General features: G+C 47.5%; 1 long non-coding RNA gene across 2 annotated transcripts; it reads left to right on the top strand.

The window, feature by feature from the left end:
• The first annotated feature begins 22,512 nt into the window (after nucleotides 1–22,512).
• On the top strand, nucleotides 22,513–65,215 carry LOC139048430 (uncharacterized). 2 transcript variants are annotated; one of them, XR_011507697.1, is made up of 3 exons: nucleotides 22,513–23,553; nucleotides 61,833–61,930; nucleotides 64,942–65,215. It is a non-coding gene; the product is annotated as an uncharacterized lncRNA (long non-coding RNA). The 2 variants fall into 2 exon arrangements; XR_011507698.1 differs by lacking the exon at nucleotides 64,942–65,215 and adding an exon at nucleotides 62,013–62,121.
• The last annotated feature ends 6,874 nt before the right edge of the window (nucleotides 65,216–72,089 follow it).

Genomic DNA, 72,089 nt, shown 5'->3' with positions numbered 1-72,089 from the left:
TTGACTTTGCTGTCCGAAGTGAGAGCTTTCGGCAAGCGTTGAATAGCTTTGGTGACGTCCTTAACGTGTCGAACGACAACTGGTCCGTCACCGGTTTTGAACATGCGACGTCTACGACGAGAGTCGTGCGAATGAGACTTAAGGAAGGTGTTGAGCTTGCTGACCTGCCTCATCTTTTCAAGTTAAGAAGTGGCACCGTCCTTATTGTGGCCCCGGGCCGGTTCCCCCAATGTTTGAGATGCCGCAGGCAAGGATACATTCGACGGGACTGCCAGATGCCACGTTGTGGTGTGTGCCGGGCGTTCGGACACGAAAGCAATGATTGTGCAAGGAGCTACGCTAGAGTAACTAGAACTGTTCTCCCAACAGAAGAAGTCCAAGAGAACATAATGGACGCGGAGGAGGCCGGAAAGTCTGCTCCGAACAGCAACACTAAGGAACGCGAAGACAAGACCCGGGAGACGGACGCCGAGAAAGCTGGAGGGACGACACCTGACAGCCGGAAAGGCAACTGAGGAACGTACCGAAATAGGCTGCGCGCAGGAGCCACTGCTCTTAAGTCAAGCAAGTGAAGAGGAAGACATGAGCGACAGCAACGAGATCATTACAGCCGAAAATCAAGCAGACGCTACGCGGGCGACCGTGGCACGCGGGAAGCGTCCCAGAACAGGCATTCCGAAGTTGACGGAGGGCAGCAACGAACGCAAGGTTAAATGCCTGGAGCGTTAAAGGCATCGCGTTGCTGGCGCCAAGCGTAATAAATGTGCCCGAAGTCCGGTCGGCGTCATTGCCGCCGGTTCGGGGTCAGGGACGTGATAACTAATACCCCGGTATTCTCACTGCAGGGTAGAGCCACGGTAAGCGTTGTACTGGTGGTTCGCGCTTACAGTCACCATGGTTTACTAATCATCTTGCACCATTATGCGTCGGTACGCTCAATGTACGGGTTCTAGGGGCTAGTCTCAAGCAATATCAGGCCAAGCGCATAATGCAAGAAAGAGACCTAGATTTGCTTGCGGTCCAGGAGACTAAGGTTAGCAGAGAGTAGGCGACCGAAGGCTTGGTAGCAAAATTTTCTTTAAGGTACAATGTATGCGTGAGCCATGCGGTGGGAACATCAATGTTGTTTGTTAAAAATTCAATTGTCATTGTCGTCGAAACGGTTACAAGTTGCTTGCAAGGACGTTTTGTTTTGTGCGATCTTTCTTACGGGGAAGCGAAATTTAGATTTATTTGTGTCTATGCACTTACAATGCCGCATGAAAGATGTTTGTTCTTTCGCGAATTGAGTATGTATTTTGATTGTGAGAGGTGTTTGATTGTGTTGGGTGACTACAATTGTGTCCTTAATCAGGAAGACTGTTCAGCCACTGCTAGTGTAAATGATGAAAGTGTTGCGTATCTTAATGAATGCGTAGTCAAATTCTCTTTAAGTCATGTGGCACAGTTCGCAGGAGGTGGAAGTCGCCAGCACTTGACACACTTTCAAGGCACCAGCCATACACGACTAGATCGAGTATATGTGTGTTCGGAGATTGCGCCTTGTGTCAGAACTACGATTTTGATGCTGTTTCTTTCAGTGATCATTGTTTAGTGACCTTCGAGATCGGCCAAAAGCAAGAAAGGAAACTTGAATGGGAAAGGTGGAAATTGAACGCCAAGCTTATCAAGGATGACGTGCTCATAGATAAAACAAAAAAAGAAATACAGCAGTTTTTCAACGACACACTACGCAGTACCGCAGAGAAATGGGAGTTATTTAAACAAAGGGTAAAATTGAACGCAATAGAAAGAGGTGGGCATGTGAAGTATCAAGCTCAAAAACATGAACAGGATCTGCGGCAGGAGCTCGAAGACTTGGTGCGAATCGAAACAGCTAATCCGGGTTTGGCGACGCAAGAATTGCAAGCCATTAAAGGTAAACTAGAAAGCTTAGAGGAGGATAAATGCAGTGGTGCATTTATACGTGCACGAGCTGAAAAATATCTCGCGGGGGAAGTATCGACAAAGCGAGCTTTGTCAGATGAAAAGGCGTACGCTCGAGGAAATGAAATATTGGAAATAGAATATAATGGTAGGATATTCAGAGAACAGAAAGTTATCATGACAGCATTCGAAAGTTACATAGAGAGTTGTTTGCTTGTCGTGAGCCAAAGGTGCCGGGCTACGAGGTTGACTTTTTGGCAGAAATGCCGACGCTAGGCAAAGAGGAAACGAATTTATTAGAAACGAATATTAGTATGGAAGAGATTGAAAGGGCTATTGAGGAACTAAGCTCGGGCAAATCTCCTGGTCCGGATGGGATCACCGCGACATTTTACAAGGCGTTTAAGACGGATATGGCAACAACATTGCATGAAGTATTTTCAGAGGCACTCGAGCGGGTGACTTTACCTCCTTCGTTCAATCGCGCGCACACAGTACTAATCCCAAAAGGCAAAGATAGAAATATATTACGTAAAGTAACGGGATACAGGCCAATTACGTTGACTACAAGGTTTTCATGAAAGTTCTTGCAGCAAGACTGCAGGGAGTTATACGGAAGTTAGTTGGGCCGCATCAGGCATGCGGCATCAGGGGTAGGAAGATATTGACAAATATTCATACAGCTAGAAGCATTTTAGAATATTGCGATAGCGCTCTCCTCAAGGTACCGATGCTGCATATAGGTCTAGTTAAGGCGTTTGACATGGTACCACATAGTGTTCTCTTCTTAATAATTAATTATGTAGGGCTTGGTTCCGTCATGTGTAAAGGCATCAAAATGGCATATCAAAGCTCATGTACCAATTTAATTGTTAATGGTGAAGTCTCACAACGCATACAAGTACTCTCTTCCGTTCGACAGGGTTGTCCGTTAAGTCCTTTACCTTTGCTTTATTTTGGGAGCCGCTCTGTGAAAAAACAGCTAATAGAGCAGAAATCAGGGGGTTTCAGATATAGTCTTCTGAAGTACGTGTTCTAGCTTATGTCGATGACGTTGCCCGATTTGCTGCAGATAGGGAGAGTGTTAGCTCATTATTAGGAATTACCGAATGGTTTTGCGAGAAAAGCTAGTGAAATCAATAAGCAAAAGAGTATTGGTCTCTGGCATGGCCATTGGATTGCCACGCCCGGTGTTTCAGAAAATATCCGGTGGCTCACGACACCTAGCACTTACCTGGGGGTACCTTTGGAAAGGTATCGTGAGAACGAGTCACTCTGGCTTGAAAAAAACAGATGAAATGCGTGCGATGGCCGAAGCATGGCCTGGCCGTGAATTGTCGATTTTTGCACGTGCCACTATTTGTAACGTTTTTCTTGCTGTGAAAATTATGTATCTTCTGCAGGCACTGTATTGTACGCGTAAGCACATTAAAAAATTTCACCGGATCTTTGCCACATTTATCTGGTGTTCTATGTGGGAGCGAACATCAAGGACAAATTTGTTTCGTCGAGTAAAGGAAGGTGGTCTGGCAGTGTGCCACTTGTTTCTTCAGCAAGTTGTATCACGTTTCGTATTGATAAGGGATGAAAGAGACCCGTTTCTGTGTTGCTTTTTTCAAACCATGTTAGCAGTTTCTATGCCTGATTTCTTTGTTTCTTCAGCCACTGGCTCTCATTACACAATTTCAAGGTTCTTGCGTGGAGTTGTAACGTCCTATCGTTTCCTTAGGGCGAGATTTTCCCTTGAGTACCTCTCCAATGTAAAAAGAAAGCATCTTATGAAGGATATCATTGTAAGTGTGTTGTCGGTTCCAGTGTATCGGTTAATGTTTCAAGAAGGGCCTGGGCAAGACTTACTTAAAAGGGTTAAACATATGTGGATACCGGCAAACGTTAAAACATTCTTCAAGCTTCACACGGGGACGTTGCCTTTTAAAACGTGGTTAGAGGAAAGAGGGATTTATGTGCCATGAGGAAGCAGATGCTTTCTGTGCAACAAAGCTGAAACGATCGAACATGCTTTCATTGATTGTAATAATACTATATTCTTTTGGGATATATCACAGAGAACGTTAAAGATAGACCTACCCCTCAATCCACATGGCATTCGTTTTTTTACCACCTGAACATAATTTTGAACATATGGATGTTATCTTTTTACTTGGGCCGCACGCAGTCTGGCGTAGCCTGTTGGCATATAGACATTGTGACGTTAAAGGCTTATCTGTGCATGAATATTTTGTGGAAATGGTTGTGAAGGTACGTGACGTGTACAAGACGAATGACTGATGAAGCTGTGGTGTCAATGCTTGATACCTTGACACACATAAAACCAGTATGATCTATGATCGCGAACTCTTTTAAGGGTTGTAGCCAACTGGAAATCAAGGAAAGAAAGAAGAGGAAGTCGTGGCCGAGTGGTAGAATCGCGCGCACCCATGGTCCCTCGTCACGGTGGTCGCGGTTCGATTCCCGCTTCGCACTTTTTTCAAAGCCGCATAGGACCTAATTTTGTAGTCTCTCACTAGATGGCAGAAACACATAACCCAAGATTTGCTTTCGGTTCTCGTTTTTCAGCAGCGCAGTTTTTTTTAAAAGCCGCATGGGACTCAGTTTTATAGTCTCCTACCAGATGGCAGAAACACAATACTCAAGATTTGCTTTCGGTTCTGGTTTTCCAGTGGTTCTCTTGAAATATGTTTTCTGTGTTTCCTTCCTAAAATGTTTCCTAGAATGTTTCCTTCCTAGGTCATCGCTTTTATGAAGATGTTATTCATTGGACATCATAACTAGAAGCTCGCGCATGGCTTTGTGTTATGCAAAAAAAAAAAAAACTTTCGTGCTTTGTAGCGTGGAACCTGGGAGAACAAAATGGCTATTCTTATTACGTTCTTCTGAAAGGTCCGTTTTCTTCGACTTTCTGCTGTCCTTAATGGCACGCACTCCGAGCGAATCAGGTCCACCTGGGCCACAATGTCACCTAGTGGACAGTGCCATTCCTGTGCGACATTCGTGTAGAACAAAGGGTCTGCTAGGCTGAGTCGCTGCTCGAACGTTAATTATTTCTAAAGATTCATGCAAATAAGAAATGCACCAACTAGGAGAAGATGTGCAGCGTCTGGATTATTAGCTACTGTTAATGTGTTCCCTACAGCCATGCTGTATGAATCCGTAGGTGTGGCTGTAAAAAACAATTTGAATAGATGTGCCGCGCTGTGTCTGCCCCGGCGCTCTGCAGAGAAGCTAGCTTGGCTAGCCGTCAGCATTTAGGATCAACATATGGCGTCCCTCATTCGGTGCATTTGCTTTTAATGCGCAGCATTCTTTGGCGAATACCCCAGCAATTTGGTAGCAAAATCATGCAAAATCGTGTCTGTAACGCCAAAAAACTTGATGCATTTCCCATTTAAATACATGGGTCTTCATAAAAAGCGTTGGGGTGGCCAACTTGAAATCGGAAGTGGCATCAGCATAAATTTGGGCGTGATACACGGATGGGCCAAGCTGAATTTGTTAGTAATTTAGGAGTGGCCCAACCTAAATTTGGGGGGAAATGGTAGTGAGCCAAGCTGAATTTGAGGCTGATATGGGGGCGGCCCAACCCAAACTTGAGGTGATATAGCGGTGGGTAAGCCTAAGTTTGGGGGAATATGGGGCATAGGCCAGCCTGGATTTGGGGGTGATATGGAGGTGGGAGAACCCAAGTTTTGTGGTGATATGGGGGTGATATCGGGCGGGGCCAAGCTGCATCGGGGGCGATATGGGGCTGGTCTAACCTAAATTTGGGAGTCAATTGCGGTGGGCCATCCGAAATTTGAGGTGATGGAGGGGTGGGCCAGGCTAAGTTTGGGGCTGATATAGGGCGGTGGCCCAACCTGGATTTGGGGATGATATGGGTGGCAACCTAAATTTCGGGGTGACATGCGGACCGGCTAACCTAACAATGGGGGTGATGTGCGGCTGGGCCAAGCTGAATTCATCATCATCAGCAGCAGCCTGGTTACGCCCACTGCAGGGCAAAGGCCTCTCCCATACTTCTCCAACAACCCTGGTAACCCTGGGCAGATCCTTAAGATAGTGAAATGTCGGGCCGAACCGCGGCGACGGTGCAGTTCGCCATTAAGTGGCCCACATACACAGCTTCACTGGTGATACTTCTTCACAGAGTAAGGGAGCTGAGTCTTTTTTTACATTGATTCTGCTTTCGGAGAGAGATAATGCTATAAATGCAATGTTACTCCTTGTCTCGTATATTTAAATATGGATTTAAATAAGGTCTATATCTCATGCGTTCCCAAGAGTACCTGTAAGTGGGGAAATGCTCACTAGCTAGCTAGCTCGCTCGCTCGCTCGCTCGCTCGCTTGCGCACACACACACGCATACGTTCGCAAACACTCAGACAAACGCACACACGCATAAACACGACACGTGTTGGCCCGCATTCACAATTACACGCGCCCACGCATGCACACACGCCCAAAAATGTCCACACCAACACGGAGCTGCACGCATACGCGTGTTTGTGTTTTTTCATCCATTTTCATCTCCATTAATTTAGCGTTTCTTTATTCTATTTATTAGGCACAAGTAATTTCCCTTATGTTGTCCTTGGTGTCAGTGTTTCTTCGTTTCTTATGATATGACTAATAAAAATCGGGCACCTCGGTTAACCACCTGTCGTCTCGTTTATCATATAATGAGGGTCTCGAATCCGGCAACATTGATGCCTTCAGGTAGCACGTGTGGGTTTTGTGATCCGTTGCCTTCACCCAGAAAGATCACGTTCGCGTGACACCTGCGGCAGAAAGGATGTCCCACTTCCGCCGCCAAGGTCTGTGACGGGTGACGCTGGCTAACATTCGCAGGGTTCTACTAGGAAACATAAATGCCCAAGAAAATGGATGGGAAAACGGCGCCGCGGTAGCTGAATCGGTAGGGCATCGCACGCGCAATGCGAAGGTTGTGGGATTGTTCCCCACTTGCGGCAAGTTGTTTCTTCATCCACATTCATTTCCAATATATTATGGTTTCTCTATTTAATATTTTAAGCACAAGTAATTCCCCCTATATTGTCCTTGGTGTCAGTGTTTGTTGGCTTCTTAGGATATGAATAATAAAAATCGTGCACCTCGGTTTATCACTTAACGAGCACACAGTGAACTGAATATTTGGGTAGTGGAAACAGCGGCGGTCAGCGCGTGAGGCACTTCATGGTAACACTACCAGATGGCGCTAGCGGCACCTAACCGAGACGAGAGAAAGGCTTCGAGAGAAAGAGAGCGAGAGAGAGAGAGGCATATAGGAGGGCAGGGATGTTGACCAGTCAAGGGTCTGGTTGGCTACTCTACGCTGGGAGAAGGGAGGAGGGGAAGAGAGAGAGAAGGGAGAGAGAAGGTGTAGATACGTGTACGGACAGTACTTGAGTTAAAGGCGCTCTCGCAAACCAGACGTTCTGAGAAAGCACAAAAGTGACTTCACTGCCTTCTGAGACGGTGATCGGTGGGGACGGTGCTCTAGAAATGTCTGTTCACTCAGAGGACGATCATCGAATTTCCTGAATGCGTTGGACAAAGATTGTGTTTGAAGTTGAGGACAATGGCACAATAAGTGGTCTTAAATGTTCTCCTTGCATCCGCAAACATCACACGTAGGACTATCAGTCATTCTAATTAGTGCTGAGTAGGCATTCATGAAGAGAACTTCAAGCCATAGCCGACACAGAAGAGACGCTTCGCGTCGGTGCAGACCGCCCGGACGTCTGAGTTGAAGTGACGGGTTCAGTCTGTGCAGTCTTGTGCGCCTTGCATGTGCGGTATTTCACTCTGCTAAGTAGATCTTCTGAGCTAGATTGCGAAGTTGTCTCGCGGCGTCGACCCTTGAGAGAGCAATGGGGATGCAGCGGTCTTCTTGGTTTGACGTCCGAGCTGCCTTATCTGCCTCATCATTTCCTATGATACCGCAATGACCTGCTATCCTCTGAAAAGATATATCATGGCCTTTTTCTCCTAAATGATGGACAAGTTCCACGATTTAGCACGTGAGCTGATCGTGAGTTCCATGTCGCGGAAACGACTGCACACATTTGCAAGGCCGGCCTCGAATCGCAGAAGACTGCCCATTTCCTAGCACTTTCAGCACATATCACATGAAGCGCGTCGCAGAGAGTCGCGAGCTCTGCAGCTGTACACGTAGTGACATAGGAAGTCTTGAACCGCTGGGTTATTCTCATTGTTGGTAGAAATACAGCGCCACCGGAACTGGTTGATGTAGTTGATCCGTCAGTATAGATGCGTGTGCAGTCGCTGTATTTCTCGTACAAAACAAGTAAACGTAGTTGCTTTAGTGCTGATGACGGCCAGTCCGACTTTTCTGAAGTCCTGGGAGTGTAAGACTTACTTGAGTATGGCGTACACACCATGGAGGAATGGAAGGTCTTGCCGCAGGTGTGTAACCTGACCTAAGAGAAGCACGGTGCGCGAAGACAGTGGCACTGAATGTCGTGTGGGGCCTATCTACAGCGAGACTTGCGAGGTAGTGGGTAGGGGTCCGGGCGAAGTGTCTTATGTGCGCACGTATTGTTTCAATGCTAATGTGCGTTCTAAGATTGGAATCTTGAGCGACTGCAATAACTTCAGTCGTTGACGCAGTCCGCAGTAGGCCAAGGCATATATTGAGGGCTTGGCCTTGGATGCTCTGGATTATATTCAGGTTAGTTCTGCAGGTGTTGGACATCACCGGTGAAGGTAGGATGATCTTAAAGTGGCTGCCTTCTGTAGACGCGCGCGAAGCTGCATTCGCGTCACAGCCGACGTCCAAATGCAAATGTCGCCGGCATAGATGGAGAGCCTAACGGTGCATGGCCGGATGTCGGCAACAACAATGAGCGTTGAAGAGCGTTGGGCGCAGTACTCCGCCCTGAGCCACCCTACGGTTACTGTAATGCTGAGAGGTAGGGCCATCGTCGGTAAATAGGAAAAAGGATCTCTTATGTAGTTAGTTACTTATCCAGAAGTAGATCTTGCCGCCAAGTCCTCCTGCCTCTAACGCGTTGAAAATCGCTTCGTGCGTTACGTTACCGTACGCTCCTTTAACATCCAGAAACAGGGCAGAAGATATTTTGCAAGATTTCTGGTGCTCGGCGTAAGTAAACAAGTCGATAACGTTGTCAATGTAAGAACGGCCACACCTGAAACCGGCCACTGCATCTGGATATACCTGGTAATGTTCAAGGTACCATTCCGGCCGTGCTAGAACCATCCTCTCCATTAGTTTTCCGATTCAACTGGCAAGCGCAGTTGGTTGGTATGATGCAATGTCTACATGCGACTTGCCAGGTTTTAGCAGTGGAATTAGGCGACTGGTCTTCCATTCCTGGGGAAACGTACCTGGTTGCCAGGAGTTGTTGAAGAAGAGGAGGAGCACTTTCCGAGCCTCTTCGCCAATATTATATAGGGCACGGTAGGTTATACCATCGGGTCCTGGTGAAGATGAACGCTTGCACAAGGCCAGTGCAGCTTCGAGTTGGTCCATGGAGAAAGGACTGTCCATGCGGGGGTCGCGTGAAATCGGTGAGTGGTGGAGTGTCGATGTTCCAGCGGAACTAGTTTTGCCAGTGATCCTCCTGCAGAAAGCTTCAGCGACGTCTTGCACAAGGCCAGTGCAGTTTCGAGTTGGTCCACGGAGAAAGGACTGTCCATGCGGGGGTCGCGTGAAATCGGTGAGTGGTGGAGCGTCGATGTTCCAGCTGAACTAGTTTCGCCAGCGATCCTCCTGCAGAAAGCTTCAGCGACGTCATTCTCGTTGCGTTGTTGGTGAAGGGCCAAAGATTTAAAAGGGTGGCACTGCTGAGAGGTTCCACGGAGACCATGAACAGTTCTCCATATGTGAGACAAAAGTTTTCGTGGATACAATGACTCACAGAATGACTTTCATCTTTGCGATGCAAGCTGGTCCATGCGACGCTGAATTTTCTTTTGAGTTCTTCTGGCCAACCTCAAGTCATGTACAGACTTCGTGCGCCTGTATTTTCGCTCTGCATGGGGACGAATTGCATGAAGCTTCTCCAGCTCAATGTCGTATTCGGTGCATGTATATATTCTCGGAAGCGAATGTGTGGCAACCTCTAGGGCACCCTTTATGATGTCCTCTAGGCTAGAGGACAAGTCGTCACTACAGCTGTCTTCGACAATTGTTTTGAACATCGGCCAGTCGATGCATTGTGTAACGCCGGCTAACTTCGAGCCCGTCAGGCCTTTCATGCTAAGATATGTGGGTAGGTGGTCACTTCCCCGCGTTTCAATATCCCCAAACCACCTGACCTTTCCAGTGAAGAAGCGTGAAACAAAGGTGAGGTCCAGGCGGCTACAGTGGGCAGTTCCACGCAGAAAGGTGGGGTTTCCATCATTTGACAAGCACAGATCTTGTTCGGAGGCAAATGACACTTATCTTCTGCGTCTCGAGTTTATCTTAGAACTTACCCAGAGATGGTGGTGGGCATTAAAATCTCCAGTCATCACCAAAGGCTGCGGAGTCGCTGTCGTGATCCGCCGTAACCGCTCGCTGTCGAGCCGACTTGAGGGCGATATGTAGGCTTCAACTTCTGTGAAGGTGAGCTTGCCTAAATTTCTTCACTGTGAGACATGCGTACTGGTTTTCTTGGTCAGGTGACACTGCATGATGGACATACGTAACATCGCGTCATATGAATACGATGATCTTGCTGCAGTCTCCGTGGGTGGCGGACATGAAACACTCATACCCGGAGAGTCTCATGCTATCTGATAGGGGCTCGCAGATGACGATGATTGGGAACTTATTCGTGAACACAAACTGTCGAAAGTCCGACATGCGTGACTTAAGTCCTCTGGCGTTCCACTGAAATATCGATGCGTTCCGGACTTCGTCACGAAAACATGGCTTCTGGGAGCCATAATTTCAACCAAGAGCTGCAAGCACGGGACTGAGTGTCCACCTGTAGCGCGCTTTGTGCAGACGAAGATTTCATGTTGGTAAGCATAACGCGAATGGAATTCATGAGCGACCGCAGAATGTTGATGATCTGGAGATCATCAGCCAGCGTCGTTTCAACAGTTGCCGATGCAATTGAAGTTGGTGCGTTTTGAGGCAACTTAGCAGCGAGTTGTGCCCTCGGTAGCTCAGGCCATTCCTCCGCACGGGCGAGCCTATGCGCTTTGTTTGCTTCCCTTTTATCTGTCTTGGTGGCACTGTACGTTGACTCGGCAATCCTGATGACGGAAGATGGCGTGTTCCTATCTGCAATTGCGGAATGTCGTGAACGTTTCCGGTGTTGATGAGGACGTCACCGAACAGCGGCAGCAGCCTCTCGATACGTTGAAATGTCCCGCACCATTCGTTTTAGGATCGCGAATTCCTTCCGCCCCCGCGGCCAATCCTTTGATGAGGCCTTGTGAGGACCACTGCAGTTAGGACACTTTAGAGCATCTGTGCTGCAGGCGTCTTCTCCATGGGACTCAGAGCACCGCGGGCACACGACGTTCTTCACACAGACACCCTTTATGCGGCCAATCTCGCAACACTTGAATCACTGGAGGGGCTTCGGTACGTATGGTCGTACTGGATGGCGGACTTGTCCTACTCTGACGTGGGAAAGCTGTCCTTCAAGCAAAATCTTCACACAGTGTGCGTTTCCCAGTCTGAAAATCCTCGTTGAAAGTGCCTTCTGTCGTTGGCTTGATCAGTATTGGCAAATCGTCATTCGGGATGGCAACGTCGACGTCTTAAATGACGCGTGCAGTACCATCGCCGCCTGTATGGGTCATTGATCGCACATTTACGTCGTCGATCTCAGTTATATTACGTCGGTCTTGTAGGGTGCTGCGATCTAAGACATCAACTGCCAAGGCATTCTACCGCGAGTTTATTCGCACGTATTTAATCTCATTTGGTGCGATTTTCTCGAGTAACGAAGAGAGGACTTGCCTTTTGAGGAGCCACAAATTGGTCGCCGGGTCCACGGGCATAAAGAGCATAGTGTGCGGCCAGCGCAGCGGTGCACTCTTCACGGTAGAAGCACTTGGCGACGAGGATGCCTGCAGTAGTCTTCATTTCGCTGATCTACTCATCACGACCTGGAAGTCATCATCTGACCAGTCGTAACTGCCCGAACATAACTCAGTCGCCTCGGTGTCTATATCGCTTGACGCACTTCCACGTTTCCTAGACGCTATCCGACCTGACGACTGCACATCAGGAAAGTCCTCAGAGATCTCTTCATCCATGCATCAAGGAGGGAGCGGCAGCTCCTAGAAATGCAAGGAAACGAAGCGAAAAAGCGGAGACGAAAGCACAAGCGTTCTGTCAAAGAATCACTTCGTTTTCCTTCAAAGGCTTCGAGGTTGTCAAATTAAACAGTGAAGTGAGAAGGTGTGGTGGTTTTGAACGAGATGGGGCCCACTTCAATTACAGGCTTGCACGAGAAGTGGGCTGTGACTTGATGGTCGCGCTGTTGCTTTTTAAGGGGGCCCATAGGCGCTAAGGAGGCCAGAGTAGACAGTAATGAAGAAGGTCCCCTAAAGGAACCTCAATATAGCATCGCGGTCAATAACAAAAGAGAGGTGGAAAGCAAGAAAGAGAGCTCGCCATGCAATAGGCTACATAAACATGCAGGGTGGCCGAAGAAAGGAAAAGTGGGCAAAGATTGAGGAGCACTTAAATAGAGAACAAATAGGGTTGTATGTTGTTACGGAAACGCACCTTACGGAAGAGGTGCCAGTGATTGATAATTAGGTTTGGGAAGGGTGCAACAGAGCTAAGTCAAAAAGAAAGGGAGGGGGAGTCGCAATGCTCATCCATGCTGAAACCAAGGTGTCGGCCATTGCTATGATCTTGTCGATGGATTCTCCTGCCAAGGCCTTGGCCCTGTGCATCGAACAGCTGTGCACTCCTCCATCTTGACCACGCCTGCCACTGAAGATACAGGCGGGAGTTATGGTTAATTCTGTGAGGCGGAGACTCTTGCTAGCAGCATGCGTGAGCCACTTGAAGTCGTCGTTGGACAGCACTACTCCCTTGACGTTGACTGACTAGCTTGAGGTTGGAGACCACCCCTCTCACCAGTTCCGCAAGTACATCCCGATTCTGTTGTTCTGTGGGAAGAGAATTGAAATTGAGGTCTATGTTTACATCAGTAAGCGTGCACGCAGCTCCTATGCATGCCGCCAAGGCGGAGAACACACTGCGATCGAAGAATTCGCAGTTAACCAACAGCGACGTTATGTGAGCGCAGCCACCGACCGTTTCTAGAGCTGAGATAACTGCAAACTGACCTCGTGATTGCATCGAAAATTGGTCGCTTTGATGGTTGCGGTTCTGATTTCTGCAGCACTGCTGCAGCAATTCTGCGTTGCGTATGCAAGGCCCGTGGATGACCACTCGGTCGCTGAGTCCTTTCTCCTGAATGGTGGTGCACACCCTGTCCGGCCAGTCGATTCCGGGCAAGGAGAGAACGACCACTGACTTCAGAGCGTCCGTTTCCGGCTTCGCAGAAAACGGACGCTTCAGCTTCGCCGAAGCCCCGCAAGTCGATGCAGAGCTTCCTGAGCGGCAAGTTCGGTCTCCACAGTGCTCCGAGCCGGCGCTCCATGCATTGCGCGGCTTTGGGATCTGGATGCTGGACACTACGGTAGCAGAGTGAGGCATGGCATTCGCAGAACGTCGAAGGTAACCTCAGGCTGCGCAATGTGGAGCTCCGAAAGACCACTTCGGCGAAGCGGCTGACCGCACTCACGCTAACAAACACATATAGAAAACACGTATCAGCTGAAGAACAATTAAACTAAACGGGGAGACAAATTCAGAAAAATTAATAAACACCAGGACTACCTTAAAAACTCACATTACATACGTAGAACAGTCGATGCCAACGCCATCCATAAATGACGTTCAAGGAATCCACCGTGCTTTAGGTCTGCGAACCCGTAGGTAACAGCCAGTGCCGATTGACAGCGACGACTGCACATACAAGTCCTTCATGCAGTACATGCTGGACATACAAGACTCGCACTGAGCCACGACGCGTTATTAATAGTGTACTGCCAAAAGACTACAGTTTCTAGAGTCTCGTGTTTCTCAATGACGAGTACACATGTTAAACAGCTGATTCAACCTGTTCTCGAAGCTTAGGGAAGGCGATGTTTTCCTGGGTACGGCTGAAGAAGGTGTGTAGGGACCACGCGATTTTTGACAATGGCGCTGCAGCGAAAATATTTGATCAATGTGAACTCTAAGTTGCATTGCCTGCCAAACATTTGTGAGCATTCATTATCATCTTCATCGTTGTCATAATCACCATCGCAGTCATTATCATCGCATTCCCAGTGGCACTTACATTTACACTATTACATTCGCGATGGGCCTGCAAAAGAGGTAGCTCGCCAAGGACGACATTGCCGTCAAAAAAAAAATCTCACTGAAATGTCCAAAACTAAAAACTCACTCCAGCGCTACAGATAATCTCCTATAAGCTATGCGTTATGAGTACCACACTAAAAGCAAAATTTGAGGAATAAAACTCAATGTAACGCAAATGCGTTTTATGATACATTGGACAGTACAAGGTTAAGACGTAGCAACCATCTGTCACTTCGCCGTGCCTCGCTGGGTAAGTCTTTGCTCCCTGCTCTTTCTTGAAACCGAGGTGCATGCCCGACTGGGGCGCTGCCACTGCCCCCCGCCCCCTACTCGGTAGACCAGTTTTTACTTTTGCATAAAGACAGCCGACTCTCCGTTCTCAACCCGTCAAAATGTGCATTCCTTGCCTCAGCTGACAACGAAAGTCCCGGGAGGACTGTTAGGAAATGTCTGAATGCTATAGCGTCAAGCCATAATACAATCTCAGCTATACTTGCAATTCTGGTGCCATCACAATGATGTCCGCATTCAGTTCCTCCAAAGAAGTCATCTTGCAGAAAGCATTGATCAGTGTCTTCTTTCGCAAGGTAGCTGGCGAAGAGTGCGTTGGAGGCTTCATCGTGGTAGCCGAACACGCTTTGTCCGACGCGCAGTTCAGTGATAGTTTTGTTTCTTATGAGAGGATCGATGAGCGAACTCGCTGCACTAGCGGACATCAAAAGTTCTGTCAGGTGATGCCCGCCTAGATCAAGTGATGGCCCAAACAAACTTGTCTGGATTCCCCATTGCTTCTCGAAATCATGAACCTTGAAAGGAAGACTCTCGAGATGCGAGAAAGACTTGATCACCTCGCACATGAAAGCTGCGTCGTCAGCTCCAATGAATCTGTCGCAGACGGCAACGCTTTTGAAAGAACAAGTACGTTTTACTACTGAAAGCAACGAATGGCGATGCTACGAGATCGCGTTGAATTCAATCGCTGTGATGCAGCGATGCGTCGAACAAGATCCAGAGGATTCGATCTGCGCAAGTCTTCGTCTGGGTCATACAGGAGATGCCCGCAGGTGCTTACCTCAACGACAGCAATTAGGGCATCACCCCTGGTCTTTCCTCGCCTGTCTTCCCAAAGCTTCAGGCAGGCATCTAGAAGGATTTGGTTTAAGCCACGACGGTGCTCCAGCAGGCGACAGCTCGCTCCATCCGTGTTTGTGCATGTGATGTTCTGGACGTGCCATTCCATGCTGCCTTTGTCGGCTGCATGTCTGGCATTAATGGCATCTATTACGTGCAATGCTTTGGACACGATTCACCCAGCCCGCTCTGTAGCAAAGTACAGTGCTCCCATGTGAATTATATCCTTCAGTCGTCTCGCGCAAGACCTGCACAAAGAAAAGACCGTGGTGCAACAGTGTCAGCATAAACAAATGCTTCTCCGTAAAGAAAATGTGAACGCATGCCGCTTGCGCAAAAAAAAAGGATAAAATTACGTCAGCTCTCATATGTATGAACTACTAAAAGCACTGTGAAGACAATTTCATAGTTATTTTCATAGTATAACACGCAGGCTGGTGCGTGTTATACAGCGAAGGCTTCACAAAGTGTGCGCTGCTATTCCTACCGTGATGCTAGGAAAGCTGAGGAAGTTGATAATGTTATTATGGTATTACAGTGCTTGTACGAAAGACGCGCTTGCGTTGTGATATTTAGACCTGGTTAAGCGCGCATTGCAAACGAGGTTGAGTGACCGGACATACACGCGCTCTGCCTAAGCACATCCCTAAGCATGTCTTCAATGCCTGTGCTTTCGTTCTGGTTGTTTCCTACCGTATTTTACGTGACCGCCCTTCCCCTGATGAATCCATATCCTCGCTCGATTAGAAACTGCGAATGCACGCACCATTCCTGTTATCTTGTATATTTTGAATATTTTCTAATACACGACATAGTCTCGACGTGGACTGCGTTTCCATAGTTTGCTACTTCTGCACATTGAAAGCGATGTGACTCGCACCAGATTTGTTGCCGCTATCCACGCTTCTTTACTCACATAAAGATACCCTGGTCACACGAGCAGCCGCGAACTCCGTTCGCATGGAACCACCTTACGGAGATTTACGGCAGGGGAGTTGCGCCCGTGCCGCGCGGCACAACGCGAACTTTCGACGGGCGCCGCGTGGGACAGAAACGGTGCTGCAGCGCCGATACTTTTGTGTGCAACTGCTCACATATAGAGTCTAGTGTCTAGGCTACTCGCATTGGAGCGCATGTAGGCTTGAGGCTGCGCGCAGATCGTCGCCTTAGCTTTATTGTAAAATTGCTTTCACTGACTCTATTCGGTCAAAACTGAAACGCTGGACAAAAATGAGATCTAAGTTGTATATTTTCTCGTTTTCTAGGTTTTAACCAAAAACAGTCATTTCTAACTTTAAAGCACCAACAGCTTCATCATCAGCGACTTGAACGCTCATTTACACAAGTTCTGATTTTTTATGAAATGGGATAAACATACTAGATTTTGAAGTCGTGTCGCTGCCAATACGGGCAGGCACCACGTATCGACGAAAGGGCAGCACATTGCCGACGCAAGCGGCAAGTTACTCAATGATGAAAACAGAAAATACGACTGCTTTTCAGTTCTAGCAAATTATTATACGCAGAGCACGAGGCAACCGCCACCGTGGCCCATTTTTTTCGACAACTGCGACACAACGGCGGAATAAGATACTTATCAAAGGGGTTTAAAGGGGCACGAAAGGTTACTATGAAGTCAAGTTAAGGTGATAAAGCAATGCTCTAGAACGTATAAGGCGTCAATATAATCGCGAACAGAGCTTTAGTAACCGAGAAATTGAGGTAAATGCTTGGCACGATTTGATCCCTGCAGCGACATTCCGGTACTAGCCCGATGACGAAAGCGTTCGTCATCACAATTTGTCACTATAGTACTCAACGACTCGTACTAAAAGATAATTTCATTAGGTTATAAGACGGAAGAAAATGCTTCTTGTCTACTTCTGTTCAATTCTAAGAAAAAATATCATTTTGACTTTACCTTTCAGTAGCATGGGCGGTCGACAGGTTTCGTTCTCGCTCGACTCTGCGCGGTTTCAGTGGTTTCGTTATCGCGTCGTGCTGCGCTGGTTCTGCTGGCTCGCGAAACTTGCATTTGGAACAAGCAGCGAGAGTGCCACGTCCATGTGATGTCGTGGGATGCGCGAACAGTCCGCGGAACTTGGCCAAGGGCAGTTGCAGCGGCGAATACAACGTCACTTATCACTGTGTGCCAACGAGTGAACCTCTCCGTTCGAAGTGGTTAAGTACCGTACCTCGAGCACAGCGTGTTGGCAAACAGCCGAAAAATCGCATAGTGTGCTCGCTGCACTTTCGTCCAGAGGATTACGTGTTCAACGCCGACTTACTGAAGTCGTGTGGAGTGCCTTTCAAAGCAATGCTTTCCGGTAGCGCTGTTCCGTCGGTCTTGCCTGCATTCTCAGAAGCGCAATAACAACTGCAGGTCGGGTGCGGCAATAGGTTTTCACGAAGCAAAACTTCAAATGTGCGAATATGTGCAGCCATGAAATACAGTTGCCGTCGTAGTAGTACTGAACGATGGGAGCAGCGCGAGCCCCCAGCAGCAGGTCACGTTCATCAGTGCTTAAATCGCTGAAGTCCAGCCCAGCATCGCGAGGCAATGTGTCGTTGTCAGGGTCGTCCATTGCAACTAGCGTCAAAGTTGGCGTCATAAATTAAAGAACCAGCTTATCGTCGCGCGCTTTCCCTTCCACTAAGCACCATAGTTCCGCTTTCGCGCTGCTGTCGGCTCTGTCCTGGCCCCGTTCCTGGCCGCGCGTTTGCGTTTTGCATAGAAAAGCCGTAGCGCCGTCCGCGGGCGGCGTTTTACTGACCGACGGCGCAACGCCACTATGAGACCATGAAGTCCTAGATCTCCTAGATCTCCTCCTACTACTCCTAGATCGGAGGGCGGGCGATTTAAACTGCGCTGGAGGTACGCGGACGCTTCAGAACGCGTTTTCTCTTAAAATATGTCTCTTCTTCGCATGAAACAAGCGTTTCGAGGTTTCTGGGATGGTATTTCAACAGTCCACGTTGACTTAATATAAACCTTTAGTATCCCTTTATTTTGCTTTTAATCGCGGAACCGCAAGCGAAGGGAGCGCCGCGCGCAAACACGAACGCGTATTGTAGCCGCGCTCTTTTTCCTCTGGCAATATGGCCGCCGCCGTCTTCACTCAGCTCCCCTAGGCGGCGGCTCGGACTGTCATTGAAGAAGTCTAAGTATATAACCTCCTTGCATAGAAACGATAGCATGGTTGCTAATGCATTGTTCGCTTGGATATGTTTGGTACGAGGCCCAAGACGGCCCATTACGCGCTCTAATGTTGCGTTCGCGTCTCTGCATGCCTTGAAGGGACGCGCACCGTAACATGGTGCGATGGTGCTTGTGTTGAGCGTATGTAAGGCGAGAAACGGTGTTCTAAAATGTCTGTTCTCTACACTTGTGCAGCAAACCAATGTTTATAGTATTCCCGCAATAGCAAGAGTCCCGAGTATAGCAAGCGCAACTGCAAGCGTGAAGTTATAGTCGGAACTTGTCGCGACAGTACAGTTGTAATTCACAGAGCCTGCCACTAAGGAATACGCAGCGAGGTATGGCTGACGAATAAGTAAATGCCGAGATTGGTATTCAGTAAAGGTTTATTACAAAGAACGATGGATACTTATATACTACCGCTAAGGTTTCATGCTGGGCGGTGGCTCCAATCATTTACTCGCCACATCACACATCTACACTGGAATTCAACCGGTTTCACCAACTCTCGCTTACACACTCTCGACCCTAAACTGCGACTTCGCCTGCCACACGGAGCCGCGCTTTTCCTCTTTTTGTCCTCCACTGCGTTCCCACTGTGCTGGGATGTGCTTTCACCGATGTTTGCTCCTCCTTTTTATTTATTTATTTTTTATTTATTTATTTATTATTACCTCAAAGGCCCCAACGTGGGGTATTACATGAGGGATGGGTAACCACTTCAGTGGAATGTGGACTCAATGGCAGCCTTGAAATGATGTGGATTGGAGTGGTGCACGGCGTCGGCGGGAAGGTCATTCCAGTCCCGGGCAGTCTTCACAAAGAAAGAATGTAGGTGCGCAGTGGTCCGGGCAGGCGGAGGATACACAGATTTTTCATGACATAATCGGCAGGACTGACGGTGTGCTGGAATGATGGCTGAAGGACTAGGAGCAGAATGATAAAATTTGTGATAAAGACACAGTCTGAAGACATGACGCCTTATATCTAGATTGGAAATTCCTGCTTTTAATTTTAGCTGAGAGACACTAGTATGGTAAGAATAATCAGAATAAATAAAGCGAGCTGCACGATTCTGAACTGCTTCTAGAGTGTTAGAAAGGGTGGTTTGGTGTGGGTCCCAAACAGAGCATGCGTATTCTAACTTAGGTCTGACAAAAGTTAGATAAGTTAGTATCTTTAAGGATGGTGGTACGAAGCGCAAGTTGCGGCGGAAGTAACCAAGTGTGCGATTAGCTTCGTTGGTGATGTTCGTAATATGAGAGGACCAAGAAAGGTTATTTGAGAGAGTGAGGCCAAGGTACTTGCATGATTCCACTGATGAGATTTCCGAGTTGCAAAGAACGTACTTAGGAGTATGGTGAAGTTTCCGTCGATGAAAAGGTAGTAGTAAAGTCTTTGTAGTGTTCAGTGACATTAGCCACATGCTGCACCAAGAGGTAACTTTGTCGAGATCATCTTGCAATGCGTGGTTGTCGGTATCAGCTAGGATTTGGCGATAAATAACACAATCGTCAGCAAAAAGGCGAATGTTAGATGAAAGATTAGCCGGTAAATCATTAATATATATAAGGAATAGGAGGGGCCCGAGAACTGTGCCCTGGGGTACACCGGAGAGAACAGGGCTCTTAGAGGAGGAGTGGTTGTTAGCATACACAAACTGTTGTCTGTTAGTTAAGAAATTTCGGATCCAGTTCAAGACAAGGGGATTAAGGTGCAAGCGAGAAAGTTTTAGGAGGAGTCGTTGATGCGGAACTTTGTCAAAGGCCTTTTCGAAATCTAAAAAGAGGGCATCGACTGGGATATTTTGATCAAGGTTAGAGCTTATGTCATTTATAAAGAGAGCTAATTGGCTATCACAAGATAAACCTTTACGGAAGCCATACTGGTTAGGGTGGAAGAAACTGACAGATGTTAGGAATGTAGCAACGTGGGAGTAAAGCACATGTTCCATTAATTTAGAACAAACGCTAGTTAGAGAAATTGGGCGGTAGCTACTACATGATGATGAAGGACCTTTCTTTGGGACTGGGATAACCTTGCCCACTTTCCAGTCATCCGGCACCACTCCTGATGATAAAGATTGCTGGAAAATGTGACATAATATCTCGCTTGTAACTTAAGAATTAATACCATCGATGCCAGGTGAAGACGACAGCTTTAAGGAATCAATGCATTTCCTGATTCCATCAGAACTGAAGGCGATTGCGGGCATTGTATCGTAACTGAAAAATGGGAATTCAGGAAGTTCACCTTTAGGCTCATTCGTAAACACGGAAGAGAATGCATGATTAAGCGCTTCGGCGATTTCGTGATCAGGAATACGCCTATTTTTCTCGTCGCACAGAGCAAGTGGTTGCGAACGCTTTGGATTTATAATATTCCAGAATTTTTTGGAATTATTTCGCAGGATGTTTGGTAGGGTAGTCGAAGAAAAGGAGCGTTTTACTTGACTAGCAAGGGTTAGGTACGTTTTTTCAGCGGTGTAGTATTTCTGCCATGCGCACTCAGAGTTGGAATGTCTGGCAGTGCGGTAGAGCCTTTTCTTTTTATTGTTGAGACGCTTTAGTGTCGTATTGAACCAGGGTGATGAGTGCTTTTCAGTTACAGTGATAGTAGGTATGTAAGTTTTTATCAGATCATGCATTTTATTTTTGAAAAGAAGCCAGTTAATTTCAACAGAACGTTCTAAGAAACCGGTAAAGAACGAGCTGGCAAATTCCACTAGTTTAATATTCATATCAGTATAGTTACCTTTGTCGTAAAGCGTAATAGTTTTTCTAGTTTTAGTGAAGGCAGGGATGTCACTTTGGAATGAGGTATGTAGCACTGAATGATCGCTAAGGCCGGGTAAGTGCGTCAGTGGTGAAACATTATCAGAGTGAGAAGTGAAGATAAGGTCTAATATGTTAGAAGACTTATCATTGTGCCGCGTGGGGTTACTGACGATTTGTGTTAAGCCAAACGTAAGACACGTGTTAAGAAAATCACTTTCGACATTGTTTTTTGACGTTGTTTCAGCTATATTGGACCAATTGATGGCAGGGAAGTTGAAATCGCCGAACAGCACGATGGGTGATTGGGGATAAAGCGCTGTTACGGAGTGAAGTACCTCATGGAAGTCAGCTACGAAAGAGCAGTTTGCGTCGGGTGGACGATAGCATGTACCGATAATAACGGCTGGGCGGGAAGCGTTGCTTATCACAAAGACAGTTTCTAAGGGCGTTGTTACTGGTATTTCAGCAAACTGAAGACTTTCGTGTGCGCATATCAGTACGCCTCCGCCCCTTTTGTGAGATCTGTCGCGTCGAAATATAGAAAAATTGGGAAAATGTGAAAGAATTTCTGAATTGTTAATGGACGGATTAAGCCAAGTTTCAGTAAGAAGGACTATGTTCGATGTCGTTGTACTGAGCAGGCTTTGGAGGGCATCAAGTTTGGGAAGAATACTGCGAATATTGGTGTAAAGAAATGAAAGGGAGTTATAGGGATGGTTATTGGGACGGTTGTTGCGACAGTCGGATGCTAGGAACCCGGTGATCGAGCGACTACCTTATCGGAACTATGGTCGTATGTGTAAGTTGTATTTCCCATTAGTAGTTTGTCGTGGCGTAGTTTGAAGGGTCTGTTTTGTGCTTTGGCAAACTGAACTAGGTGTCTTCTAGCAGTGAGCGTGTTAGAAGAGTAGTCTTCCGAGATCCGATATTCAGTTCCTTTTAGTTTTTTAGCGCATGACAACACGCGTTCTTTTACTTTAAAATGCGCGAATTTCGACAATTATAGGCCTATTTCTGTTACTGTTAAAGCGACCTAATCTGTGTGCTCTTTCTATGTCTAAATGTTCAACGGTGGCGTTTAGTTGTGTACTGCAGTGTTGAATCACTAGGGCTTCGGACGCAGCCCATGTTTCACTTTCAGTGTCCTTTAAGCCAAAAAATACTAGATTTGATCTTCGCGCTCTATCTTCCGAGTCATTAAGCTTAGCCTGAAGAGACGCAATCTTATTTGCGCTCTGTTCGGCGAGCGTCCTGAGCTCGTCGACCTCTTTTCTTACCGCGATAAGTGCTGAGCAGTCTTCTTCGATCTTAGTTAGTCGTTTTTTTATCTCATCAAAAGATTTGTCGTTCTGCGACAGCTTCTGCTTGATCGACTTCATATCGTTTAATAATGAAGTTTGGCCAGTACGGATTTCGATAAGTGCTTCCAATATATCACTAGGTTCTTCATTGCCGCGGGTGGTAGGTCCGGGGTTAAGCTCAATGTCACCGGATAAAATTAGTAGTTGCCGAAGAACATGAAAACAGTCGAAAAGAATAGCAAAACAACAACTTGGGTTTGGCAGCACCAATAAAGCAGCATAGCGAGTACATCGAGACGCGAATAAGGAATAGTGATAGTTTACCTGCGTGACAAATAAGCGTCGAAGGTTAGCGTTTGCCGCCATGGCTGTGGTGCTGCCAAACCCATGAAAGGCCGCGCGGGTTCCGAGCGCCTTTATATGGCAGGGGTGCAGAGAGGGTGAAGATGTCTCCCGATTAAATGAGGCCGGTATCACAAGGGCATGCGCGGTCCAGGGCGGAGGCAGGTTAGGCGCAGCCGTGCACTGGATTTGTTTTGGTGTCCCGAGGGCGCTGGAAGGCGTGTGATCCGGCTGTACAAGTGGTGTTGCAGCAGGAGTGGTCGATTGGACATGGGGTATGAAGGGTCTCGGAGCGTCGACGGCATACCCACCGCCCGGTTCTCGCGGCGGCAACGCGCGGCAGGGACCCAGCCGGGCTGAGTGCGTCGCGCCAAACGGTGGACAGCGTGGCCAGCCGGCGAAGAGTACTTCGGCGGCGGGGCTCCAGGACGTGGGGCCGGCAGTTCCATCGGTGACACCAAGAATTTCCACACTGTGAAGTTGGAGGTAAGACAGCAGGAACATCTGCGTGACAAATAAGCGTCGAAAGTTAGCGTTTGCCGCCATGGCTGTGGTGCTGCCAAACCCATCACAGTGTGGGCATTTCTCAAGAAATGAAGGTATTCATTTATTCACTCCTTGGTTGTTGCAGAAAATAGCGTGTCTTCAACTCTTAACCACCCTGTCTCTCGCCTCGACTCTCCCACAGGAAAACAATGTTGCTGTGTTGCAAATGGCTGGGCGTCACATATACAATTTCCTAGGAATGGCCAGCAGCGCGGCGTGCAATCTTCGGTGGGTGACGAGACAGTATAGAGCACCTTCTCAGCCATTTCCACACTCAGCGCTCTGCTCCGCGACCTATTAGCCGCTAGGAAGAAGTACGAGATGAAAGAAACCTAGACGTGGCTGGTCGCGGACAGCTTTTTTTCAGATTCGCGATCCGTCGTTTTAAAATGTGCATTTCTTATCTAAGCTCAAATTATGGCGATATAAGCGAGGTGAGTTACGGTAGCTCGTGGGTTTGGAGTAACGACGCTCTTCACGCAGCACTTTGGTTTTATGCGTGTTTGCGAACCGGAGTGACAGGCAGGAGGGTAACACGCCTTCCTGAAATGAAACATTCGGAATAACCCTTTTTTTGGCGGTTGGACATATTTCAAGGGCCCTGGATACGAACCGTCTTCAAGTTTGTATCAGCTTGCAAAGGGGGCAGTCATATGAATCGTTTTCAAGCGGATAGGCTCTTATCATAAGGGTATATTTTATTGAGATGTCCTTCCTTTCCATGAGGTGAAAGCTGACTAATGAGCATTTTAATTTTCTTTTTTCTTAAGACCTCATGTTAATATAATAAGGTTGCTGTCTTTTAGAGCATCCTAAATTGAAAAGTAAATTAGGAATAATAAGTTATTGCGTTAACTGTGTTCACGCACACGCAACAAAAAATTCCCAATCCATTTCACAGTATGGATTCAGTAAAAGCGTAACACGTCTATACTGTCACGTCGTAGTGATGTGAACAACGAGGTGGTTCGAAAAGAGTGAAACACGAATCAAACTCATTATAAAGCGAGCTTGCATTGGAAAAAAGATAACACTGAAAGCACAGTGGCTGCGCGCAAAGTAGTCCTTCGTCTGAATCTGTCCTACGGGTTCATCAGATTGGAATTCTCGTAGATTGCAGCGCAAACTCGGGCACTGAAATGTGATTGAGAATTTACGCCAGCATTCGCTTCGGTGAATCCGTGACAGCATTATGGCTATTTGAAATACGTCCAGGTGCGCCTAGAGCCAAGCGATCACCTTGGAATAGTAGTTGGACGCTAAAGAACGCTTACGCAAAAGAAACCCGCCGTGGTTGCTCAGTGGCTATGGTGTTGGGCTGCTGAGCACGAGGTCGCGGGATCGAATCCCGGCCACGGCGGCCGCATTTCGATGGGGGCGAAATGCGAAAACACCCGTGTGCTTAGATTTAGGTGCACGTTATAGAACCCCAGGTATTCAAAATTTCCGGAGTCCTCCACTACGGCGTGCCTCATAATCAGAAAGTGGTTTTGGCACGTAAAACCCAAAATAAATAAAAAAATACGCAAAATAACAGTATGCAGTTGCTTCAAATATGATATGAAACATAGTGCTCGTGGTAAAGGGGCCACCAAGATAGTACAGCGGCGCCGACATACCGAAAGTTCAAGAGGCATACACTTTCCGATTGCTGGTATATATATAACGAGTATTTCGTAGTTCAACTGCACACCCGGGCCACTTCCTCCACGGGTGCTGTGTTGGACCTCATATTTCACGTGACTGTACGTATGTCACCATTAATTGTCACAAAATCACAGTTTTTCTTCTCTATATCTTAACATTACACAGGCAAAATACGTGCAGCGAAACCCTCAGCTTAATATTTCAGTTCCTTTTGTTCTAAAGTACATGGCCTCGCTGATCCATATCTTACAAACTACTGAATATGTATCCAGTGCTTTCCCTTAGGCAGCTGTTATTGTTGATGATGCCAGGAAGCCGAGCCTGATGTCACCAACGCTCATAAATCTAATTGGGAACGCGGACAATGTTCTCGCACATCTTGTGTGATGTACCGTGGCGCTGAGCCACTTCTTATATAATGTAGGAGGCTTGGTTGTAAGGCAGAAGTGCACATTTGGACAGATGCGTTTAAACTCATGAACTTAATTTGCCTGAAGGCAACCCGTCCAAGCTTTAACACTTGCTCTATTAGAAGCCTACTATACCATCAATATGCCGACTGCTTTTAAGTGCACCAAACAAAACTATTAAAGCAATACAAATAGTGTTGATATCATTTTAATTATTTATGGGGTTTTGCGTGCCAAAACCACTTTCTGATTATGAGGCACGCCGTAGTGGAGTACTCCGGAAATTTCGACCACCTGGGGTTCTTTGACGTGCACCTAAGTCTAAGTACACGGGTGTTTTCGCATTTCGCCCCCATCGAAATGAGGCCGCCGTGGGCGGGATTCGATCCCGCGATCTCGTGTTCAGCAGCCCAACATCACTCTAGGAAGCTGCAACTCGCAGGACCTGCACAGACCCAGCAGAACCAGGCACCGTCAGTGCCAAAACCACTAACAGCCCAAGACTCGGCGTATGCACAGATGCTGAGCATCCTAAGGCAGGAAAGACACACTGAGACCCAGCGCCTCGAAAAGAACCTACGGGAGGAATTTCAGACAGTAACGAATGCAATACAAACTCAGATGCAGGCAATATTCACGGAAATTCAGAGAAATATTCAGAAGCAAAATGACGAACCTAAACGGCGCAAGCCAGCAGATGAAAGATGACGGCACGGCCTATATGCATCCAATGGAACTGTCGAAGTTTTACGCAGAATGGATCCACACTAAGACAGCAAATAAAAAAAATTCAAACCCCTTGTCGTGCTTCTACAGGAGACAAGGGGACAATGCACTATTCGAGGTTACCGAACCTTCCAGCAGGCTACGATACGACACCAGGGCAAAGGAAACCAGCAAGCGCAAGGCCAAGCTGCTCTTTTAGTAAGACATGACTGCACCGCAACCCAACTGCAGATACCAGATTTGTGTAATGATTTTAGAGAAATTGTGGCAGTAAAACTATGTCCACGCGGCCACCGGCCAATGGTTGCAGTCTCCACGTACTATAGACCCCTAACGGGCAAGCACCGGAATGACTCCTACCAATGGCTCAGTAAGGTGCAGGCACAAGCCGGAGGCCTTCCCATTCTAGTGGGGGGAGATTTTAACGCCAAGCACCAAACATGGGGCTACACCAAAGCTGACCCGAGAGGACGCATACTGCACGATGCAATAGAAATGTCAACTCTGGACATATGCAACACACCAGAAACACCAACCCGCATAGGGCTACACGCGCGACAACAGGACACAACGCCCGATCTGACACTAGCCACTCCAGGGCTCATAAGGCAATGGAACGTAGAATCGACGACATGGGGAAGCGACCATTTACCAATAATTATCACGCTCAATCGCAAAAAGATCCGAGAGAGGAGAGAAACGGTGCTTTTTGACTGGAAAAAATTTAGAATGGCTACCGGGGACTCTTTTGTGGACTTTGAACAATTCAGCGCTATGATAGCGGAGGCACGGCCGGAGGCCAGGGAAACTATCCCATGCGATGACACTGCAACTCACATGGATATGCACCTTGCAAATCTGTGGCGGAAGGTCAACCGCCTCACACAGCAATACCGGTATAAAGGAAAGCGTCACAAAGATCTAATGCGCCTTAAACATCAATACCGACTCATCAAGGAATACCAACAACAACTCGAAGCAGACACGTGGCACAATACGTGCGCGAAGCTTGGCCGGGAACCCGACCTAAAAAAGCTATGGCAGATTTTAAGGAGCCTGCTTGGGAGCAAGAAAGGCGCGCCTCCTCTCGAGGAGCTCTTTTTGCGAGAAGAGCCTGCCGTGCTGGAGGACCGCGTCATCCACACTTTCTTTCCACATGCTGCCGAGGCGCCTCCTGCACCGCTGCCTTCTGCAACGATAGACAACGCGAAAGAGGAGCTAGACACGCCCTTTAGGCTGGGTGAACTCGTAGCAGCCCTTGCACGAGGCAAAACGAAATCAGCTCCCGGGCACGATGGAGTGACTTGGCAAGAACTTCGAAACCTCAGCAATGAAGCTCAAGAACAGCTCTTAACAATTATCAATGAATCCTGGGAGTCCGGACTAGTGCCAGATTCACTAAAGCTTTCTCTCATCTACCCCATACCGAAGCCGGGCAAAGACCACACGAACCCAGCTAACCTACGCCCCATAGCTCTAACGTCAACTGTCTACAAATTGATAGAAAGAATGCTACACACAAGAATGCAGCACTACATCGAATATGTACAACCGGGTTTGCATCCTGCCCAGGCAGGTTTTCGGCCGAACATGGGCACGCATGACTGCCTCTGGTTGCTCCGCAGAGTGATCAACCGTAAGTCTCGCAAACAGATGCCCGACTATATTCTTGCCGTCGATATGCGTAAAGCATTCGATAACGTGAAACAAGAGGCTATCTTACAGGAACTGGCAACCAGGTACCCTAGCCAAAGAACATACAATTGGATACGTAGCTTCCTCCAAAGCAGACCAATTCAGCTCCATGGCAAGGCACCGGGATGGAGTCCGAAGACCTATTACTTGGATAGGGGAGTGCCCCAGGGCTCCATCCTCGGACCTATGCTATTCAATCTGGCCATGACACGTGTGGCTGAAAGTCTTGAGCGAGACACTTCAGCCCGTTTTACTATTTACGCCGACGATATAACAATATGGACGGAAGCGGCGGATTATTCCGACAAACAAAGCATGCAAACTGAGCTGCAAGCAGCGATCCTGAGCCTTAGCAACACTTTAGATAACCTCGGACTGCAACTCTCGCCAGAGAAGACAGAATTGATCAGCGTAGACGGAAAGAAAGCAACCAATGTAAACAAGCAGATCACTTTACACATCGGCCAAAGCGATATTACGTCGGCCAATGGACAAATTAGGATTCTTGGAGCACAGATTGCTAGCTGCAACAGCCCCCAGCTATGGATTCGCACACTAAAGCAAAAATGGAGACCGCTGTTGCACATGGTTAGACGAATATCGAGCAAGTATGGCGGAGCGCGTCAGAAAGCGTGCCAAACGCTTGCAAAAGCGGTCGCGGTGGAAGGATTCTTTACGGGGCACCCTTGTACGAATTCTCTGAACGAGACCTCGGCGACATCGAAAAGTTACACAGGGCCACCCTCCGTACGATTACTGGGCTACCAAAGCACACGAGGAACGAGGACCTGCTCAAGCTCGTAGCGATTCCACCCATACGGGACATAATCAGTGAAGCACGAATTCGAATGCGATCCCGGTTGGAAAACACGACCCAAGGAAAACAGATCATGGCATGGGATAAACAAGTCCATGCGAAGCCAGAGCCCGCGGAAGCGACCATAACGCCACCATGGGAAACACCACTGGGCATACGGAGGCAACAACGCCCTATCGCCAGACGAAACGCGGAAGCTAGAAAAATATTTGAAAAGAGATTGGGATTAAGCACGCCGCAGCACACCACTGACTTCTACACGGACGCTGCAATCACAAACGACATAGCAAGCATGGCCTGGGTTAGCACATCTGCACCCCAACACAATGGCTATCACACATGTCAGCTTCCTGGGGGTGCAACCTTGCACGCTGAGCTCTTAGCTATATGGGGAGCGGTCAACACCATTCCCATTGACATGGGAGACATTGCAGAGCAGAGTGTGCGAAAAAATTATCGGATCCTTACTGATTCGTACGAAGCAGTGGCCGAATTAACGGGGCCTACGACAGATGATGCGGTGGCCAACGACACCAGAAAAAAGCTAAAGAGAATACAGGACATTGGGACAAATGTTGAAATCCTATGGACACCGGGGCACACCGGCGCGGATGGGGGAAACGCAGCCGCTCACGCAGCTGCCGCGCAAGCGGGTGGGCTTGATTACTCGTACAGCTCCCCACACTCCATTTCCTCGCCAAACCCCGCGGACCAAAATCCATACCTAAAGATATTGGCTGCAGGCTCTCCTAGCAGAGCACTCATGCATTACATTCGTACTAAAATAAAAGTAGACAGTAAACGGAGACTATTAGAAGCTACACCAGTACATGTGTTTGACGACAAGGGCGGGCTTACCCGCACGGAAGAGGTTTTCTTGAATAAGGTTATGGCCAACGCTGCATACACACCACACATACTTGAGAAATGGCACCAACCCAGACAAGCCACGATTGCGAAAACTTACACCCTATGTACACATTGCCAGGAGTCATGCAGAGCAGACTTGCAACACCTCATTTGGAGCTGTGCAGCTTTTTCACAAGGGAGATCCAACATTCAGCATCTACTACACGGAGACATTAGAACACTAGGAATTGCAATACAAACTAACCGTGAAACACAGAAAGCCATTGCGACATATGGCAGACAAAGTGGCCTGTTTCGAGTAGTGTAGAAGGGGTCGATCAGCCCATGTGAGAGCGGCGGAACTGAACATGCACCTGAGCCTGCATAAAGCGGAAGATCCCAGACTGAGATGAAGTGTTTCAGCCAACAGTCTGGGTACCCATATTCCCTTCCCTCCTAATCCCCATCAGCGGCCTAGAGCCGTCCCCTTCCTTAAAATAAAGGCTTTATTCATTCATTCATGGCCACTGAGCGACCACGGCGAGTGATATCATTTTATCATTCCATTTTTCAGATTGGTAACCTGAAGATGCAGAGCAAGCTGAGAAATTTCATTTCATTCATTTCATTTTATTACCTTAAAGACCCCTTGCGGGGTATTACATAAGGGGGTGGGTGGTAGAAAAATACAGGAGGTTGCCCACTATCTTATTTTGAAGACAGAATGCTCGTTACTTCATCCACGAAGGCAGATGAGGTGGTGATGGCAGCGACGTGGTGGGGAAGGCCGTTCCAGTCTTTAGCTGTACGATGAAAAAATGATGACGAACAGGTGACAGTGCGCGCGCTAGGGCGAGCAACATTTAGTGGGTGGCCTGTGCGCAGCGATATGCGTGAAGGTGGTAGAATGTAAGGTGCGTGGCGAAGCGAGCTTGTGAAGAATTTATGGAATAATGATAAGCTCGCGATACGGCGACGGTGCGCTAATGTGTCCAAACCAGACTCTACTTTTAATGGTGATACGCTGATATCATATGAGTATGTCGAGTGAATGTATCTTACGGCGCGGTTCTGTATGGATTCTAATGCGTTGCTGAGGTAAATCTGGTGAGGATGCCATATGGGTGATGCCTATTCGAGTTTTGGCCTAACCAGTGTTTTATATGCTAGTAGTTTTACTTGTTGAGGAGCGGTGCGGAGATTGCGTTTCAGAAATCCCAAGGTTTTGTTAGCAGATGATATGATGTTAGTTATATGCGAGCACCAGTTTAAATCATGCGTGATCGTTATGCCTAGGTACTTAATAGAGTTTACAGTGTCGATTGGGGTGTCATTAATTGTGTAGATAAAGTCATGCCGATTACGGCTGCGGGAAATTGACATAGATTTACATTTACTATTGTTTAGTACCATTAACCATTGATCACACCAGGCTGTAATGTTGTTCAGGACATATTGAAGATAAATGCAGTCATTACTATTAGTAATAGTTCGATAGACAACGCAATCATCAGCAAACATACGAATCTGAGAGGAAACATGCAATGGAAGATCGTTAATGTATATTAGGAACAGGAGGGGACCTAAGACTGAACCTTGGGGTACGCCTGATGTTACGGGAAGAAATTCTGAGGTAGTATTGTTAACACTGACGGACTGTGATCGGTTGCTAAGAAATTCTTTTATCCATGCTAGGACATTGGAGTGGAAGTTCAAGCGAGAAAGTTTTAATAATAAGCGTTGATGAGCTACTTAATCAAACGCCTTTGCGAAGTCAAGAAAAATTATATCGGTCACAGTGTTAGTATCGAGATTTGAGTGTAGGTCATGAAGAAATGTAGCTAATTGAGTGTCACATGACAGCCCTTTACGGAAGCCATGTTGCGACGGATGAAAAAAGTTATTACTGTCTAGGAAATTCATTACGTGTGAGTATATGACGTGTTCCATTATTTTGCAAGGGATACTAGTTATGGATATTGGACGATAATTTAAGGGTGAATTACGGTTACCTGATTTGTAGACTGGAACGACCTTGCTCTTTTTCCACTCGTTAGGAAGCGTGCCTGATGATAGTGATTGGGAAAACAGCAGGGTTAAATACATGGCAGAGATGCGCTTCGTGTTTTTTAAAAGCTTTGACGTGATATCGTCAACACCAGCTGATGAAGATAATTTAAGATTATCAATTAGTGAGGATATTCCATCTGGCGAAAAAATAATATCCGGCATTGGAGCCATGGCAGCAACAGTGAAAACAGGAAGAGGCACGTGTGGTTCGGTAGTAAACACAGATGAAAATGCATTGTTAAACAATTTAGCACAGTCAATATCAGGTAAGATTTCACCATCTTTCGAAATTCTGACACCAGGGGATGACTGGGGATTGATAACCTGCCAAAATTTTTTTGGGTTACTGCTGAGCATGCGGGGTAGGTCTGAATGAAAAAATGAGTGCTTCTGTTGCCGGATAGCTATCAAGTAGGCGCGTTCAGATACATAGTATTTTTCCCAGGAGCTAGGACTTGGCCTCAGTTTAGCGAAGCGAAACTGACGTTTCTTTTTGGTTTCCAGTTTCTTTAGTGCGTTAGTGAACCATGGTTTATTGCGATTAGAGCGAAGTAAGGTGGTTGGTATAAACTGCGCAACGAGGTTAGTCATCTTATTTTGGAAGAGTAACCAGTTTTCTTGCATTGAGCGATTTTCAAAACCTAATTCAAATGATTGATAGAATGCAATTAGTTCGCTGTTTATGGAGGCATAATTTCCCTTTTCATACAGGCGGATTGTTTTCTGATCTGAACGACGTACTGTAGGTGAAAATGAGAAAACAGCATGGATTATTTTGTGATCACTTATTGCGCGTAGGTAGCTAATGGAGGACATGCTTTCAGGATGAGTGGTTAGTATGAGGTCTAGTATGTTAGCCGAGACATGAGTTGCACGCGTTGGCTCTGTTATCATCTGGGAGAGGTTAAAATTAAGGCAGATGTCTAAGAATTCTCTAGCTCCTGTTGTGCTAGTAACTGTGCTAGAATAATTTGACCAATCGATATGTGGGTAATTGAAATCCCCAAAGAGCAAGATGCAAGCGTTCGGGAATTTCTCTGTTAATTGGTTCAAGGTGTTATTCAGATGGCGGGGGAAGTCAGGATTAGCGTTGGGGGGACGATAACAGACGCCAAGAAGTAGTAGGTGCGGATTAGCGCGAATGATAAGCCACACAACTTCTAGGTCAGTGGCCACATTAACTGTGGAGCACATTAGATGTTTTTTTACTGCGATAAGAACGCCACCGCCCCGAGTACCCCGAGTGTGTGTAATCAACGAAGCATGCTAACTAAATTTTCTACACGTGGTCTTAGGTGGCTAAAAAAATGAGTAGTTTGGAGCCTGTCCTCGAGATTATCTAACCGAGCAAAGAAATTTTGTTTAAACGTTCTTCTCTACGAGCTATGCAAACATAAGTTTCCATATAAATGCTCTTGGAAAGCGTAGCTCACGTAGAAAAGGAACACCTGTAAAATCACAGAACAGGGCTTCATGAAGACGGGACACAAAGGAGGAATCACACACACTACGGTAACAAGCTGAAGCGCTGTTCTTTCTGTGATAATGAACCAAAAATCCCGTCAGCCAATCTTTCCAAACCTATCAAGTCAACCTGACCGCACCTGCACTTCCGTGATGTCGTGATCAATAGTATGGCCCGTAAGCATGTTCCTTGTGGCCATTCCGCTTTCGATTTTTATTCACGCAGTTTTTTCGAAGGCAAGTAGTTTGGTGTCAATATAGCAGCGAACTTGTGTCGCCGAAAGCTTGCTTTGTCGCTGAATTAAGCGATGCATGACGCAATGATGGTGCAGATCTCGCGCATCGCTGGCCACAAGACAATGCGCTGCCGCAGAGGCAAGGAAGATAACGAAAGTGAAAAGCTTATTACCTGCTTAGGGGGCCGTACAGATGGTGACAAAGGCACCGTGGCGAAATATGGGGCGGCGATATTGACGGCTGAGAAGATTTTGTTTTTATTTTCTTACAGCGAAGCTCTTAAGGGCTATTTTCCCCACTATCGTGTCCGCGTGTAGAACAAAATTTCGAAGATATTACAATGTCGGGTCGACCCGCGGCGGAGGTGACGCAGGCATTGAGAACTCCCCATACGTGGGCCGATCACGAGGAACGCACAATGCCGGGCGAGCCCGCGGCGGAGGCGAAGCAAGTGTTAAGCACTCTAAATACGTGGGCAGATCCCTAAGATAGTGAAATGCCGGGGCGAACCGCGGCGACGGTGCAGTTCGCGTTTAAGGGGCCCACATACACAGCTTCAATGGTGATACTTCTTCACAGAGTGTAAGGCAGCTGAGTCTTTTTTTGCATTGATTCTGCTTTCAGAGAGAGATAATGCTGTAAATGGAATGTTACTCCTTCTTGTCTCGTATATTTAATTATGGGTTTAAATAAAGGCTATATCTCATTCGTTCCCAAGAGTAGCTGCAAGTGGGGAAATGCTCACTAGCTCGCTCGCTCGCTTGCCCGCGCACACACACACACACATATACGTTGGCAAACACTCGGACATTATTATTTGTTTTGAACACATATACACAGTTAACAGGAAAGGGAAAGCAAGGAGCAGGCTGGCAACTGCCACCGGAAGTGGCACAACGCCTGCCTACTCTTTCTTCTGAAGGGAGGTGACAGCAACACAGAAATGGAAGATAGGAAGGAGAGGAGAAAAGAGGAAAGGAAGAGCAACAGGACAAATCTAAAGATTAAAGTAGAACACAGCACACTACGCACGTTGTTCTGCCGAGTTTCGACTTTGCAGCCGGAGTTAACGTGACGCCGCGTGGAACAGCCTCCACAATTATCAATCACATCCATGGCTAGTTAGCTATGCGGGTAATTGTGCGCTCCACGATGAGACGCCAAGTACAGGTGCACGCAATAACGGTTTCACCGTTAGTTGGTTCACAATATACACTACAACGTGTTTGAACCCGCCACCTCCCATCTTCGAAGGAAGAAGCGTTAGAACACAGTAGAGATCACACACAGTATACGGCCGGTCTGAAGGTCACGCTAATACAGAATGTTGAATGTTCACGCTACAAACGTGAACCTAAGTTAGTTAACTCTAGAAAGGTTAGTAGGGCGCGAGGGGCCTGATCCCGTTTAGACGCACAACCACTGGGGTATAAACATTCCTCGAGTGTCGCACACCGCAGGCCAAGGAGATGATGATGAAAAACTTTATTTATCCCTCTTTAAAGGGAAGGGGGCAATGGAATAGATGATAGTTTCTCACTAGCGACATGCGCTGCGCATTCAAAGCGGGGCACTCAAATATAAGGTGCTGAAGTGTCTCGTAGCAGCCACAAGACGTACACAATGGACTTGCCACACGCCCTTGCCTGTATAAACGTTCGTGCACGTTCACGCAACCAACCCACAGCTTGAGCAGTTGTGCTCTAGCGCGATGAGGCAAGCCTCGACCACGAACACGGGGCGGGAACGTTCCATTTGCGACGCGCTGATCTGGATGCTGCTTGAGTAGGTGGCGACGAATCATCAAACGAGCGTCATCAAGCATGCACAAAATTTCTGGGCAGTCACAGTTATTATGAGCGCAACTTGAAGCGAGCCGATCAGCCTCTTCATTTCCGGCGATACCTACGTGTGAAGGTAGCCATTGAGCGAAGAGAGATACTCCACGTGATGTAATTTTCCTCGCAGAGTAAGTAATGTTGCGCACAAGTGGACAATGAAGCTCACTGCGTTGTAACCTGCTAAAGGCAGCACACAAGTCCGTTAAGATGACAATCTTCCATGCAGTTAACTCCTCTTGCACGTATTTCAGTGCAACATTAATCGCTGCTAGTTCCGCAGTACTTGACGAAGTTGGATGAGGTATTTGAAAGATACGTCGTACTTGAGTTCAAGGACAGAAATATCTGCAGCGGCGCCTTGACCGTCGTTGTGTACAGATGCCTCTGTGAAAACTTGAAGATATTCTGGAAACATTTCGAACATGTGAGACTGAGCCAATTGGAATTTATTTATTCATTTCCTCAAAGGTCTCTGTTGAGACATTACAAAAAGGAATATCGCCGAAACAGCCATATCAGACTTTTTCTGCATGTCAGGGATTGCGAGGTGAATGGGGAATACGTGTTTCGTGATACCTTTTGGAGGCGGAGACGTATTTGAAGCAGCATGTTCAGAAATGGTAGTGATATTCATAAATAATTCCGCCATTTTTCCTATGCTAGATAATGGGCGGTGAATCAGACCATCAAGGAGCGACTGACCATTCGATTCGCGGTGCAGACGCTCAATATGATAAAGAGCTCTCGGATCTGCTTGCAGCCTCAAGGGTAACTGATGCGCTTCAGTGAGTAATGAAATAGATTGCGCCTCACGAGGTAAGTCAAGCATTAGTCGAAGGGCACCGCGATGATCTCGCTCCAGTTGGGCCATCAAACTAGGTGGTATGTTCAAAATTGGTAATGCGTACAGCATGCCTGAGAGTACAGATCACTGGTACACCTGAAGAGCCGTTGTTTGGTCGCAGCCAGCACCTCGAGCAGTCAAGGCGGCCACATACTTAAGGAGGGAGTGCGATTTGCGTCGTACAGATTTAATGGCAGGACGCGAAGAGATGCGATCATCCACAATTAACCCCAAATAATGGTGTTGTCGCACCCAGTTTATAGGCGTTTCGTCAAGATACAGTCGGCTCATTGTTCGGCGAGCGCGTTGTTTAGGGTGATATGCTATTGCAGCCGACTTAGCAGGTGATATGTGCAGGCCAACTTCACCCAAGTACTCCGAAGTAGCGTTGAGGCTCTTTGCAAGCTTGCACGAAGCCGCGGACCAAGGTGCAAAGGGCCGCTTATCCACAGAGTAATGCCATCTGCGTAGACAGGTATGCTCACAGGGAAGTCAGTGTCCTGAGGCAAACGATTTGGAAGCGCGGCGAGTACCGCTGTAAACAAAAGCGGCGATAATACGCTGCCCCTTGGAACACCGCACTTCACATTTCGGGATTCACTTGTTACTCCTCCGACGCGTACTTTCATCCGGCGCTCCGATAGAAAATTATGCACAAATCGGAGCAGACGACCCGAAATTCCCGCGGTAGCATGAGCGAAACGAATCGCCTTATGCGGAACAGAATCAAAAGCTTGCTGTATGTCTGGGAAGAGCATGTAGTCGGAATGCTTGTTTCCTTGAGCCAATTCGAGTGCTGAGACGAGGTCTGAGATGCTGTCCAGAGCCGAACGGCGGCGACGGAAGCCACTCATGACATCAGGGAAAAAGTTCAGCTCCTGTAGCCTGACATATAAGCGAAGCAAGACCATTCGCTCTATTAACTTGATGACATTGGAAGTTAGGGATATTGTTCGGTAGGACTTGGTGCCTTGCAGGATGCCCGGGCTTTAAAATTGGTATTGCCACGGACGATTTCCATTCAGCAGGGATTACACCGGTCCTCCATACTTCATTTTACTCGTCCAATATACGGTCATGGAAACTCTTATCAATGTTCCGCAATGCTTGATACGTCACATAATCTTCGCCTGGAGCAGTGCGGCGTTTGGAGAGGCTCAGCACGTGTCGCAGCTCCTCAAGAGTGAAATCTGCCTCGTCCGTCTGGCAGGCTGGACCGTAGGAAGCGGTTACGGTGCTGTGACTTGTCAAAGAAGGAAGGTCGCTAATTGTGGTGTCATTGGATGCAGGAGAGACGAAAATGTCTGCAAATGCCTCCGCTATTACTTTTGGTGACTGGCCAGTCGCTATGCTCAATGCAGCCGTAGGATTCTTGCAGATTTCAGGAGTGCGGAGAGCCTTCAGTATGCGCCATACATTTCCAAAACCACTTCCAGTATGCAACCAACTACACAAAGCTTTCCAGCTCCTGCGACGAAGTTGTTTTGTATGCCGCCGTATGGCTGCATCAATGGGATTTATATAGTCCAGTCGGTGCGTCGTATAGAGCGCTGTGCCCGTCTATAAGCGCGCCGTCGACATGCGCGGAGCCGCAAAAGCTTTAGATAGAGATTTGGTTTGCCGATACTCTGTCGTCGTTGTACTTTAGCTTTTCGCAAGCACTCACTCATAAGTTTACATAGGCTGTGTTGAGATGGTGCCTCTGAGATCAGCTGTCGGAACTTGTCCCAGTTAGTCGCTGCATAAACGACATCCTGGCGACCCGCAGTACGTGGTGGTGTTAACCAAATGGGTAGGTGATCTGAGCCCCACGGGTCGGGCTCAAATGACCAGGCTAAGCACACATCTCTCGTTGATATCGCAAGGTCTATAGTGAAATGATCCTTTCCTCTACCTATAAATGTAGGAGAACCGTCATGCAGTCTTTGCAGATCGTTCTTGATAATGATTTCGTTAATCTCTGACCCACGTTTGTCTAGGGGATGGCTAGACCATCGTTGATGGTGGGCATTAAAATCTCCGCATAACACAAGCGATGCACCACACCGAGACACTAAGCACTCAAGTAGCGAGGTATCGGAAGAACGTGTAGGCCTGTTGTATATGCTTGCCACCGTCGTACACACACCTCTGAGGCTCACAGAAATAGCTGCACACTCAAACTCATCGTCACAGATGCCGTCTGTGTCAATAAGCGCGAAGTCCAAGTCAGCACGAACGTACACTGATGCTTTTGAAGCATTGCGCGTATGCGCCGCCTCCACACACTGAAAGGAGCCACAAGCTGGTTCCGCGCATCGAGTGTTACTGCGGACACCCACGAAGCCAGACAATCGATATTCCTCTTTACTTACGTTAGTTTCCTGAAGCGCTATAACGTCTGGTGGAGTCTTCATAGCGATAAGTCGAAGGACTAGATCAGCGTGCCGCGGTCGCATCGACCTGACATTCCATTGCAGCACAAAGGGGCGAGACTGCTGACAACTGTTAGAATTGTTTCCGGTAAAACGTCTAGCGAAGGCTGTCGAGGACAGGAACGAGTGCCTCCAAAAGTTGCTCTGCTGCTGACGCTGCTGGTGTCTGGCGAGCGGCAATTAGAGATCTGATGACATTGACAAGCATCTTTAGAAGATTGACAAGTTGCACGTCGTCGTTGGCAGATACCGGTCTAGGTACTGTATTTGCAGTGCTTTCAACTGTGGTCGAGGTCTTTGCAGATACTTTTTCCGACGGTTTCGATGGGAGCGCTGGCCACGATGTGTCTGAGAGGCAGAAGGTCCGCCCCCCTACTTTCCGATGCGTTGTGTCTGTCACTCTTTGAACGCGCTGCTTTTCCAGTCGCTGGGGCAGCACTACGGCGACAGGAGCTTTCATCTCCTGCTGCCTTCTTTTTGGCGTTCTCTTTTAGTGCCTTTAGTTCATTCTTCAATGAGGGACATCCTTTATCCGTTGCCAAATGTTCACCATTACAGTTAGGGCACCAATATGCCTGACTTTCACAGGAATCTACATGGTGATTCCCACCGCATTTGGCACAGACCAGATCTCTGGTACAAAAGCCCTGAACATGACCAATCTTAAAACATTTAGGACATTGCAAAGGCCGTGATTGGGTATGCCGTCAGGACCTGTCGCTTTGTTTGTGTCTAGGCTGTTAAGGATTTGAAATACCATGAATTGATAAAATGATATCGGGTATTTCCTGAAGAACTGAGGCGCAAGGCGTTGAAGGGATATTGCTCATCGCTGAATTAGCGGAAAAGGCGGACCTGAAATAATCGTTGAAAGCAGTGGCTTTCAATTCATCATTTGTTATCGTGCCATTATCAGACGTGATACATTGTATACCAATTTTCTCTTTCCTGTTTTTTTTGGGAAGCTTCCATATAATGTTGTCATTGTTTCGAATTTTTGCGTCTAAAGTACTGAAGAAATGACGCTTCGCTTCACTAATTTTCAATTTACAAATTTACTGGAAAGTAAATAATTTTTCAGAAGTATCTGGCATTTCGCTTTTTCTGAGGTTTTGAAAAAGACGGCGTGTTCTTCTAAGGAGTTGACGGATTTCGGGGGTGATCCATGGTTTATCTTTCCGACGTTTGGCAGTTAGAAATTTTGATGGTATGTGCTCCGAAATTAGTGCAACTATTTTATCTTTCAGTACGCTCCAAGCAATGTTAACATCTTTTTCTGAGCAAACCTGCGTAAAATCTGGAAGAAAATCAGTTAATTCACTGTTCATTGCCTGGTAGTTTCCCTGATCATAAAAGTATATAAGTTTTGGAGTAAGCTGAGCTCTATTTTGGTGTGGATAGGAAACGCTGGTTAAAACGACAGCGTGGCCGCTGATACCGGGAACACAGATAGGTGGAGACACCAGAACAGCTTCATTTGTGAAGAGATCGAGGGTGTTGGATGACAGAGCATTAACTCTGGTTGAGGACTCGACGCACTGAGTCAGGTTGAAGCTACTTGTGAGGTCACGCAATGCAGAATGCAACGATGAGTTTGATAAATTGGTCAGCAGGCCGCCGCCCAAGGACACATCTGGTAGGTTGAAATCGCCCCCCAGTAGAACAACGTCACAAGAAACTGACGCTAGCGCTTCAGACAGGCTAGATATAGCTGTACTGTCATTTCCAGGTGGCCTGTAGAACGAAGCTATTGTAATTGTCCTACCAGTTTGTCAAGCAACTCACACAGGACAAACTCGCAGTCTATATTGCAAAGATCGATCGGCCAGCTTTGCAAGTTATCTGAAACAAATAGAAATACGCCCCCTCCGTGTCTGCTCCTGTCCGAGCGATAAACCGAGTAGCCTGTTGGGAACACTTCAGCATTTAAAACGGTGTCATCCAGCCAAGATTCAGTGCCAATGATAATGTCCGGACAATGCAGTGAAATTACGAGCGCGAACTCGTCAGCTTTATTTTTATGCTGCGACAGTTAATAATTGTAAGCTGCAAACTTTGTTTGTCCTGCGCAGAACGGTCAACTTCGTGGGTTTGCTATGTATTGCACTGTACTACCTCTTTTGCTTCGTTATGAAAGATGTAGGTGCTGTTTCTAATATTCAAACGGTTAAACCGAAGCTTAAAGGGGTGACTTTGCTTTTTGGCTATGAAATTAAATGCCTTCTTTCTAAGCAAACCTACGCGGAGTAGTCCGCACTCACAGCGTAGGTTGTTTCTTTAAGCTTCCGACCTTGAAGCAAGACCTTCTGTTTAGTTTTGTAGGACGAAAAAGCAACTAAAGTTGATCGTGGCTTTTGCGTGCTATGTCGCCCTATCCTGTGAGCGCGTTCAATATAACTGTGACTGATGCTCACACCAAGCAGATCCTTACACAAACAGATAACATTTTTTTCTGCCTCATTCCAGGTTTCCCTTTCGGTATCCGTAATGCCATAGAAAACAAGGTTGCATCGCCTAGATCGGTTTTCTAAGTCGTCGTTTTTTCCTGACAAAGCTTGAACTTGTTTTGTCAGAGATTCTTCAGTCGACTGAAGGTTCCTGACAGCTGTCTGTGTGCCTCTGAAGGACTCAATCTCTTCTTCTACTTTGGATAGCTTTGTTGCCAAACAATCTAGTTTCTCCCTGATTTCGCATTGATTTGACTTGATAACTGAGACCTCCTTCAAAAGTTTTTGCTATTTTTCTTGAATTACAGGAATCACATCAAAAGCTTTCATGAGCTCTGCAACCTGAGCCTCTGTCAGAGGTCCAGGGTTCAGCTCAACGTCTCAGGACAAAAGTACAAGCAGATGCATCACAAAGCTCGTAATGCAAAACCACGTGAAAGGCACACTTCCAATAAAGCGAATAGTAAGGAACAAGGGCCACGGTGTCGACAGAAAACGGCGCTTCTTAGGTTTAGGAGTAGCATAATATGCGACACCAACCTGCACAAAGACGGCACGTAAGCGCATGGTAGTGCTCTCGTCGACACCGGGCCCCGTTTGATGGCGTGAGGCTGCCGCTTTAGTACTTGATGGTCTGTTGGCGACGCCCACTGTCCGCTGACGTTTTCTGTGACGGTTGACATGGTCGTAAGATCCAGCGATGATCCCGCCATTTCCACCGGGAATCGGTAGGCGTGACCAGGTGGCGGTGATAGCGCCGACATCAGTACCCCGGCTGCCGCGATCTGCACAAAGACGGCACGTAAGCGCATGGTAGTGATCTCGTCGACACCGGGCCCCGTTTGATGGCGTGAGGCTGCCGCTTTAGTACTTGATGGTCTGTTGGCGACGCCCACTGTCCGCTGACGTTTTCTGTGACGGTTGACATGGTCGTAAGATCCAGCGATGATCCCGCCATTTCCACCGGGAATCGGTAGGCGTGACCAGGTGGTGGTAATAGCGCCGACATCAGTACCCCGGCTGCCGCGATCTGCACAAAGACGGCACGTAGGCGCATGGTAGTGATCTCGTCGACACCGGGCCCCGTTTGATGGCGTGAGGCTGCCGCTTTAGTACTTGATGGTCTGTTGGCGACGCCCACTGTCCGCTGACGTTTTCTGTGACGGTTGACACGGTCGTAAGATCCAGCGATGATCCCGCCATTTCCACCGGGAATCGGTAGGCGTGACCAGGTGGCGGTGATAGCGCCGACATCAGTACCCCGGCTGCCGCGATCTGCACAAAGACGGCACGTAGGCGCATGGTAGTTATCTCGTCGACACCGGGCTACCCAAAGAATATTTGGGTAGTTGAGAGAGCGGCGGTCAGCGCGTGAGGCACTTCATGTTAACACTACCAGGTGGCGCTAGCGGCGCCTAACCGAGACGAGAGAAAGGCTTCGATGTTGTCAAAGTAAACAGGGAAGTGAGAAGGTGTGGTGGTTTTGAACGAGACGGGATGCACTTGAATTACAGGCTTGCACGAGAAGTGGGCTGGAGACTTGCTGGTCGCGCTGTTGCTTTTTTAGGGGGCGCATGGGCGCTCAAGAGGCCAGAGTAGGTAGTAATGAAGACGGCCCCCTAGGGAACCTTATAGCATCGCGGTTAATAATAGAAAAAGGTGGAAAACAAGAAAGAGAGCTCGCCATGCAGTAGGCTCCATAAACATGCACTGTAGCCGAAGAAAGGAAAAGTGGGCAGAGATTGAGGAGCAGTTAAATAGAGAACAAAAAGGGTTGTATGTTGATACGGCAACGCACTTTACGGAAGAGCTGCCAGTGATTGATAATTATGTTTGGGAAGGGTGCAACAGAACAGAGTCAGAAAGAAAGGGAGGGGGAGTCGGAATGCTCATCCATGCTCAAACCAAGAAGTCGGCCAGTGCGAAGTTCATGGCGATGGATTCTCCTACGGAGGCCTCGGCCCTGTGCAACGAACACCTGCGGACTACTCCATCTTGACCATGCCTGCCACTGAATATACAGGCGTGAGTCATGGTTAATTCTGTGAGGCGGAGACTCTTGCTAGCACCATGCGCGAGCCACTTGAAGTTGTCGTTGGACAGCACTACTCCCTTGACGTTGAGTCTGACTAGTTTGAGGTTGGAGGCCACCCCTCACCAGTTCCGCATGTACATCCCGATTCTCTTGTCCTGTGAGAAGTGAATTGAAATTGAGGTCTATGTTTACACCAGTAATCGTGGACGGAGCTTTTATACATGCAGCCAAGGCGGAGAACACAGTGTGATCGAAGAATTCGCAGTTAACCAACAGCGACGTTATGTGAGTGCAGCCACCGACCGTTTCTAGAGCTGAGATAACTGGCTGCAAACCGACCTCATGATTGCACAGAAAATGGGTCGCTCTGATGCTTGCGCTTCTGTTTTGTGGGCACTGCTGCGGCAATTCTGCGTTGCGCATGCAAGGCCCGTGGATGAGCACTCAGTCCATTCTCCTAAATGTTGGTGCAAACCCTGACCGCCTGGTCGATTCCGGCCAAGGAGAGAACGACCAGTGAATTCAGAGCGTCCGTTTCCCCCACTGCGCCGAAAAAGGCGTGGCACTCAGCATCGCCGAAGCCCCGCAGGTCGATGCAGAGCTTGCTGAGCGGCAAGTTCGGTCTCCGCAGTGCTCCGAGCCCGTGCTCCATGCATTGCGCGGCTTTGGAATCAGGAAGCTGGACACTACGGTAGCAGAATGAGGCACGGCATTCGCAGAACGTCGAAGGTAACCTCAAGGTGCGCAGTGTGGCGCTCCGAAAGACCACTTCGGCGAAGAGGCTGACCGAACCCACGCTGGCAAACACATATAGAAAACACGTATCAGCTGAAGAACAATTAAACTAAACGGGGAAACAAAACGAGGAAACATCAATAAACAACAGGACTGCCTTAAAAACTCACATTGCATACTCAAATTGGTGTTCCTTCATGAGTAGAACAGTCGATGCCAACGCCAACCGTAAATGACGTTCGAGGAATCTACCATGCTTTAGGGCTGCGAACCCGTATGTAACAGCCAGTGCCGACTGATAGCGACGACTGGTCATACAAGCCCTTCATACAGAACATACTGGACATACAAGACTCGCAGTGAGCCACGGCGGGTTATTAACAGTGTACTGCCGAAAGACTACAGTCACTAGAGTTTCGTTTTTTTCCATGAAGAGTACACATGTTAAACAGGTGATTCAACCTGTTCTCGAAGTTTATAGAAGACGATATTTTCCTGGGCGAGTTGGGGCTGAAGAAGGCGTGTAGGGACCGCGCGATTTTTGACAATGGCGCTGCAGCGAAAATATTTGATCAATGTCAACACTAAGTTGCATTGCCTGACAAACATTAGTCAATATTCGTTATCATCTTCATCGTTGTCATAATCATCCTCGCAGTCATCATCATCGCATTCCCATTGGAACTTACATTTACACCATTAGTTTAGCGGTGGGCCTGCAAAAGAGGTAGCTCGCCAAGGACGACATTGCCGTCAAAAAAAATATCTCACTGAGACGTCCTAAACTAAAAACTCACTCCAGCGCTACAGATACTCTCCTATAAGCTGTGCGTTATGAGTACGTACCACACTAAAAGCAAAATTTTAGGAATAAAACTCAATGTAACGCTAAGTTGTTATATGATACATTGGACCGTACAAGGTTAAGATGTAGTGACCATCCGTCACTTCGCCGTGCCTCGCCGGGTAGGTCATTGCCTCCTGCTCTCTCTTGAAACTGAGGTGGCTGCCCGACTGGGGCGCCGCCACGTGCCCCCCCCCCCCCTCACTTTATAAACGAGTTTGTACTTTTGTGCAAAGACAGCCGACTCTCTGTTCTCAACCCATAAAAACGTGTATTCCTTGCCTCCGCTGGCAACGAGAGTTCCGAGAGGACTGTTGCGAAATGTACGAATGCTATAGCGTCAAGCCATAATACAATGTCAGCTATACTTACAGTTCTGGTGCCATCACAACGATGTCCGCATTCAGCTCCTCCAAAGAAGTCATCCTGCAGAACGCATTGATCAGTGTCTTCTTTCGCAAAGTAGCTGGCGTAGAGTGTGTTGGAGGCTTCATCGTGGTAGCCGAACACGCTTTGTCCGACGCGCAGTGCAGTGATAGTTTTGTTTCTTATGAGAGGATCGATGAGCGAACTCGCCGCACTAGCGGACATCAAAAGTTCTGCCACGTCGATAGTCGTCAGGTGATGTCTCCCTATATAAAGTGATGTCCCAAACACACTTGTCTTGATTTCCCATTCCTTCTCGAAATCATGAATCTTGAAAGCAAGACTCTCGAGATGCGAGAAAGACTGCATCACCTCTCACATGGAAGCGGCGTCGTCAGCTCCAATGAATCTGTTGCAGACGGCAATGCTTTTCAAAGAACGACTACGTTTTACTACTGAAAGCAACGTATGGCGATGCTACGAGCTCGCGTTGAATTCAGTCGCTGTGATGCAGTGATGCTCGGTCAGTAGACGTTGAACAAGATCCAGAGGATTTGATCTGCGCAAGTCTTCGTCTGAGCCATACAGGAGATGCCCGCAGGTGCTTACCTTAACGACGGCAATAAGGGCATCGCCCCTGGTCTTTCCCCGCCTGTCTTCCCGAAGCTCCAGGCAGGCGTCTGGAAGGATTTGGTTTAAGCCACGACGGTGCTCCAGTAGGCGACAGCTCGCTCCAGCCGTCTTCATATTTCGTTGCCGGATGGATCTGTCGCTTCGGCTGCCCCAGTATTGTTACTACGGACCATGGCCGCCAGTTTGAGTCCGAAATATTCAGAACACTGAAGCGTATCCTCGGTGTTCGGCTCGTCCGCACAACGGCATACCAACCCTCAGCAAATTGAATGTTCGAACGACTGCACCGACAGTTGAAGGCTGCACTCATCGCTCGCAATGCACGAACTTCGTGCGTTGACTAGCTTCCCCTCGGGATGCTCGGAATTCGCTCGTCGATTAAAGAAGACCCCAGGTGCACTGCAGCTCAAACGGTTTATGGCACCGCCCTTCGCCTGCCCGGCGAATTCTTCGCCCCGGCTCCTGCCCCCGACTTGTCACCGCCTGTCTACATCGAGCAGCTTCGGCGCCTGCGTCAATGTCTGCGACCAACGCCCACACAACCGTCCAACTACGATGTCTTCGTAAGCAGAGACCTTGCTTCATCAAGTCACGTCTTTGTGCGACGCGAATACATCCGGCCATCTCTTACGGCACCGTACGGACGCCCTTTCAAGTTGTTTGGGCGTACTGACGAGACCTCCACTGTGACAGTAAACGGCCGCACTGACGTTGTGGCGATGGACCGCGTAAAACCTACGCGGTCCCGATTGCGACACCAGCACCGTGGACGCCGCAACGCGTCTTGCGCCAGCGTTGCGCAAGACGCGCGAAATAAAGACAGGTTGCACCTCTGCGTTCGTTGCGTGCTGACGTGCGTTCCGCTGCTCGTATATATGCGGCTGTCTATGAGCATCGTATATCGCGACCACTATACTGTTTATCAGCGCTTCATGGGATCGCTGGTGAAGTGTTGCTCTACTATATGTACTTCCTCCAACGGTCTGCACTGGATAGGAACAGGCATTGTAATTTTAACATCCATATACAGCAATGGGGCCAACATGGGTCGCACACACGCCACCGGTAGCGTGTGTGCACAGTGGTATACGCTCTGTACCGTTGCCGCGACGGTCTCCGGCAAAAGTCTTATTGGCGCATGATTGCTAAGCTGCTGCAATACGTACGTGTGGCACGCTGGTTAGGTAATGCAGATAAACCGGCTGGTAGTGGTAGTGGTAGTATCCCTAAGATAGTGAAATGCCGGGTCGAACCGCTGCGATGGTGCAGTTCGCCATTAAGGGGCCCACATACACAGCTTCACTGGTGATACTTCTTCAGAGAGTGGAAGGGAACTGAGTGTTTTTTTTGCATTGATTCTGCTTTCAGGAAGAGAGAATGCTATAAATGGAATGTTACTCCTTCTTGTCTCGTATATTTAAATATGGGTTTAAATAAAGTCTATATCTCATTCGTTCGCAAGAGTAGCTGTAAGTGGGGAAATGCTCACTAGCTCGCTCGCTCGCTGGCGCGCGCGCGCGCGCGCGCACACACACACACACACACACACACACACACACACACACACACACACACACACACACACACACACACACACACACACACACACACACACACACACACACACACACACACACACACACACACGTTCGTAAACACTCAGACAAACGTACACACACATGAACATGACACGTCTTGGCCCGCATTCACATTTACACGCGCCCACGCATGCACACACGCCCAAAAATGTCCACACGCACATGGAACTGCACGCATACGCGTGTTTGTGTTTTTTCATCCACTTTCATTTCCGTTAATTCAACGTGTCTTTATTTCATTTATTAGGCACAAGTAATTCCCCTATGTTGTCTTTGGTGTGAGTGTTTCTTCGCTTCATATGCTATGACTAATAAAAATCGGGCACCTCGGTTAACCACCTGTCGTCTCGTTTATCAAATAATGAGGGTCTCGAATTCGGCAACATTGATGCCTTCAGGTAGCATGTGTGTGTTTATTGATCGGTTGCTTTCACCCAAAAAGATTACGTTCTCGTGACACCTGCGGCAGAAAGGATGTCCCACATCCGCCGCCAAGGTCTGACGGGTGACGCTGGCTAACACTCGCAGGGTTCTACTAGGAAACAAATACCCAAGAAAATGGATGGGAAAACGGCGCCGCGGTAGCTCAATTGGTAGAGCATCGCACGCGAAATGCGAAGGTTGTGGGATTGTTCCCTACTTGCGGCAAGTTGTTTCTTCATCGACATTCATTTCCATTATATTATCGTTTCTTTTTTCATTTATTAAGCACAAGTAATTCCGCCTATATTCTCGTTGGTTTCAGTGTGTGTTGGCTTCTGATGATATGAATAATAAAAATAAGGTACCTCGGTTTATCACATAACGAGGCTATAGTGAACTAGAATATTTGGATAGTGGAAAGAGTGGCGGTCAGCGCGTGAGGCACTTCATGTTAACACTGCCAGGTCGCGGCGCCTAACCGAGACGAGAGAAAGGCTTCGAGGTTGTCAAAGTAAACAGGCAAGTGAGAAGGTGTGGTGGTTTTGAACGAGACCGGATCCACTTCAATTACAGGCTTGCACGAGAAGTAAGCTGCCGACTTGCTGGTCGCGCTGTTGTTTTAGGGGGCGCATGGGCGCTCAGGAGGCCAGAGTACGCAGTAATGAAGACGGTCCCTTAAGGGAACTTCAATATAGCATCGCGGTCAATAACAGGAAAATGTGGAAAGCAAGAAAGAGAGCTCGCCATGCAATAGGCTACATAAACATGCAGGGCGGCCGAAGAAAGGAAAAGTGGGCAGAGATTGAGGAGCAGTTAAATAGAGAACACGAATGGTTGTATGTTGTTACGGAAACGCACCTTATGGAAGAGCTGCCAGTGATTGATAATTAAGTTTGGGAAGGGTGCAACAGCACTAAGTCAGAAAGAAAGGGAGGGGGAGTCGGAATGCTCATCCATGCTCAAACCAAGATGTCGGCCAGTGCGAAGTTCTTAGCGATGAATTTTCCTGCGAAGGCCTCGGCCCTGTGCTCCGAGCAGCTGCGCACTATTCCATCTTGACCATGCCTGCCACTGAAGATACAGGCGGGAGTCATGGTTAATTCTGTGAGGCGGAGACTCTTGTTAGCACCATGCGCGAGTCACTTGAAGTTGTCGTTGGACAGCACTACTCCCTTGACATTAACTCTGACTCGTTTGAGGTTGGAGGCCACCCCTCTCACCAGTTCGGCATGTATATCCCGATTCTCTTGTTCTGTGAGAAGTGAATTGAAATTGAGGTCTATGTTTACATCAGTAAGTGTGGCCGGAGCTCTTATACATACCGCCTAGGCGGAGAACAGACTGCGATCGAAGAATTCGCAGTTAACCAACAGCGACGTTATGTGAGCGCAGCCACCGACCGTTTCTAGAGCTGAGATAACTGGCTGCAAACCGACCTCGCGATTGCACTGAAAATTGGTCGCTTTGATGGTTGCGCTTCTGATTTGTGGGCACTGCTGCAACAATTCTGCGTTGCGCATTGAAGATCCGTGGATGACCACTCGGTCGCTCAGTCCTTTCTCCTGAATGGTGGTGCACACCCTGTCCGGCCGGTAGATTCCGGGGCAAGGAGGGAACGACTACTGAATTCAGAGCGTCCGTTTCCCCCACTGCGCCGAAGAAGGCGTGGCACTCAGCTTCGCCGAAGCCCCGCAAGTCGATGCAGAGCTTGCTGAGCGGCAAGTTCGGTCTCCGCAGTGCTCCGAGCCCGTGCTCCATGCATTGCGCGGCTTTGGGATCAGGACGCTGGACACTACGGTAGCAGAATGAGGCACGGCATTCGCAGAACGTCGAAGGTAACCTCAAGGTGCGCAGTGTGGCGCTCCGAAAGACCACTTCGGCGATGGGGCTGACCGCACCCACCCTGGCAAACACATAGAAAACACGCATCAGCTGAAGAACAATTGAACTAAACGGGGAAACAAAATGAGCAAAAACAATAAACTCCAGGACTACCCTAAAAACTCACTTTACATGCTCAAATTGGTGTCCCTTCATGCGTAGAACAGTCGATGCCAACGCCATCCGTAAATGACGTTCAAGGAAGCCACCATGCTTTAGGTCTGCGAACCCGTACGTAACAACCAGTTGCGATTGACAGCGACGACTGGTCATACAAGCCCTTCATACAGTACATACTGGACATAGAAGACTCGCAGTGAGCCACGGCGCGTTGTTAACAGTGTACTGCCGAAAGACTACAGTTTCTATAGTCTCGTTTTTCTCCATGAACAGTACACATGTTAAACAGGTGATTCAACCTGTTCTCGAAGTTTGTGGAAGACGATATTTTCCTGGGCGAGTTGGGGCTGAAGAAGGCGTGTAGGGACTGCGGGGTATAGCGAAAATATTTGATCAATGTCAACTCTAAGTTGCATTGCCTGCCAAACATTTGTCAGTATTCACGATCATCTTCATCGTTGTCATAATAACCACCGCCGTCGTCATCATCGCATTTCCAGTGGCACTTGCATTTACACTCTTTCGCGATGGGCCTGCAAAAGAGGTAGCTCGCCAAGGACGACATTACCGTCAAAAACAAATCTCACTGTAACGCTAAGGTGTTATACGATACTTTGGACCGTACAAGGTTAAGATGTAGCGACCATCCGTCACTTCGCCGTGCCTCGCCGGGTAGGTCATTGCTCCCTGCTCTCTCTTGAAACTTAGGTGGCTGCCCTACTGGGGCGCCGCCACTGCCCCCCCCCACCCCCTCTCGATGAACCAGTTTTTACTTTTGTGCTAAGACAGCCGACTTTCCGTTCTCAACCCGTAAAAACGTGTATTTCTGGCATTCGCTGACAACGAAAGTTCCGAGAGGACTGTTGCGAAATGTCTGAATGCTCTAGCGTCAAGCCATAATACAATGTCAGCTATACTTACAATTCTGGTGCCATCACAACGATGTCCGCATTCAGTTCCTCCAAAGAAATCATCTTGCAGAACGCATTGATGAGTGTCTATTTTCGCAGGGCTGAGTCTTCTTTCGCAAGGTAGCTGGCGAAGAGTGCGTTGGAGGCTTCATCGCGGTAGCCGAACACGCTTTGTCCGACGCGCAGTTCAGTGATAGTTTTGTTTCTTATGAGAGGATCGATGAGCGAACTCGCTGCACTAGCGGACATCAAAAGTTCTGCCACGTCGATAGTCGTCAGGTGATGCCTGCCTAGATCAAGTTACGTCCGAAACACACTTGTCTTGTTTCCCCATTCCTTCTTGAAATCATGAACCTTGAAAGCAAGACTCTCGAGATGCGAGAAAGGCTTGGTCACCTGGCACATGAAAGCTGCGTCGTCAGCTCCGATGAATCTGCTGCAGACGGCAACGGTTTTGAAAGAACGACTACGTTTTACTACTGAAAGCAACGTATGGCGATGCTTTGAGCTCGCATTGAATTCAGTCGCTGTAATGCAGCGATGCTCGGCCAGCAGACGTTCAACAAGATCCAGAGGATTCGATCTGCGCAAGTCTTCGTCTGACACATGCAGGAGATGCACGCAGGTGCTTACCTTGACGACAGCAATGAGGGCATCACCCCTGGTGTTTCCTCGCCTGTCTTCCCGAAGCTCCAGGCAGGCGTCTAGAAGGATTTGGTTTAAGCCACGACGGTGCTCCAGTAGGCGATAGCTCACTCCGGCCGTCTTCATATTTGCTTGCTTGCTTCATGAAGTCACGTCTTTGTGCGACGCGAAGACATCCGGCCATCTCTTACGGCACCGTACGAAGGCCCTTTCAAGGTGTTTGGGCGTACCGAAGAGACCTTCACTTCACGTCGTAGCGATGGGCCGCGTAAAACCTGCGCGGTCCCGATTGCGACACCAGCACCGTGGACGCCGCAACGCGTCTTGCGCCAGCGTTGTGCAAGACGCGAGAAATAAAGACAGGTTGCACCTCTGCGTTCGTTGCGTGCTGACGTGCGTTCCGCCGCTCGTATATATGCGGCTGTCTATGAGCGTCGTATATCGCGACCACTATACTGTTTAGCAAAGCTTCATGGTATCGCCGGTGAAGTGTTGCTCTCCTATAGCGATTTCCTCCAACGGTATCTTCACTGGATAGGAACAGGGATTGTAATTTTAACATCCATATACAGCAATGGGACCAACATGGGTCGCACACCGTAGCGTGTGTGTACAGCCATATACGCTCTGTACCGTTGCCGCGACGGTCTCCGGCAGAAGTCTTGTTGGCGCATGATTGTTAAGCTGCTGCAGTACGCACGAGTGGCACGCGGGTTAGGTTGTGCACATAAACCGGCTGGTCGTTGGCGGAGACGCTAGCGGCAATAGTAAATGCTTGTTCAATCAATGCACCGGTGGGAAACTGTGAGGTATCTGAATAATTAAATGAATTGAAGTATGTGTGCCTACTCGCACGTAGCGTCAAGCGTAGAAAAAACGGAGACTCGTAGCGTTGCATCAGCACCCTCAAGCGCTGCTGAATAGAACGACGCGTGAGAGCTGTTATCTGTTATCCACTTAACGGTAGACTATTGTTACCACAAAACTAATGATTTGCAAGGCAGATAAGGTCATTTGTTATTCCTGTTGTGTCATACACACGCGGAAAGGAGGAAAGGGGGTTAACCGAGGGGCGCGAGTTATCGTAAGAACTTATAAGAGGAAAGGGGGTTAACCAAGGGGCTCGAGTTTTTCATTCATCATAAGAACTTATGATATGTATATTGAAAAACCCGGACTCCATAGTTAACTCCCTTGCCTCTTGTTCATTAGATAAGGCGTCGCGAATCCGGCAACGTTGATGCCTTCAGGTAGCATGTGTGGGTTTTCTGACCAGTTGCCTTCACCCGGAAAGACCACGTACTTGTGACGCCTGCGGCAGAAGGGATGTTCCACACCCGCCGCCAGCGTTCGTGGTTGGTGGCGTTGGCGAAGACTCCCAAGTAGGGTGCCTCGATGCCAGCGCCGCTTTTCAGGGTGGGGACAGCCTTTGAACCGCCCGGCGCCGCAGCTCTAGCCTTTCAGCGCCATGTTGGTTCTTTCGCGCCGGCTGTCGTGCTGAACGGGCGCATGCTCGATTTGCTTTCTTTGCGGCGTTGTGATGCGAGAGCTCGCGTTTTGTGTAGTCCCTTGTGATGTTCGTGCCTGTTAACGAAACATGAAGGGCTGTTGTATCGCTTTGTGCACTGGATCGAGTGCGATAGAGCAGCGGGTATTTCGTTTCCCGCGTGACGTTTAACGAAGAAATGGGCAGCGCAAATAAAACGTCACAACTGTGCACCGACGGACAAAACGAAGATATGCGAGGTAAGATAAGGATCATGATTTTGTCAAGAATAATGTCCCTTTGTAATCCTTTTCATTTTCACAGAGAAGCTGTGTGTATTTGCTGGCGTGCCTTTTGTAGTGATTATAAGGCAGCAGTATGGTGTGATCGCCGTGTTTGACTTGTTGCAACGGCATAGGTTTGTTCTAGACGTGTGTCAACTGATCTTCTTTTTCTTTGTAGCTTGAAGTGTTGGGGCGCTTGTAAACTCGTTTCGTTTTTGAGTTCGTGTAATGATATCTTTGTGAGCATGAGAGGTTTGTTTGTTGGTTGACTCGAGTGTGTGCGAGCCAAGTGCCTTAAAATTTCGTTTGCCGGCACGCCTCTCAATAACATTCTGCTCGTCATTTTTTTGTTTATTACAGCTCCACTTTGAGCGTATCAATTTGAATGAAATCGTCAGGATGGACGACGGCTCCCCAAGTGGAATGCGTTGCCTATTCGACTACAGGCGCTTGTAAACGTTTATAGTATGGATTTTTATATTTTGGCATTGTGCAAAGTCTTCTAAAAGATGCAGTCATGTGTCGTGTGCGTTCTTGTTTATTTGCTTCTCCTACCAATTCTTGAATATAGTACATGGTTCTTGTGCAGATTTATAGCTTTTATTTTCCATCGACTACACTCGCTTAAGCTTCGCTCATGGAAAGTGCATACGTTAAGTGCATTGCTCGTTATAAAGACTTTTTTACAAAACTTCCACGTGGGTTTGCGCGATGGAAGCGTATATTTGCTTACTCTATTTCATTAACTGAATATTGAATTTTAAGGTCAAAAGTGCTGCGAAATATTGTCAGCAAGGGTTCTTGTTTACAATCCCATGGCATGCACTCATTGCCAGTTCCTCGGCAAGTTCTGTGTGTAGCTTCCGCTTTCAGGCGCGGTCCTCCATTTTTACCATCAATTCGTGTTTTAGATACTGAGGCTGCATAAGCTTCGAAGCTCAAGCTAGGTTCTTTTTAGATGTACATGATAAGACATATATGCTGATGTGTATACTATGTGTTGTCAGCCTTCTCGAGAGCAAACGTTTTCGAGGCAAGGCGGAATGCACTGCAAGGTATTCCGTGCTTCAAGCTATGACACTTCACGTAGACCTGATATATACGTACTTGTGCACGAAAATGCTTCTTCCTGGTATGCTAATCTAATAAGCCTGCTCAAGCTTTTCCTGCATAACAGTATGAAATGAACTTGGTCTGTACATTGTAAAAATAACATGCTCTTTATGGGCGGACAAATACTTGGGGACACCACCATTTGTATACCTGATATATACATTTTAGGGAAGTTTCCTTCTCATCCTAATACCTTAGTAGCAATTTTATGAAAGCCTCCATGTCAGCCAGCACTGCCCACGATCCTTGATTATGCAAAATACTATTGGAAAACTTGAGCGATTTGTATCCACACCTCTCCTCATTTATCTGCGATGGCTTAACACTCCTGAAAAACCAGCTAAGTGTTGTGCTTGCAAGACTGCAGCAGGTACGAGCCTGCAGTAGCACAACCACAATTTAACCAGATAAGCTCGCTGAGAGCTTATAATGTGAATAATTAGTGCTTACTTTCGTAAATGAATTGTGTTTGATTGTTGAGAACTGTTCTCGGTGCATTTTTTCTTCTTCAGTAGGCACCTGAACTGGTATCCCGCCACGTCTCCTAAATTTTCTACTTTCATAAATTATTAAAAGAGCTTCAAGCTTAAAATTTCATCCAAATGTCATCATCATCATCATCATCAGCCTGGTTACGCCCACTGCAGGGCAAAGGCCTCTCCCATACTTCAACTACCCCGGTCATGTACTGGCCATGTGGCCATGCTGTCCCTGCAAACTTCTTAATCTCATACGCCCACCTAACTTTCTGCCGTCCCCTGCTATGCTTCCCGCCCCTTGCAATCCATTCCGTAACCCGTAATGACCATCGGCTATCTTCCCTCCTCATTACATGTCCTGCCCATGCCCACTTCTTTTTCTTGATTTCAACTAAGATGTCATTAACTCGCGTTTGTTCACTCACCCAATCTGCTCTTTTCTTATCCCTTAACAGGTGATTCAACCTGTTCTCGAAGTTTATAGAAGACGATATTTTCCTGGGCGAGTTGGGGCTGAAGAAGGCGTGTAGGGACTGCGGGGTTTTTGACAATGGCGCTGCAGCGAAAATATTTGATCAATGTCAACTCTAAGTTGCATTGCCTGCCAAACATTTGTCAGTATTCACGATCATCTTCATCGTTGTCATAATAACCACAGCCGTCATCATCATCGCATTTCCAGTGGCACTTGCATTTACACTATTACTTTCGCGATGGGCCTGCAAAAGAGGTAGCTCGCCAAGGACGACATTGCCGTCAAAAACAAATCTCACTGTAACGCTAAGGTGTTATACGATACTTTGGACCGTACAAGGTTAAGATGTAGCGACCATCCGTCACTTCGCCGTGCCTCGCCGGGTAGGTCATTGCTCCCTGCTCTCTCTTGAAACTTAGGTGGCTGCCCTACTGGGGCGCCGCCACTGCCCCCCCCCCACCCCCTCTCGATGAACCAGTTTTTACTTTTGTGCTAAGACAGCCGACTTTCCGTTCTCAACCCGTAAAAACGTGTATTTCTGGCATTCGCTGACAACGAAAGTTGCGAGAGGACTGTTGCGAAATGTCTGAATGCTCTAGCGTCAAGCCATAATACAATGTCAGCTATACTTACAATACTGGTGCCATCACAACGATGTCCGCATTCAGTTCCTCCAAAGAAATCATCTTGCAGAACGCATTGATGAGTGTCTATTTTCGCAGGGCTGAGTCTTCTTTCGCAAGGTAGCTGGCGAAGAGTGCGTTGGAGGCTTCATCGCGGTAGCCGAACACGCTTTGTCCGACGCGCAGTTCAGTGATAGTTTTGTTTCTTATGAGAGGATCGATGAGCGAACTCGCTGCACTAGCGGACATCAAAAGTTCTGCCACGTCGATAGTCGTCAGGTGATGCCTGCCTAGATCAAGTTATGTCCGAAACACACTTGTCTTGTTTCCCCATTCCTTCTTGAAATCATGAACCTTGAAAGCAAGACTCTCGAGATGCGAGAAAGGCTTGGTCACCTGGCACATGAAAGCTGCGTCGTCAGCTCCGATGAATCTGCTGCAGACGGCAACGGTTTTGAAAGAACGACTACGTTTTACTACTGAAAGCAACGTATGGCGATGCTTTGAGCTCGCATTGAATTCAGTCGCTGTAATGCAGCGATGCTCGGCCAGCAGACGTTCAACAAGATCCAGAGGATTCGATCTGCGCAAGTCTTCGTCTGACACATGCAGGAGATGCACGCAGGTGCTTACCTTGACGACAGCAATGAGGGCATCACCCCTGGTGTTTCCTCGCCTGTCTTCCCGAAGCTCCAGGCAGGCGTCTAGAAGGATTTGGTTTAAGCCACGACGGTGCTCCAGTAGGCGATAGCTCACTCCGGCCGTCTTCATATTTGCTTGCTTGCTTCATGAAGTCACGTCTTTGTGCGACGCGAAGACATCCGGCCATCTCTTACGGCACCGTACGAAGGCCCTTTCAAGGTGTTTGGGCGTACCGAAGAGACCTTCACTTCACGTCGTAGCGATGGGCCGCGTAAAACCTGCGCGGTCCCGATTGCGACACCAGCACCGTGGACGCCGCAACGCGTCTTGCGCCAGCGTTGCGCAAGACGCGAGAAATAAAGACAGGTTGCACCTCTGCGGTCGTTGCGTGCTGACGTGCGTTCCGCCGCTCGTATATATGCGGCTGTCTATGAGCGTCGTATATCGCGACCACTATACTGTTTAGCAACGCTTCATGGTATCGCCGGTGAAGTGTTGCTCTCCTATAGCGATTTCCTCCAACGGTATCTTCACTGGATAGGAACAGGGATTGTAATTTTAACATCCATATACAGCAATGGGGCCAACATGGGTCGCACACCGTAGCGTGTGTGTACAGCCATATACGCTCTGTACCGTTGCCGCGACGGTCTCCGGCAGAAGTCTTGTTGGCGCATGATTGTTAAGCTGCTGCAGTACGCACGAGTGGCACGCGGGTTAGGTTGTGCACATAAACCGGCTGGTCGCTGGCGGAGACGCTAGCGGCAATAGTAAATGCTTGTTCAATCAATGCACCGGTGGGAAACTGTGAGGTATCTGAATAATTAAATGAATTGAAGTATGTGTGCCTACTCGCACGTAGCGTCAAGCGTAGAAAAAACGGAGACTCGTAGCGTTGCATCAGCACCCTCAAGCGCTGTTGAATAGAACGACGCGTGAGAGCTGTTATCTGTTATCCACTTAACGGTAGACCATTGTTACCACAAAACTAATGATTTGCAAGGCAGATAAGGTCATTTGTTATTCCTGTTGTGTCATACACACGCGGAAAGGAGGAAAGGGGGTTAACCGAGGGGCGCGAGTTATCGTAAGAACTTATAAGAGGAAAGGGGGTTAACCAAGGGGCTCGAGTTTTTCATTCATCTTAAGAACTTATGATATGTATATTGAAAAACCCGGACTCCTTAGTTAACTCCATTGCCTCTTGTTCATTAGATAACGCGTCGCGAATCCGGCAACGTTGATGCCTTCAGGTAGCATGTGTGGGTTTTCTGACCAGTTGCCTTCACACAGAAAGACCACGTACTTGTGACGCCTGTGCCAGAAGGGATGTTCCACACCCGCCGCCAGCGTTCGTGGTTGGTGGCGTTGGCGAAGACTCCCAAGTAGGGTGCCTCGATGCCAGCGCCGCTTTTCAGGGTGGGGACAGCCTTTGAACGGCCCGCCGCCGCAGCTCTAGCCTTTCAGCGCCATGTTGGTTCTTTCGCGCCGGCTGTCGTGCTGAACGGGCGCACGCTCGATTTGCTTTCTTTGCGGCGTTGTGATGCGAGAGCTCGCGTTTTGTGTAGTCCCTTGTGATGTTCGTGCCTGTTAACGAAACATGAAGGGCTGTTGTATCGCTTTGTGCACTGGATCGAGCGCGAAAGAGCAGCGGGTATTTCGTTTCCCGCGTGACGTTGAACAAAGAAATGGGCAGCGCAAGTAAAACGTCACAACTGTGCACCAACGGACAAAACGAAGATATGCGAGGTAAGGATCATGATTTGGTCAAGAATAATGTCCCTTTGTAATCCTTTTCATTTTCACAGAGAAGCTGTGTGTATTTGCTGGCGTGCCTTTTGTAGTGATTATAAGGCAGCAGTATGGTGTGATCGCCGTGTTTGACTTGTTGCAACGGCATAGGTTTGTTCTAGACGTGTGTCAACTGATCTTCTTTTTCTTTGTAGCTTGAAGTGTTGGGGCGCTTGTAAACTCGTTTCGTTTTTGAGTTCGTGTAATGATATCTTTGTGAGCATGAGAGGTTTGTTTGTTGGTTGACTCGAGTGTGTGCGAGCCAAGTGCCTTACAATTTCGTTTGCCGGCACACCTCTCAATAACATACTGCTCGTCGTTTTTTTCTTTATTACAGCTCCACTTTGAGCGGATCAAATTGAATGAAATCATCATGATGAACGACGGCTCCTGAAGTGGAATGCGTTGCCTATTCGACTACAGGCGCGTGTAAACGTTTATATGATGGATTTTTCTATTTTGGCATTGTGCAAAGTCTTCTAAAAGATGCAGTCATGTGTCGTGTGCGGTTTTGTTTATTTGCATCTCCTGCCAATTCGTGAATACAGTGCATGGTTCTTGCGCAAATTTATAGCTTTTATTTTCCATAGACTACACTTGCTTAAGCTTCGCTCATGGAATGTGCATACGTAAAGTGCATTGCTCGTTATAAAGACTTTTTACAAAACTTCCACGTGGGTTTGCGCGATGGAAGCGTATATTTGCTTACTCTATTTCATTGACTGAATATTGAATCTTTAGGTCAAAAGTACTGCACAATATTGTCAGCAAGGGTTCTTCTTTACAATCCCATGGCATGCACTCATTGCCACTTCCTCGGCAAGTTCTGTGAGTCGCTTCCGCTTTTAGGCGCGGTCCTCCATTTTTCACCATCAATTCGTGTTTTAGATACTGAGGCTGCATAAGCTTCGAAGCTCAGGCTAGGTTCTTTTTAGATGTACATGATAAGACATATATGCTGATGTGTATACTGTGTTGTCAGCCTTCTCGAGAGAAAACGTTTTCGAGGCAAGGTGGAATGCACTGCAAGGTATTCCGTGTTTCAAGCTATGAAACTTCACGTAGACCTGATATATACGTACTTGTGCACGAAAATGCTTCTTCCTAGTATTGTAATGCATAAGCCTGCTGAAGCTTTTGCTGCATAGCAGTATGAAATGAACTTGGTCTGCACATTGCAAAAATAGCATGCTCTTTATGGGCGAACAAATACTTGGGGACACCAGTATTTGTATACCTGATACATACATTTCAGGGAAGTTTCCTTCTCACCCTAATACCTTAGTAGCAATTTTATGAAAGCCTCCATGCCAGCCAACACTGCCCACGATCCTTGATGATGCAAAATACTATTGGAAAACTTGAGCGATTTGTATCCACACCTCTCCGCATTCATCTGCGATGGCTTAACACTCCTGAAAAACTAGCTGAGTGTTATGTTTGCAAGACTGTAGCAGGTACGAACCTGCAGTAGGACAACCACATTTTAACCAGACAAGCTCGCTGAGAGCTTATAATGTGAATAATTAGTGCTTACTTTCGTAAATGAATTGTGTTTGATTGTTGAAAACTGTTTTCAGTGCATTTTTTCTTCTTCAGTAGGCAACTGAACTGCTATAGAACCACTCACGCCACGTCTCCTATATTTCCTCCTTTCATACATATGACGGGAAAGTCATAACAACGTTACTATTAAAAGGGCTTCAAACTTAAAATGTCATCCAAGCGTACAATTCCAGTAATACTTGTGGGACGTTTGCGAGGGAAATGTGTAAATGCAAGAGGGGGTAAGCGCGGGAACAAATCAGACCTCCTTCAAGTTGCGATACTCATGAAAAGTGTTGAACAACCTCTTTTAAAAAGCGAGAAATTTATGCAAGCAAACTGCTTACCAGATGGTAAAGCAGAAACTCTGCATTGAAATCACGGCAGTATCGCCCTTAGCACGCCCACCTCCGATTCTTTCTGTCCGGTGGTTAATCTGCAGCCGCCACACGCCCAGCGCCTCCGTATTGGAAGGCCTCCAGCGCTATACAAATGCATTCGCCCCGTACGGTCTTTCGATATTTGGAAGAGCGGAAGCCTGTAACGTATTTTTGGCAACCAAAGTTTTCTATGTGTTTCAGCTGCTTCACTGTGCAAGACTTTACGCTGAACGTTCTCACAGGATTTTTTCAACATTTATATGGTCTTGCAGTTTTGAACCTATGAGACGAGATAATTTTTTTCACCAGTGAGGCTTCGGGTTGGTGCAGTTGTATGTGCGGCAGTTACTCTCGCGCTTTCTCTTTTTTTTTTCGAGAAAGCTCTCATCCGGTATTACGAGCCTTGTAGATTACCGTGGTTCATGTTCTGCCAGAATTGGTGGTGTCTTCGAATTTTCTTTCCAGACCTCCTTTATGAGGGCGCATGCGTGAGGTTTATTTTTGTATTGTTCTCATGACTTCGTTCTTCAAAAAATAATTTATTCGCTGTGTCACGAAAAATATATTTAGAAAGATTTCATATCGGTGTTGTTCCCGCAGCCGTTTTATCTATCAATGTACGTCAGATCACCAGGACGGGATGTACTTGCAAGAGTGCGCAAAATGCCAGTTCCCGTGTCTACAAAAACTTCTTTTTACAGATTACACACTGGAACCCTGCCAGTTAAAACGGGGATGGCTTCGGAAAAAGAATATTTTCGTTTCAATTAACTGTCGCCTTTGTAATCTGCTTGAAACAATTGAACATTTTTTTATTGATTGTAAAGGTGCCATTTTATTCTGGGATGCACTCCGAAAAAATTACAAAAAAATTTGATCCAGATTCTCTCAGTATCCGATATCTTGTTGTTCCGTGTGATGAGATAGCAATCGATATATTTTTACTGACTTGCCTGCATAGCCTATGAAAAACTCGAATGCGAGACCGAAATGCCGAAAAATGATTTCCTCAAGATCGCATTTGCTGAAATGATTACGCACTTAAGGGACATTTACGGTAAGAATGGCAGCTGCATTGGTATCCACTTTTGATTAGGTATTTAACTTCTTCTTTGAACTTTTTGCTGTGACGGAGGAAGTTGCTTTGTGTGACGTTTTCTTTGTATGTACTTCTCGTTGACCTGTGATTGCGTGCGCCCACCTAGTGCTCATATTATTGTAAATTGTTCCTGTACATGCATGATTTCATTCATCGTAATAAATACCATCTTTAAAAAAGAAAGCGCTGGCATGGCTCAGTGGTAGAGTAGCTGACCCCCGTCCAGCAAACCCGGTTTTGATCACGGAAAAAACATTTTTTTTTGTTTCTCATTCGCGGTGATAGCTGCGGCGGACAATGGACACAGGAGGCGGCGGCACGCACCGTCGCCAGCCGAAACGGCAATTGCAATGAGCCCGCAACACCTTACGCTGAAAAAGTGCATCTATCCTAACAGCTTCATGTCTTTGATGCATCTGCTTGTGGAACTTGTGGTGTGATCAATTATAGTTTATAAATGAGCCCACGGATGTTCTAATTTGTGATCCTAATAATACTTAACCTGTTGACATGCACTGTAGTTAGGCGGACATCAATGTTATGGACAGTAGCAATATTTATTTAAGTAACATGCTGCTTAAGCACCCTAGAACAAACAGTCAATTTGCCTATGTTCTTGCGTCTTATCTTTTACTATTCTGTCCCAACAGAGCCTGCGCCAAGCACGTCTCGACCCATTCAGCTGACCCAGCTATGCGACGTAGTCAGCACGATCCAGTAAGCACGACCCAGCCAGCCATGGCTCAAGGTGCGTTCAGAATTGGTGTGCGGCTAATTGCTGACCTTCTTGTATCTGCTGTATCTTATGTGTTACTGTTCTGTCCCAGCAGAGTCTGCACCGAGCATATCTTAGTCCTCATCACAGGAGCCCCCATGTACACCAGGAAGAAAGGGCCGGAACCGAATTCGCAAGGCTTTTACACCACGAACAAAAAAGGGGAACGCGGAAGTATTTGGATGATATATCAAGTATACGGAGGACTGTGTCAAGACTGAATCCACCAGCACGGTTATTCGCCGAGCCGTCTAGTTACCTCAACAAATAATTTATAGAAATTTTTCGTGTTCAGATGCACCTGCAACCCCTGAACAAGCACGGGCGACGCTGGCCGAAAGAGTTCTGTCAGTTTGTCCTTAACCGTAAGGGTGTTCTTTTAACTCAACTTAAGGCACTTCCGCTGACTAACCTTGACAGAGCGACTGAAGGGGCTCCTAGCTCCACGAGTGCTGCTTTTACAGAAGGTCTCTCTAAAAGTAGTGAATGAGCAGCTGATATGTGTTTGAGTCAAACATAGTTTACTATGTGTGTGGATATTTCATACACACATTCCTCAAGAAAAGGCAGTGCAGCTGATGCCGCAGGTGATCGCTGCAACACGGCAGCCCGACAGATATCGGGGAAGAATACATGGTAGCTCTTCCGCAGCTTGATTGATCCCGCTAAATCGCTAGGAGAAACACGGAAACATTTACAACGCGCTCTACACAATTTTCAGAGTACAACAACAAAGCTGGCAGAGACCTCAAGGGACAAGTATCTCTGCACCAAACAGAACCCTCGAGGTCAGGAATATCTCTATGCAGGCAGAGATAATCCAGAGATGTACCAGCTATTCCAACTCTACGACCTCAAGACACCCTTAGCCAAAATGAAGAGAGACACTGTGCCCGGTTGGGACAAGGTCATAGTGAAACTGCTGGCCAAAGTCCCGGATAGAGCGTATGAAGCCCTTCTTGACTACATTAATGCCATATGGAAAAGGGAGACTCCCATTCCCCTCGATTGGAAAACATCCCTGGTTACTTTCATTCCTAAAGCAGGAAAGGAAATTAATACGGACAAGCTGAGACCTATCGCACTCACATCATGTGTGGGCAAACAAAAGGAGACGATGGTGCGAGATAGGCTCTCAGAATATTTGGAACAGCGTAACATTTTTGCAGACACCATGTTCGGCTTCCGCCGACGCAAGTCGGCACAAGACATATTATTACAGCTCAATCATGACATACTACAGCCAACGGAGCACCCTCACAACGACAAAGTTGTCCTGGCCTTAGATCTTAAGGGAGCTTTCGACAACGTTAAACACAGCACTATCTTAGCACACCTCCGTGAGACCCACTGTGGCATAAACACACTCAAGTATATCAAGGATTTCTTGACGGATCGAGCCGCATTCGTCAGAATCCAAGACACTGAATATGGACCTTACGAAATGGGTACATAGGGGGACGCCACAAGGCGCTGTGCTTTCCCCGCTGTTATTTAACCTTGGAATGGCGCATCTTCCGGCCCAGCTAAACGGTATTGAAGGCGTGCGGTAGGCGCTGTACGCCGACGATATCACCATCTGGGCCACAGCGGGAAACATAGGGCATATGGAGGAAAATCTTCAAGCAGCCTCCCACGTAGTGGATGGCTACGCAGAGCGCTGTGGACTCCAGTGTGCACCAAACAAGTCAATATTTGTGCACCTTAGACCATCACCTAAGGACATTACACAAATACGTCTCTCTTTGGCTAGTGATCCCATACACGGTGCCAAGGAGCTCCGAATTCTCGGACTCTTTATTCACAATCAAAGACGAGTCGACACAACACTACAAAAGCTCTGCAAGGTTGGGGAGCAATTAAGCAGGCCGAATGGTCCGGCGTGTCTCCAACAAAATAGGGGGATTACGAAGCAGGAACGCTATGCGGCTAGCTCATGTTTTCGTAACCAGCCGAATTCTATATTCAGTCCCCTACCTGCATCTGCGGAAACATGATGAAGCCAAACTCGAGGTTATCGTCCGCAAAGTGATGAAGAGGGCCCTCGACCTCCCTGTCGCAACTTCGAACGCGAGACTTCTCACTTAAGGAGTAGTGAACACCTTTCAGGAGCTCATGGAAGCCCACCTTACCAGCCAATACACACGTCTAGCTGAGACAAAGTCGGGACAGCATTTGCTGGAGCCAGCGCAACTTTTTTCTCTTAACGTCTATTTGAATATCGTCTACACCCATTTGCTCTCTGATCCAAACCGCTCTCTTTCTGTCTCTTAAAGTTATGTCTAGCATTCTTCGTTCCATCACTCTTTGCGCAGTACTCAGTTTGTTCTCAAGTTTCTTTGTCAGTCTGCAAGTCTCTGCCCCATATGTCAGCACCAGTAAAATGCACTGATTGTATACCTTTCTTTTCAATGATAACGTTAAGCTTCCAGTCAGGAGCTGACGATGTCTGCCGTATACGATCCAACCCATTTTTATTCTTCTCTGAATTTTCTTCTCATGGTCAGGGTTCCCTGTGATCAGTTGACCTAGGTAAACGTACTCCTTCACAGGCTAGAGGCCGACTGGCGATGTTGAATTCTTGATCCCTTGCCCGGTTGTTCATCATTTTCTTTGTCTACATTTCTTTTAAATATCTCTCCGTGGCCTAAGGTCAAACCTGCAATGCCACACTTAGCAGCAGAAGGCGGGGGTTTCGGAGGCTCCACAGCGATTGCATTCTAGTTTGCAATCATTGCAAAGCAGAAGTTAGTTTTACCGGCTATGGTAAACATGACGGCCTCGTTGAGTTTTATGGGGGTTTCTGCCTTAATTTCTAACACTTGCTTGATAACGCTTGAATCCATGCATTTAGAATAGTGAACAGAACATTTTGATTTAAGCTTATGTTGTTCTATAAGAGCCATGGAAATATGTCTAAGACTTCCATATGTCTCAAAGTCGAGGTATCGAAGAATTAATTTCTTCCATTTTTTTCATTTCAGAATTTCAGGGCGAGCTTTGGCATAAATCCTTACCGCGGCAGAAAAGGGAAAGGAAAGGACGTTATCGTAGTAACAAAAAAAAAAGACCTCGCCTTGATGCAGGGGTCAGTGGAATACGACTGGAATGTGTGTTTATCTGTTTTTCATGGTATTGTAGAAATTGCTGAACCTGTTTGTTTTGTTACAGAGCCAATGTTTTTTTCTTTCATTAAGGATGTGCGAATAAAAATGTTTGAGTGTGAATCCAATGCGAATAAAATAGTGCAAAAACGAATCTACTCATTTTCGAATAAGTTATAACACCCCGCATTATGAAGCACGTTTTATGGAAAGCGCAAGCGTTGCATTAATAATAATAATAATAATACTTTTATTGCAAATAATCAAATCAGTACATTCATACAGGCCTGCCAAAGCCTTTGAAGGCTTGAGTGGCAGTGCCTGGCAGGCAGCAAAACCATACACGGTACATTGATATACTAGTTGTAAGCAGCGAAATCAAGTATACAACACAAAAAAAGGTTATGAGAATGTATACAGTGTCTATGAAAAGAAATTTCATTGAGCATAATGAAACACAGAAGTACAGCAATGCGTGTGAAAAAATTACCGTGAGAGGATGCATAACCATATACCAGACTGACCATCATGGTGCAAAGGAATGGCACAACCACATGTACAAAACACAAACAGTAACGGTAAAAAAAGGAACAAGTACGCCTTTACGAACAGACACGCCTTAGCAGTCTCTTTAACTTATATTTCGTTTTTGCACAAAATGTACTGTGCGGTAATTTATTGAAGTAGGTGGGCACATAATGGGCCCGAGCTCTAGTGCCGTACCTTGTGGAACAACGTGGCCTCCAAAAGGGGTCCCTGGGCCTTAAGCATCGGGAAGCTGTGTATGGAACTAGGAATTGACTGCACCAGAAGTGTTTCAAAATAACCGTTTGCATTAAAAGATCATTGAAATTCGGCATCGAAAGTACTTTGAAGCGGTCTGTGTCAGCATTCAGGTTCATATCATAAGATATGTTTTTTAAGAGGAACCATTAGGAACCATAACGAGGTTGTTCATATACTCGGGGCTATTTGGTGCCTACGTGGTTTTTAAAAGACACGCTTGTGGGCCCGTTAGCGTCCGTGAATCGTACATTTTAGGCCGAACCATAAATACCCATAGATTGTAGCAATGACAGTGCGAAGAAAACAAAATCTGTCAAGTTGGAACGTTCGTGGAAAATGGTGCCACTATCCTTGTAGGCAATATGGCTGTCAGTCATTTTCGAATTTATATTAAAGAGAATACGCACCTGCAGCACTGATGATTACTACCAAGGAGTACCCAAAGCCGAACACCATGTCTCAGCAAAATACGAGCGCCGACGATCGCGGCTTACCCAGAAAATCCACTCCCCGAGCGAGGCAGCCTAGTCTAAGTATCTCGTAGTTATTTAGGCGCGATGAAATTGATGCCATTTTTGTTTCAGTTGTTTGCTCGATTGGGCACACTTGACAATGTGAAGCATGCGAAAGCTATTAAAACATATTCGCATTTTATAATAGGGCCTATTCGATGCGAGGACCAAATCGAGGTGGACAGTATTTGATTCATTGTTCGAACCTTTCGAATGTTTGCAGACTCATATGCGTCCGTGCTTACAAGTATATTGCGCCTTGTGAGGATTGCCCCTTTTTTGAACCGTCCTATTCAACGGCAAACCAACCAGGCTGTTCACTTCAAGCCAGTTCGTACTTCTTTTTCCGGTTCGTCAGAAATAACATACCTAGTCGTATAGTGCTTGACAAGTTAGGGTGACGAATTACAGTACACATTTTGCCTTTCTTATCGCTCCTTGGGGTTCAGTGCCTCAAATGGCGCGTTCCGAAATTCAGAGTTCATGTGCACTGGCGTGCACAGTGAAGCTAGTTACTTCCGATTTTTGAATGTGCATGTAGGCACGTTAGGCTCGTCTGCCGTATTATTGCGTGAGAAGTTTGACTTGTACATACATGTTCTGGATTCTGACACAGTTTTAGTGGACCGCCATTTCTTACGCGGCGAGGGGAATAACAGACACTTTTATAGAGCTTCCTTATGCACAATTTAGGAAATATTTCAGTGTGAAAGAAATGTCACTTCATGCAGCTGAAAATATTTGGGTAGAGAAATTTCCTTCAAAGTATACCGACATGATTTTTCCACTATACATTTATCACGTCAAACGCGCTAGACCTCTGAACCCTAGCAAAAAAAATAATGGCATCCCTCAGAGCGCCTTTAAGAATTTTAAATAGCAGCTTTTCTAGAGCCAGTTTCGCTTTAGCTTGTAGGAGGATTCTAGTGTGACGTCACGACACAGCATGAGAGAGCAGGACACTGCAATGTTTTGACACTCGCTCCAGGCTCGCTCGGTCGCCTCATGCGCTCGTACTCATTGTGAGGGTCGATGTTGCAGCACAGCGGACGGCCCAGCGAGCCGGAGTGATTGTCGAAACGTCACGCTGTTCTGCTCTCACGGGACCAAGTACCGTGTCGTGACTTCACCGTATTCTTCTGGGAAACGAAACCGGAACTGGCTGTAGATAATGCTATTATAATAAATTATTCGCAGTGCTCTCAGGCGTGCCATCATTTTTTTCTAGGCTTTAGAGCTCTAAGACTTTCATTTAACGCAAATGAATGAGAATAGTCGAAGATATGTGAGTACACCCCTTAAAAAAAATAAAAGAACGCCAGGCAGAGTATTCTGTCTCTTTTTTTTTTAACAGGGAAACGTTAAATGTAACGCCCCACAAGTTTTCCGTTTATCATGCGAAATCTAGCAAAATTGACTGCTAATTGGTGGCTATAACAATCACATCACTTAACACCGCATTATGAAATTGGGGTGATCCGTGAAATCTGCGCACTTGCAAAAATACATGCGAGACTATGTAACACAACGATGTCATTTTTACGGAAACCTTTGATTCAGAGTGTAAAGATGAAAAACTGCGTATTGTGTGTTTTACTGTTAAAACTGAACAGCAGCCGCTTGTTATTCTTCCGGTGCGCTATGAATATTACAGGAAAAATGAAAGGTGTATCCCAAAAGTTCGCACCAGTACGTTTAAGAAAAAGATTCACAGGGGGTCCTATATTATTCTTAGACGAGTTGAAGGCAAAAGCGCAAGTGCCTACGCATCAAAGATGGACAAATGACGCTCAAATACTCCTTGATTCGCTTAGTCATCCATCTTAAATCCAAAGGTCGAGGGTTCGACTCCCACCCAAGCTCGCGGGTTCGAGTGCCTTAATCAACCATGCCCTAATTAACTGTGTCTTAGTTAACTTCGTCTTAATTACCACCGAAGGTCTTGGTTTCGACTACCACCAGTGGTCGTGGGATCGAGTGCTTTAATTATATCTTCATTAACTGTGCGAAAATTCACCTTCCTTATAACCAAACGGCAAGTGTTCGTAGCCTTCATTAACACCAAAGGTCGTGAGTACGACTCCCACCTAAGGTCGAGCGTTCGTAGCTTCTTTCTACCTTCCGCGTCGTCGACACGTTTTCTTTCAAGGTCGACTGACGGATAGGACATATAAGGCTTTCGCCTTAATAATTTCACAAGCTTCAATGAAACACCCTTCTAAGTTATGCGTATAAGAGCTGAAACTTTAGCGAGCTTGTGATAATGCATGCTTGACTTGAAGCGCAAAAAGAAAAGAAAAAGAAACACGGGGCCAGAGGAAGCGAAGACCAGATTCGTTCTGCCTGGTCTTCCTTTGCTCTGTGCTCGTGTTTTTTTGCGCTTCAAGTCATGTATGCCCCTATGGGAGTCTCGATCGTGAGCATTAGTGCTCGACGCGACGCTTCTTGTGCTCAGTTGTCTTGGTTCGTACACAGCAAGTAAAGCGGCCCGAACAAATGTCTATTAAGCAACGCACCCTTGAAAGCCCAGACGTTTGGCTGGGGGTGGGGCTGCTTGTACTCGCTTTACAGACCGGTGGGTGTCGGGCGGTAATGATCGAACGACGCACCTCTAGCATTGCAGCCGGGCGCCCTACCCCCTAGTCAACAACTGTGGGTAAGCACAGTGCGGCTAGGTGTTCAGTGGTCAAAGCTTGATTTCTAGGCACTAAGCCACATCAGGCTGTGCTTTTTTGACTGAAACAGTCAGCCCGATTTCATGACGAACAGCTCGCCTGGCCAAGGATGCCAGGCCAAGGATGCCTGTGGACAGCTTCTCGTCTTCCAACTGCTTGGCGCGTTTGGCCAAGTGTAATCTGCTACAGCGCACGACCGCGAGGCTGGAAATACAATCCTTGCTGCCTAAGCAAGCAATGACAGTAAAACAAAAGAATACTTACGTGGATGCTATACTGAAAGACAACTTGGCTTATACCTGTTGTTTTGTCGAACTTTCAAGTGTGCAGCCGACAGTTCCCACTTTTCAAAGTGGGGCAGGGGGTGGAAAAAATTGCCTACATTGCCTAAACATAGGCCCCCGGTAGATACGTCTATGCCTCAGTTCTTGGACACAGAGGCGTGTCGGGGAATTTCAAGCTTCTGATATGCCCGCGCCAAGGCTAGGGCGCCGCATATACCTAACCTCTCGGGGCTACACCCTCACCGGGACGTGCGAAGAAAATTTCCTGAACTTTGTCCCGGCTTTGCTCTCACCCAAGGCGTTCGCCTGGCACAAACACGCTGTTCAAGTTCATCTATGCCCTAAATAAACTTTCTCAGCTGCCTCCTCGAACCGGTAGTTCGCCCCGAGCCAGTGCTTCAAGCACTCACGTTCTACGGTTATGATTTGCTATGTTCTGCAGATGACCGTATCGCTGCCCCAGCTATGGCACCGTGTAACCGAAAGAAATACTTCAGCTGAAGCCATGTACCCAATTCGAAGCTTGAGCTACTGCTTAATCACATGCTATGCTTAAAGCGCACTTAGCCCGACTCGCGCGGTGTACCGCATCGGCAGCTCCCCGCCGGGCCCGAATGGACGGTAGGCTATTGCGCATAATTGAATACATTGAGCGAAATCATCTCTATTGCAATGAGGCCTAAGAAAATATACTGAATAGAAGAAAGCAAAAGAAAGCGACAACACCTCGTGTCCAGCCTTTTCTAGTGTTGTTCACAAATATCAGCAGCACGCCCCTCTTCTATATGCTGCAAGAAGATAACGCAGATACACTGAAAGCAGAGTGAAGGGCTTGCCCCAGACGCCGGCAATTCACCGAACAATTCCTGCGAGCCAGCCATGATGCGACGTTTCAGATAACGCGTAGCTTCTACAATGCTGCAGGGTTTTAGTGAACTCGCGATCGAAGCGCTTTGTCACCACGCGGGTTGCCCGAAGTTCTTGCCGGGTCTCTTTTTCCACTGTTGGTGGTCGGAGATGCGTTAAAGAAGTGTGGCGTAATCAGGCGATTGGCACCGGGGCTGTGTTCTGCGTGTCCACCGAGCTGTAGTTATCGGTGGCGTTGGTTCACCTAACGGACATCGCCATTTCGTCTGCTGCTGAAGTTCTGATTGGGTGGGCTGAGTCACGCGTCAGAAGGAGACAGGCGCCCCTAGCCAATCAGCACTTGAGCAGCAGACGAACTGGACATGTCCGCTAGGTGGACACTGGTTCGCCCTTGGTGGGCTGTGTTGGCCTACGTCGGCTATACTCTGCACAGTTTTCGCTTGGCTCTCCGTGAGTTCAATACTTCAAATGCCTTTCGAACTTAGGCTTCTGACACCGTTGGTTGACACCGTTGGACTGCAATTTCACGTAGCAGGGCCGCGAGCGGGATGTGGTGCAGAGCAAGCGTCGCAACCTTTGACATTGTCGGCCGTGGTTGAGACGAGCAGCGTCGTCGTGTTTGACCCGAGACGACGGCGGTGTGCAGGCGCCGTGAATCGGCGAGAGGTCAGCATGGTGTCGCCTTCAGTTTCGGACATATTCGGAGCGTATTCGTACGCACGACAGGTGGGGCCTTTCCTTACTCACCAGCTAATGCTGCACTGATTACTTTGATAACGTTTTGATGCTGATATCGAGGCGTTTGACACCCGTTTGCTTGCTGCTATTAATTTGTCTGCTTTTCGCCGTTTTGCAAACGTGTTTGACGCCCGTTTGGCTGTTATTGGTCGTTTTTCGTGTATTTTTTTTTGTGGCGTTTTCGCGGAAAGATGAGCGCACTTTACGGCCGTTCGTGCGTCCCTCATTTTATGAGTTTAGAAAGACCGTGTTTGCAAGAAACCGAGAAAGAAAAAAGTCGCTGTGCTTTTCACTTAAGTTCGTGTATCTTTTGGCTCTAAAATTGGCATCCCTCCACTACTGTGAAGAGGCGTGCAAGCGAAGCTCGGGACCCGCGGCTCTACGTTGTAACGCCTCTGCCTAGCGCTCCTTCGCGGCGAGGTCGACACGTCGACGACGGGCCCTTTGTCGAGCGAGTTTCCGGCAACGCCGCTTGTTAGGCCGAGCGCACGACCGGTGGCCCGCTGCCGTTCTTTCAACGCGGCCGCCCCGCCCCCTCTGACTGCCGGGCCTGAACTGGCGGGAAACGGCGGGCGCCTGAAGCGATAGAACACGCGATCACACCCTTTCCCTCCTCCTAAGGGAGGGGACGCCTGTGATTAGCTTGCTCCTTGCTTGGCGTCTACTTCTTGGTAGCATGCTTAGACGAAACGGCATGGAACACCATTTCTTCCGGGCAAGCCAGTCTATCAGACGCTTGGCGCGTTTCAATTGGCAGTTGCATTAGAAAAAAGAACCCGCGCATCAGAAACATCACGGGTGCAGCACAACACTATTGATCACCGTTGATGACGTAACCAAATGATATATGTATGATATACTGCATGTAAATGTGTGCGACTTCCAGCTTATGTAATTATTCACTTCAAATAAAATAATTTCTTCGTACAACATGCTGCTCCTCAGAACGAATATTTATATTTCCAAAACCGCACTTCATGTGCACACACACATGGTTCATGAGGTCATTCGTGAACATTCGTGAGGTTCGTGAACATTGCGATATTTTTGTCGACTGGGTACCTTCAAACTTTTCAAAGGCCACGGTGGAGTAGTTTTACACAAATAGTGGATTATTACAGTATTAATTGTATAAGTATAACGGCACTGCGTTACGCAAGATAATT

Source organism: Dermacentor albipictus, chromosome 8 (assembly GCF_038994185.2).
Source record: "Dermacentor albipictus isolate Rhodes 1998 colony chromosome 8, USDA_Dalb.pri_finalv2, whole genome shotgun sequence".
NCBI lineage: Eukaryota > Metazoa > Arthropoda > Arachnida > Ixodida > Ixodidae > Dermacentor > Dermacentor albipictus.
The sequence above is the reverse complement of the archived record's forward strand: the minus strand, read 5'-3'. Positions and strand labels throughout refer to the sequence as shown.